The sequence below is a fragment of the Artemia sp. Qi Xiang Cuo genome, chromosome 10, assembly GCF_049724085.1.
Source record: "Artemia sp. Qi Xiang Cuo chromosome 10, ASM4972408v1, whole genome shotgun sequence".
In the NCBI taxonomy this organism is placed as follows: domain Eukaryota; kingdom Metazoa; phylum Arthropoda; class Branchiopoda; order Anostraca; family Artemiidae; genus Artemia; species Artemia sp. Qi Xiang Cuo.
The window spans coordinates 52,243,146-52,315,234 of record NC_142803.1 but is presented as its reverse complement, the minus strand read 5'-3'; the positions used below and the strand labels follow the sequence as shown (position 1 = coordinate 52,315,234).

At 35.7% G+C, this 72,089-nt stretch overlaps 1 protein-coding gene across 1 annotated transcript; it reads left to right on the top strand.

Annotated features, from left to right (window-relative positions):
• The first annotated feature begins 44,612 nt into the window (after nucleotides 1-44,612).
• LOC148947874 (uncharacterized) lies at nucleotides 44,613-71,877 on the top strand. Its single transcript, XM_089095505.1, has 4 exons — nucleotides 44,613-44,629; nucleotides 59,782-59,972; nucleotides 64,884-64,976; nucleotides 70,293-71,877. The coding sequence occupies exons 2-4, from the start codon at nucleotides 59,921-59,923 to the stop codon at nucleotides 70,925-70,927; spliced, it is 780 nt and encodes a 259-aa protein (XP_088951631.1). The 5' UTR covers nucleotides 44,613-44,629; nucleotides 59,782-59,920; the 3' UTR covers nucleotides 70,928-71,877.
• Nucleotides 71,878-72,089: the final 212 nt, after the last annotated feature.

Below are 72,089 nucleotides of genomic sequence, written 5' to 3'. Positions count from 1 at the left end.
GTGTTTATTTTAAGGTTTGGTTTTTATATGTTTTTCAGTTTTATTCTGCACTGAGGACGGTCAAGTGGAGGTCCTGACCGAAATATTTGCATAATTTTTCAATTTTTTCACTGGCTGTTAATTATCCTCGTTTCCTTTCTTCGCGATTTTTTGTTTATCATGATTAGCCAGTGTGGTCTCAGAAATTATTTACGACTAGCTTACGGGGAGCTTTTGACCAAGTCTGTTCTTAATTATTTTGATTTGTCTAAAAAACACGCCAACCTTATTAATCAAGAAGAATTTTTACAGCGTTGTAGAGTAAAGAGAATTCTTCCGAATTCTCTTCGTTTCCGCCTAAACCTAGGTACACAATCCGAAAGGCAATTTAGGGATAGGGTTGGTTTTCAGTCTTTGGTTTACATTTTGAAAGACCAAAAAAACGACATTTTTTCCTAAGTAATACAATTTCAAAAACTCGACAATTTCTACAGCAAAACCTTTCACCGACGGATTTTCAGCAGATATATAGAATAGCTCAGAATACTTTCCGCCACGACTTTTGTATGGCTAAGGCTCGTTTATCAGAAAAGTTTGAAAAATTAGAGTACGAAAAATTTCAGAATTCCAGATGTTTTCTTCCGAGATTTTGTCCTGGTCCGGCCATTGAGAACCTATCTTCTAAAGTTCTTACTCCGGAAGAAACCCATGTTTTGTCCAAGGGACCTAAATTTTGCCTTCCTCAAACACAAGTGAATTTCGCAGATATATTCTCCAATGTGGAGGCGGGTATATTTGGTTCACGTGGTGCTGTGGAAAATCCAGATTTACTTCGAGGAGAGGTGGTTAAGAATATTCTTGATTTCATTCCATATTCCCCAAGGTTAAAAAATCAGGAAACACAAACTCTCAAAAAACTAAAAAAAGACCCACACATCATTATCACCTGGCCTGATAAAGGAAATAAAATTGTTATCCTTGGTAAAACTTCATATAATACAAAAGTTACAGATATTTTATCTGACACCCATACTTACAAGCCCATAGATTCAGACCCCGCCGATAAGTTCACACGTAAAGTACGAAAGGAGCTAGGAATTTTGCAAACTGGACTTATTACTCCACAAATGTATAAATTATTTTACCCTAAAGGTTGTTCAGCTCCTAAATTTTACGGGCTCCCAAAAATCCACAAAGATGGAGTCCCTCTACGCCCAATTGTGGCTTCTTATAGCTCTCCGACTGCCAGATTGGGGAAATGGTTTTCAACACTTTTTCGCCCCCTTATGCAAATACAAACTTCATACATAAGAAACTCAGTTCACCTTGTTGAAAAATTAAAAGACATTGAAATAAAAAAAGATACAATTTTGGCCAGTTTCGATGCCATTTCTATGTATACGTCTTGCGACATTAAAAAATGTGAACTAGCTCTTCAAAGGAAATTAGAAGATAATATTGATCAAACAGACTACAAAACCCTGGATATAGAAACTATTATGCGTCTCGTCCGTCTTTGCAATAGTTCCTCCTCATATTTCCGATATAATAATCAATTTGTCACCCAAATTAGGGGTTTACCCATGGGTACAAGTCTTTCACCATTTTTGGCAACTTTTTATATGGAATTTATTGAAATCTCTGCTCTGGAAAATTTTCCGATAAAACACCGTTTCTGGGGTAGGTTTGTCGATGATGTTATTTCTCTGTGGGAGCATGGAGGAGAGTCCCTTAACTCCTTCTTAACTCATCTAAACACTTTGGACTCTAACCTTCAGTTCACTTTAGAACTAGAACATAACCACAAACTTCCTTTCCTAGATGTTTTAATTTTCAATAAGTCTCCTGGCATTGAATTTTCTATTTATAGAAAGACTACGCATAACGATAGGTATTTGCATTTTTCCTCCAACCAGTCTCCCTGCATAAAAAGAGGAGTTGTTATTTCTTTGGTTGACCGAGTATTTGGTTGACAGCCTCACATAGACTCAGAATTGAACTATATTAAGGACATTTTATTTTGCAATGGCTACCCTATAAAATTACTTGAGACCATTATAGACAGAAGACGAAAAAAGGCTGAGGGGTGGGCATCAGGTCCACAAGCCCCAACAGATACCGTCCCATTGGTGGATGATAAGAAACTTTTCACTGTTCTACCCTACATTCCAAAACTGAGTAACAAATTGAAAAGAATCCTCAAAAAACATAAACTTAGCGTCGCCTTTAAAAATTCAAATATTACACAGAACTTTTTTAACAACGGCAAAGATAAAACCAGCCCCATTCTGGGTAGTGGTATTTATAGAATTCCTTGTTCTTGTGGCTGTTTTTATGTTGGCAGAACCCAACAGCAATTGGGGGAGAGGTTATCTGTGCACAAGTCCTCAATCGACAAGGCAATGAGGTTACGCCAAAGGCCTGAGGTTTTTGATTCCGCCTTGGCGCAACATGTGTACGAGAATCCACACCATTTCATTTTGTTTGACGAGGCCTCTATCGTTGCCCCCGTTATCAAGAAAAGCCCAAAAAGACACACAAAGCCCAAATAGACAGACACACTGCCCAAAGAGACACACACAAGATAAATATAAAAATACACTGTCCGAAGATAAAAACGCCGCCCAAAGACAAACAAACAGAGCCAAACTAGAAAAACAACGCCCATAGCCCATACAGACACAAACATAACAAAAGATACAAACACCCCAAAGAGACACACATATCTCCAAGGAGACACACACGGGCTCTAAGAGACACTAACAGCCAAAAGAAAGACACACAGACCAAAATGACTCAAACAGCCCAATTAACTGAACCCTCGTGCAACTGAACCCTCCATGTAACTGAACCCCTGTATAACCGAAACCCTGTACAACTGAACCCTCGTGCTACTGAGATTTCTCATAGGTCACTGGGCTAATTTGGCTTTTGTGTGCGCCCCAGTGTTTTTGTGTGGGTTCCATTGTAACTGAATCCTCGTGTAGCTGAACCCCAAGCAACTGAACCCCCATGCATCTGAACCCTCGTGCAAGTGAACCCTCTTTAACTGAACCCTCATGCAAACAATTCTGAGTGTAGCCTACTATTCTTTAATTAGCAGCATCGTACATTTTGTTTAAATACTTATTTTTTCATTTTCCAGATTCAAGATTTTTATTTACAAGCTGAAGTATTTAAAACGAGCCAACATAGAGCTACGATCGCAACGAATGGTACTTGTTATACCTCCAAAATTGACTCCCCTCCCCTCTCCTACCCTCCCTTGCCCCTCAGAAATGAGGGAACGAAGGGAACGTTAGATCCTATTTTAAATTGACAATACTTTTCAAACGTTACTTGTGTATTATACAGACCACATCGGAGAGGTAAAGCTAGGTCAAGTCACAATGTCATTTTATCGTTACTTTTCAATTAAGCTATTGAATACCTTTTACCAATGTCTCTTGTAGGCGTCAAATCTATTAAGTATCTGAGCATAATAGGGTTTTTGCTCGAGTACATTATACCTTGCCAAGTTTTTTAAAAAAAAACCTACTAATCAAGTTACTGTATGTGGAGTAACCACATGCAAATACAGGTTTAGAAAAAACTGGAATAGTGACAACAAAAAAAATAATTGATATATATTAACAGCTAAACAAGACGCACTGGTTTTCTAACATGGGCTTACCCTAAAAAAGTCATATATACCATGAACTAGAAATATAGTAAATTGCGTCAGAAAAACTTGTCCTTAATCAAGGTGAAAGACAAGTCCTCAGAAGCATAAGACCATGTCTGGTTGGCCTAGAAACATATCTGGTTGGCCCGGAATTAGAGGGAGCCCTGAATCTCTTTGAAAAGGTGTATACAAGTCCCAGAATTCCATAGACGGTTACTACTCTTATAGAAACCGATGTTGCAAAAACATCAAAAAGGGCTCATTCAAGTGAAAATTGAAAGGGCTAGTGCCCTTTTAATAGTCGAAAGTGATTGAAGGGCAACTAACGCCCCTCTCAAGCCCATCATTTTCCCAAACACATCTAATCAAATTTTTGAGATATTCATTTTGTTCTACTTAGTTGAAAATTCCGGAAATTAGGTCTTTTAGGATGATAACTCCCTCAGAACCCTCAATGCAAGGGTTGTAAGTTATGCCCTGGGGGGCATATAAGGTTTATATAGAAAGTTGTTGTAAAATTTAAAAAACGGCACATTTGTTTGGAAATTGAAATTGCCCTTTTTAATAGTCGAAAGTGAGTGGATAGTAATTGACCCCTTCTCTCACGCCCAGCATTTCCTCGAACACATTCAATTAAAGTTTAGAGGTAGCCCTTTTGTTCAATGTAGTTAAAAGTTCTGGAAATTATGTGTTTAAGGATGACCAACCCCCCAGAGCCCCCAGGGCAAAGGTTGTAAGATATGCCCTGGGGGCATATAAGTTATTTATAGATAGTCATATTTTTATAGATTTGTCATAAAAACTTCAAAAGGGGCTCATTCAATTGGGAATTGAGAGGGCTAGTGCCCTTTTTAATAGTTGAAAGTTATTGGAGGGTAACTAACCACCCTCTCACGGGCACCATTCCCCAAATACATCCAATGAAAAGTTTCTGATAGCATTGCGTTCAATGTAGTAAAAAGTCCTGGAAATTAGGTGTTTGAGGATGACACCCCCCCCCCAGCCCTCGGGGAAAGGGTTGTAAGTTATGCCCTGGGGGCATATGAGTTTTTTATTGAAAGCGTAGTCCTAGAAATATCAAAAGGGTTCATTTGATTGGAAATCTAAAGGCTAGTGCCTTTTTTAATAGTTGGAAGTGTAATTTACTTAATTAACTCAAATTTGCGTTAACTAAACTCGCTCCTAACGCAATTTTATCGGATCAACATATTTTGTGCCCCCCCCCCCCTAAAAAAAATCTGGATCCGCCCCTGTGTTATTTAACTGAAAATTACAGAGAAGCGTGACAATATTCATTAGTAATTTCATATGTGCATCCTAATAAATGTAAACATAGATATACTTACATTTGAGTATGACATTTTGGCTTATCAATTTATTATATCAATTTTAGCTATCCATGAACTAAAATTTTAATGGATATATTTCATTATAGATCAACAATTCAAGTTTTATAACAGAATAAAGTGAATTTTTTATTAGTTATGAAAGAAATGTTTTTCAAACATTTTTCTTATATTTTTGTTGACATAAAAACTCGGATCAAGGAACTGATTTAAAATTCTAGGCCAATTCAAAAATCGATTTTAATTAACGTACTTTAATTTTTGATTTATTTCATCTAAATTTTATTTTTTGTTATTTTTTTTCTCTTTTTTACCGGAATGAATAAAGAACGAACATAAATTAGATAAACATGATATTAGATATGGCCGTACTAGAAAAATTCAGAAATAAATATGATAATTATTATTTTCAAACTTGTTTTGTTTTACTAATTAGAAATTAGTAAAACTAATTGGCTTATTTAGATATCAGCTGATATTAGATATCAGATATCAGCATGTCCTAGGATGAAAGGATTAGAAGGGCTTTTGAGTCTTCGACGGAAAGTTAATACAAAATCAAATGCAAACAGGGGTTAATGCTAAACCCTATGCTTTCTAAAAGCCAGAATATAATTATTACTTTATTGATAAAAATTCTTTTAAATGTTTTCACGTTTATAACTTTAAGAAATCGAAAATTAGTTACGATCTTAAGGAATTTATATCGTCATATCTATAGAAAATGCATCTAATAGAAATTTTGAGATAGCCATTCTATTCAAAACAGTCTAAATATCATATAACCTGGCTTTTGGGGTTGAAACAAACCCCACAGATAAGGGGCAAGGATTGTCAGTTATGCCCAGGGGGTATTTAAGGTTTTTATGGAAGGGATGGTTGTTTAAGTTTAGAAGAGGCTTTGTCTTTCTCCCTAAAAAAGAGTATGTCAATATAAAACGAACAGAAATTATTTAAAAAAGAAAATTCCACAAATAACTTTTTCAAAAAAAGTAAAGAACCCCATTAAACCAAAAATGAACAAAAATAGAATCAAATTATGTACCAAGCATACGAACACCACAAATCAGTATAAATAGATATATGAAACCCAAAACAAACAGAAATTAAAATAAATCAAACTCAAAACGAGCAGAAATTAATATGAGTAGGGTTCTAAACCCCATGCGTTCTAAAAGCCAGAATATAATTCGTATTTTACTGAAAAAAATTCAAATGAATTTACTGAAAAATGTGTATGGTCAGTTTAATGAACAAAAATGGAATCAAATAATCTACCAAGCATACAGCTACCACAAATTACTATAAGTAAATAAATGAAACCCAAAACAAACAGAAATTTAAATATGTCAAACCCAAAACGAGCAGAAATTAATCTGAGTAGGGTTCTAAACCCTATGAATTCTAAAAGCCAGAATATAATTTGTATTTTATTCAGAAATTTTTTTAAATTTTTTCACTTTTATAACCTTAAGAAATCAAAAATTAATTAAGATTTTATGGAATAAATATCAGCATATGTACATTAAACTGAAAATGTATGTTTTTTTCAGTAAATTCATTTTAATTTTTTTCAGTTCTTTACTGAAAACGTTTGAAACTAAGCTCAAAATCTTATTCTATGGCCAAAAAAATGTATTCATAATTAATTCTATTTCTAAAAAATAACCTTGAAAGAAGTGGCGTTGATTCAGGCGGGCAATGATTTGGAAAAAAATGATTCTATAGCCTATGCTCTTGACTTTTCGGATTGAGATCTTTCTTGCCTCCCCCCCCCCCCCCACCCAATAAATGTTTGAGCTACATCCCTGCTTGAGAGCTCCGATTCACGTTGTAATTCCTAGTAATTTTAACATGACTGCTAATAAGGTAATTTTTAACATGAGAAGAATTAGTATTGTAAGTTAATTATCCTTCGAGCTTAAATTATTATTACACGCCCACCAATGTATGTATTAATTATTAGTCAAGAAAATGTGTCAAAAACGGTATTAATTTTTTCTTTTTCATTTTAATTTTTCAATTGTGTTTTTATTCCGCATTCACAGAGTTTTCATTCAAAAGCTTCAAGGGAAATGCTACAGTTTCGTTTAAATTACTACGGTGCAAAAAAAAAGCAAAGCTAGTTCATTACATTCGGCGTGTTTTTCGTCTATAAAAGCTTGGACATTAATAATTTGATGAGTCAAAAGACAATCTATCCTTCAGAAATACTTTAATGGCTTAGGCTATTATATATATATAGGTTTAGGTGTTTTCTCTTGGAAAATTCTCCAGCCCCATTAAGAATACTCCCTGAGGAAAATTACCCCCTCCCCCAGTCATAGTTGAAAATAATTTTTTGTATTTAATTTTGATTTTTTTTTTTTTTTTTAATTCATGCCCAGGCTTAACCTACACATGATGTAACCAAGACTTAATCTGAATAGGGTTCTAAACACTATGCTTTCTAAAAGCCAGATTACACAATTTGTGCTTTACTGAAAAAAATCTGCCTTGTCAGTTTTATATACATATGCTGATATCTATTCCTTAAAATCTTAACTAATTTAATGTTTCTTAAAGTTATGAAAGTTAAAACATTAAAAAAAAATTTGTTTTTTTTAAATTGCTATATAAGAATTAAAAAAAAAAAAAATACATTTCTTTGGCCATAGAATACGATTTTGAGCTCTTAGTGTCAAACGTTTTCATTAAAGAACTGAAAAAAAATTCAAATGAATTTACTGAAAAAAATATGCATTGTCAGTTTAATGTACCTATGCTGATATTTATTCCATAACATCTTAATTAATTTTTTATTTCTCAAGGTTATAAAAGTGAAAACAAAAAGAAAATTTGAATAAAGTAAAAATTATATTCTGCCTTTTAGAAAGCATAGGGTTTAGAACCCTACTCAGATTAATTTCTGCTCGTTTTTAGTTTGACATATTTTAATTTCTGTTTTTTTGGGTTTCATTTATGTATTAATACTGATTTGTGGTAGTTGTATGCTTGGTAGATTGTTTGATTCTATTTTGTTCATTAAACTGACCATACACATTTTTTTCAGTAAATTCATTTGATATTTTTTCAGTAAAATACAAATTATATTCTAGCTTTTAGAACGCATGGGGTTTAGAACCCTACTCATGTTAATTTCTGCTCGTTTTGAGTTTAACTTATTTTACTTTCTGTTTGTTTTGGGTTTTATTTATTTATTGAGACCGATTTGTGGTAGTTGCATGCTTGGTAGATAACTTGATTCTTTAATTTTGTTCATTTTTGGTTTAATGGAGTTCTTTACTTTCTTTTGAAAAACTTTTTTTGTGGAAAAGTTTTTTTTAATTGATAATAAATAATAATACATTGGAGCCGTATGGCCTTTACTATAGACAACGCTATAGCGTTGCCTCTGATTTTAGTTTTGATCTAAGATGTTAGATAACATGGGTAATTAGATAAAAAATATATTGAAACTTAATTTACTTTCAATTAGATTTGAAATTTCAATTGGCATTGGTTTTCACACTGCAAGACTTATGTTATAAAGTATTAAAAAACGCTCCGAGGAAAGTGGTCATCATCAATTGTCTGCTTTCAACTACTAAAATTTCCTATGGATTTTAAATTCTTGTATTGATACGTCTTACTTTAATTATCCTACGCGACATATTTCATATACAAACATAATTATAAGTTGTGAGCGAATAGTATTTTGTTTTTTTCTGTGGAAAATATGAAAAATTGGATTTATTTTTTATTTTTGAAGAAACAAAAAAATTAACACCCTTCATTTAGAAAAAGCTAGTTTGAAGTATATTTCGAAAATAATCCAAATTTACTACACACGTAAAATACCACAGCAGTTGGAAGTCTAATGCCCGAGCCATACCATAATCACATCCGTAATTTAATAAAGCTTAAACTTCTTTCCTGATTTGTAACGACAGATATGTATGTCAGAAGCGGAAATGTAATAATTGAATAATCTACTTTTAATATCCTGTAACACCACTAACTCTTGTCAGGCAATTCTCTACTTGTTTTTTTTTTCGTCTTCTATCAGATCCGCACTAAGATACAATAACTACTTTTACAAGCTTTCATTTTTTCTGGATTTGCAAAATTATGCCTGGATTTTGACTCTGATTGATCGATAAACAATATTATTGTTGAAAGTTGAAAAATGTTCTTGTTCAGAAATTACTAACGGCACTCATAATTGATGCTTATATCGTGTGTAGTTTTGATTTTATTAATAAACGTGAGTACAGTGCGTCCTGAGCATACGGGATAGAGCTGACTTTACTTAAACCAGTTGAAGTACAGCTCAGGAATAGCTGACAATACATAGGTGAGTGGAAGGATAGTTCATATTTTGTCCAATCAAGTCTCGTAACCATTATTTGTTTAACCATTAACGGTAAGACCACTAATTCCCAAAGAGGTCCAGGTAGAGCCCAAGGGGTCCACAAGAGACCCAACGGAGTCTAGATGGTCTGATGAAAAAATAGGGCTTTACAAATCATGAGCGGAATTCCGCAAAAATTGGTCTGCTTTAGATGAACTAAGTAGTAACTAAGTAGTGATGAAATAAGTAGTAATGATGAACTAAGTAGTAATAATAATTTATTTATAACCTCTATACATACAACAATTTACACAAAGGAGTATAGGAAATAAATGAAAAGAAAACTGAAAACTATAATATTAAACTTCAAACAAAAAGGACGATAATAAATTGCTCATAATACTCACAGTTCATATAATTATCCAGTAAGCTTATCGCAGATCATTTCTGGTCTTCGTTCTCGGTGCGAACAAAAAGCTCCTCCCACTTCTTTGTGCAGTTATTAATAGCGGGTTTCCCCTTGTTTCCGATTGTTTCGCGTAAAGTGCATTATTCGTAATAGCGGGTTTCCACTTGTTTCCGATTGTTTCGCGTCTGACTTGTCTACCCGTGAAAAGATCTGACGCCGTTTATGTTTCTACGTTCTCTGGAGCACTCGCACCCCGGTTCGGTTTTTTATAATGGGTGAGATAGGGAATGATCATACTGGATAATTATATGAACTGTGATAATACTCATGAATATATTAAATATAACTTATAATAGCTCGATAGTACATAACACAAAAAAACTCACAATACATAACATATAGCCTAAACACTCACAATAAATAGCTCAATTTTATGAAAACTATGGTGGCAAAACTATTTACCATCAAACAAGACAGTTTAGCGTAAAATTTATTCTGTTTTCTCTAGATCGTCTGAGAAATCGATCGCATCTTTGATCCATTTTAACATCAATACCAAATATTCCGACAGAAAAAAATTGGAGCAGGAGGTAGAGGTGCTCCAATAAAGTAACGCGATAATAGGTTAGACTGATGGTTCGTGCTTTGATGGTAAATTGGGGACAGGAGTAGTAATATATCAGAATATTCCTGATATGGACAAGGAGGTAATCAGTTGTCACCTGCGAAAACTTGCTACAGTTTCTCAGGTGAAAATGTTCGGAATAAAACGGTCAGCTGGAAGACTGTTAGAAATGGGAAGTATAGGAAAATACATTTGTATCTTGACTAACAATCAAGCATGCTTAAAGGATCTTCAGAATGTAAAAGGCCAGCAACTACAAAATTGGAAAGCTGTGAGACCCTGAATAGCTTGGTATCTAAAATAAACCATACTACCTTGATGTGGGTCCCAGGATACACTTGAATAAATGGTAATGGGATGGCTGATGAAGTAGCTAAGGCAGGGACATCACTGAGATATTATTGTCCAGAACCTTTCGTTAAATTTCTCAGTGTTGCTAGAAGGCGGCAGTGAGTGGTTGGAGCAATAAGTGAGCGGAATAAAATTGAAATTTGAAGGTGGGGTGTAAGGATACGAAATAATTACTCCCGAAGTTCAACCCCACCCTGACTAAACATTTTCTACGACTGAAAAGGTCTGAGACGATAATAGTTATAGAAGCCATAACAAGAATTGGAAATTTCAGGAAACATCTTTCCCGAATAGGGGTGAATCCACAGTATGCCAAAAATGATAGCAGCCCACTGTGAAAACAAGAAGGCATCTGATAGAAGAATCTCCAGCTAGCATTAGACACTGGCTTGAGATACTTCATAATATAATTTTTAAGCTGGAGGACATAGTAAGGGAAGGAGAAGTCCGACAGCTTACAAGATATATGACAATGTACTTAGCTAGATAATAAAAATGTCCTTAGCTGTTTTAAAAATATTACACATCCTACTTTCTGATAGACTGGATTTAGCCTAAATAGTGCTTTTTGCTTTTATGATATATACCCCTCAACTTTCTCCAAAAATCACCTTAATAACCTTATCCTTTTCAAATATACCCAAAATCAATATTTACCCCTTTTCCTAGCTTGTAAACGAATTTAGCTTTTAAACAATAAGCAAATTACATAATTGACCATGCATACCCTGGGAGTATGGGGTATGGCATTCCAATAAGTATAGCTCTCAGACTTATTGACTAGTTTGGACAAAATGATAATTCTAAAATGCTCTGAAACTCCATTGAGCAAAGGGGCAGCTAGAAAGCTCGCCCTAGGGGCTGGGGACTATTTTAAACATTGGACTATTTTAAACAAAATACTACTACTACTAATACTACTACTACTACTACTACTACTACTACTACTACTACTACTACTACTATCAAAAACTCACCGTGGCACCAAGCTACCAGAGGCCAACACAGCTACGCTCGCTCCTCCTCCATCCTAACCTATTCAAAGCCTTCCTTTTTACACCTCCCCACGAAGTTCCCATTCTCTTTAAATCTTTCTTTATGACGTCCCCTATCCCAGACGAGGACGACCTGTTTTCCGTTTAGCCCTAGATGGTTGGCCAAAATGAACAATCTTTGGCAATCTGTCATCCTTCATCCGCATAACGTGCCCTAGTCACCTCAACCTTTCTTTCATTATAGCCCAAGAGAACGGTATTGAACCACATTTTTCATACAGCCTATTGTTTGAAATACGGTCAGTCAGCCGGGTACCCAGAACAATCCTTAAGCAATTTCTCTGGAAAACATCTAGCAAATCTTCATCGGCTTTTCTGGGCACCCATGCTTCAGAGCCATATTTGACCACTGTCATCACTGTAGCTTCTAATATTCTAATCTTGGCTAGCAGACTTATCTTCCTATTCTTCCAAACTTTTTTTAACTGTGAAAAAACACCCTGAGCCTTGGCTATTCTATTTTTAACATCTTCACTGATCCCACCATCTTTAGTAATAATACTACCAAGGTAAGTGAAGCTTCCCACCTGATCAATCTTTTCACTACCAAACGTCACCTTTTCATCTTCACTTATTCCTAGTCTTAGTGACTTAGTCTTCTTAACTAAGTCACACAAAATGGCTATCTCAAAATTATGATTGGATCCATTTGAGAGAAATAGTACTTCTACTTTTGGCGCGTAATCACGATTTAGTGCGAACTTAAGTGCGTACACTGTTTCATGCCGGTTCCACGATGGTTTTGGGCGGGAAGAAAAGATCATATCTTCTTTCTGGAAAATATTACTGTTGAATATTGGCGTCTTAACATCCGTCGGTACAAAGCAAGGAGCCATCTGCCGATCAGTGTGAAACTATAGAGCAGATACAGCTGCACTTGATTTACAGTTATCAAAAGTGAAAGGTGCATCACCTGAGTGATTCAAAGAGTAATCAGCCGATGGGCTTTGAAATGGTGGGTTTTGGGGGTTGGAGGTTGTTTGGTTTCCGTCCGATTAATTTTGACTCTTGAAAGAGAAACTAGAGCTTTCAATTTCCAATCAAATGACCTCTTCCAAAGTAATACAACCAAAAACCTAGCATAAAAACCTTTTATGTTAACATTGGGCAACAAGCACAATTTATAGATCTTACCCCGGGGAGGGGTTTTTATCCCCAGATGCCTATTTGTTTTGCCTTAGGACTATTTTAAAAAATTGTTATTTTCACATTTTGATTCGATCCATTGGGGAGGAAAAGGTATAAGAAAGTGGTCTGGTTGAACTTTGATATGTTTTGAATCTTAAAAAGGATCTAAAACTTTTTATTTTTAACCAAATGAGCCTCCTCCGAAGTTTATACGACTAACCTTTTCACAAAATCTTATGTGCCCCAGGGCATAGCTAGCGACCCTTGTTTCGGGGCTTGAGGGGGGTTGTATTGACTCCAAAGGCATTGATATATGATCTTTGAACTGTTTTGAAAAAATGACTTTCGTTAAATTGCAATCAGATACATTTAGAGAGTAGGAGCGTGCAGAGGGGAGAGCTAGTTGCCCTCCAGTCACTTTTAACTCTTAAAAAGAGAACTATACCTTTCAGCTTCCAATCAAATGGGCATCCTCTAGAGCTTATTAACCACTCCTTCCTCAAGAACCTTATATGACCTCAGTTATAACTTAAAATCCTTGCCCTGGACTCTAGGGTTTTATGTCGACACTGGAGGCATCTAAAAATAACGATCAGAAGGTGAAAAGCATTTGGTGCAGAGAAGAAGCATTTGGTGAAAAGAAGGCGTGGAGAAAAATAGTTGCCCTCTGATCACTTTTGACTCTAAAAGGGAAGTAGAATTTTCAATTTCCAATCAGATCAGCCTCTTCCAAAGTTTACACGACAACTCCTTCCATAATATCCTTACGTGCCTTCGGGTCATAACATACAACCCTGGCCCTCGGGCTTTGTGAGGAAGGGGGGTCAACCCTGGAGGAATTTATTTTTATGATTTTTGGACAGTTTTGAACCAAGTGGTTATGTCAAAGTTTGATTCGATGCATTGTGAGAGAAAAAGTTTCGATGCATGTGTCGCGATGGGGGTGGTGCTACTTGCTCTTTGATCCCTCCGTCTCTTAAGAAAGAAACTAGAACTTCAAATATCCGGTCAAATGAGCCTCCTCTAAATTTTATATGACCACTGCTTCTACAAAACATCGTACGTATCCCTATTAAAACCTTTTCTTCTATCTCTTCGGGGCTGTAAAACCCTGGAGGCATATATTTGAACTATTAGAAACAAAATGGCTATCTGAAAGTTTTGATTTGATACATTCAGGGAAAGAGAGCATGAGGTGGGTAGCTACCCTCTGGTCACTCTTAAATCTTAGAAAGAGAACTGGAATAGTTGATTTTCAATCAAATTAGCCTCCTCTAAAATTTGTACGACCACTCGCTTCGTAGAAAACTTCTAAGTTTTCGGGGTTTGGCTTAAAATCCTTACCTCTGTGCTCTGCAGGAGGCGGGATAACAACCCCAGAGGCATTCTCATATGATCTTTGAACTATTTTATGAAAAGCATTATCCCAAAATTATGATCAGATGTATTTGGGGAAAAGAGGGTGGGTGTCTAGTTCCCCTAGAATCACCCTTGATTTTAAAAAGGAAACTGTTAATTTAAATCCCCAATCAAATGATTATGTGACTACTCATAGTTCATACGAAAACCCCTTCCATAAAAAACCTTATATACCTAAGAAGTATAGCTTACAATCCTTGCCCCTAGGTCTTGTAGGGTTGTATCATCTCTAAAGGTTATGATCTATGGACTATTTTGAACAAAATGAATATCTCAAAATTTCAATCTGATGCACTTGAGGAAAAGAAAATGTGGAGACTTCTTTTCCTCGAGTCACTTGTGACTAAAGGGAACTAGAAATTTAAATTTCCAGTAAAATGAGCCACCTTCAAAATTCATATGATATGTCCCTGTATGAGAACCTTGTACGCTCCTGGGGATATAACTTACAACGATTGCCCCCAGGTTTGGGGGGAATTTGTACCCAGAAGTTTTTATTATCTGACCTTTGGGCTATTTTTACAAAATGGCTACCTCAAAATATTGACCAGATGCATTTCAGTAAAAGAACCTGTAGGGGGGAGGAGGTTACTAGTTGCCCTGTGATCACTGTTGACACTTCAATGGGGCACTAGAAGTTTCAGCTTCTAATCGAATGAGTCACATCAAAATCTCCCGACCGCCCCTTCCCAAGAAAATGCCTTTGAAAAACAAGTTGAAGTTGTATTGCTTCTACTATAGGCAACGCGAAAGGATTGCCGATTACATATACTATATGTGTCAACAATGGGTGAATTGCACAACTTACAGCCCTTGCCAAGGGAACCTTCCAATTCAAATGGCTATCTAAGAATTTAGTTCTGATGTGTTTGCAGAAATGATGGGTGTGAGGGAGGATGGTTAGTTTGTAGGATTGCCCGCACTTATCAGGGCTAAAATTTGGTAGCGTGTTTTAACTGAGGCGTTGGTAAGATCGGTACTCAGAATCCAGTGACAACTGATATCTATTATAAAATAGAATAACAGGAAAAATGTTCTATTTCTAGTTATTCTGAATTCATCTAATACCTCTTCTAGGTCAGCTGTTGTTTAATATTGAATGGGCCTGTTGTTCAATCTACGAATGTTTACCAGAAAAAAGGATTGATTTAGTTCTAGGCTATCAATACTTCTAATCGCAAATGTTACTCTTGAATAATTAGAAAAGGCTTGGGTACCAAGGTAATTAAAATTCTTTGCTTCGAATTATTGTTTCTTGGAAACTAGGAATAACCCTTTTATTAGATCTCAAATTATTTTTTCGAACTAAACTCTTGAAAAAGAGGTTAATGCTCTTTGGAACTTTGATAAACTCAAACTTTATCAGAGAAAATTGAATTTATCTGGACGGATAGAGACTGAAATTCTTAATCTGACAACTTTATTCCCCTTTCGTCCCTGTCCTATCTGTAAAGCATCAAGGCCACCTTTATATAATATTGGCACAGGTTCAGAAATGCAAGAGTGGCTAAAAAAGAGGAATAGAGTCCCCCTTTCGCATAAACGTCAGAAAATACACAAGGGAGGAATATTGTTATTGTCCTATAGTCCCAATATTCTTATAAACGCCATTTCAATAAACGCCAGGCAAGTTCCAAGGGTCACTCAGCTGGAAGGAGTTGGCACAAAGCTCTTTAATCTATTTTTTTAGGTTAATGGGTTTTTCTTTTACTTAAACCTTAGGTTATTCACAAATTTCAGTTTCTGGGACAAAACTAATTTTATTTCTGTTTTAATCTTTGAAAATGCTGTACTTTGTCTAGAGTGCTTAAGCCTTGGTTAACTTATATACTCTAACCGAATTATAAACCCAAATCACCGAATATAATAAAATTTCTTGAGTCCTAAGCTATTTGCGTGGGTATTTCCCTGCTTACTTGTCTGTTTTAATTAGATTACGCATCCGTTGATTAATAAACCCTTTATGAGTCTATTGACAATCCTCTAATGGGAATTTCTGCTCTGACTCCAATTTCAGTTTAAATATCTCAAATGTAAGTATTAAATCTATTAACTATACTCAGCTTAAGACCTGAATTTATCCCAGGCAACAGAAATGTCTTTGAAGCTTATTATCTTATTTCAGTGGTTTTCAAAGGAAATTTATACAGGCTAGTAGTTGCCTTTTTTCCTAGTTAAAAAAGAACTTCACTTTCTCATCTTCCTTGGTTCCGAGGCAAACTACTCCGATTTGACTTTTCTCCGTAAGTTCTATTCATTTTACTACTTGATCCGTTTAGCCACCTTTTTGTTAAAAAGTAGTTTTTTCCAGTATTTCAAGGCCTTGCGTTTCTATTTCTTTTATACCAAAACTGGTTTAATTAGGTCTTCAAATATTTATCACCGGTTTAAAAGTCGTTCGATACTTGAACAGAGGAACGCCACTACAAGATTTATGACTAGTTACGCAAAGCGAAGTTATTTTCAAATTCAAGATAATTTGAAATAGTCGCTTTATTTCTGATCTATTAGCGAAAGGATATACCACGTTTTACTGAAATTGAGTTACCAAATTACACAAAATTAAGGGCTGCTTACAATCTCCTCGACTTAAAATCTTAGTATAATTTTTGTTTTAAAAGGAACAAACGAACAGAAACACAAATTTACTTAGATTTATTGTAACTCAATTTCTCCTTATCCTGCTTATAAATGGAACCCCTGAGACTTTGGGTCTCGATGACCTGTATATAAATTTCTTAATTTTCTTAATATCTGTCCAACTGAATAAAATACTATTATATATATCAAGAGTGTAAAGAATATTATAAGTCGATGTCCAATATTTAAATGTTTCCCTTTTTCTTCTTGCAATGAAACTTGTATTTGCGTCACTTCATCCAGACCAATGGTTGAACTAAAACTCTTCTGAAATTAAATAAAAGGTAAATATTCAATTTCTACTTTCTAACGCAGTAGAACTTATGCGAATTTTTCAGCCAGAATCCTTATGAGCTTATGCTGATATTTTTAATCTATGGGTTTTTTTGTCATTTCGCGGCATCCAAAATCGAACCCCTGCTCTTATGTTTCTAAGCAAAGATATATTGACTCTTTGATTACTTTAAGTTCAAAATTGAGCATATCTTTAATAAAATGAATATACATTAATTGACCTTTACGATCATCTGAAATTTATTTTCTTATTTGGGCCTTTTCAAACTTTATTCGCAATTTTTGGGGATTGACCATTCAGTGAATGTTTAAGGTAGATGTATTTTTTTTAACTAGAAGAAACGGAAGTTTAGTGGTTTTAGGCCTTTATGCTGAACTATGCAAAACTATAAAGGAATAGTAAAGTGAGAAAATACTGGCAAATTGGTATTTATATAATCTTTTTTAAAACTATGCATCAGGAGTATCATGTTTGCTTTTTGTTTTTATAATTCAAGCGTGGCTTCGCCAAGTGAAATGAGGGCTCAGTCATAACTCTTGTCCTTTATTTACAGTTATGACTGTACTTTGGCGAGAATATTATAGACATTTTTTTCCAACTTATAAGTGAATAGTTGAAAAAGTATTTAAAGGTGTCAAAAGGTCCAGTAACAATGGAAGACTTGAAACACCAAAGGCAAAAACATTCTACTATGAAAGCAAAAAATATGTACCCGTTCTCTATTTAAAATAAAATACGAGTTATGAAATTTAGAGCCTTTCGAATATTCTGAACTCATCTCCTTTATTGGAGACAGAAAAATCACAAATTATTACTAGTTTAAGTTAGTGTGTGGTTACATTACAAGGAGTAGTTTATATAATTTCCTATAATCCATATCCTATTTTGATGGATAATTTAAATCCTCTCGGGCAGTGCCTTTTATATTTAGCAATATTCTAAATCCTATGGGCGATGGGATTTAGTCTTATCATTTTTCCATAAATGGTGCTATTACTATATTTTTACAAAAGTGTATTTGTCATTATTTGCCCTAAGTTGCGATTTTCCTCTTGTATCAATTGACCGAATATCAAAGATGTCACGAGTGAAAATATTTTCTCTAAGAGTTTGGTAACTGTCACTAACTTTATCTTCTCTCTAACAAAGGTCATACTCCTTTACTGCTTCTTCAACCTGGTAGTAGTACATATTTCCAACGACGCCATATTGTCTTATTTTATTTAAGGTTTTGACAGCTCCCATCTGGGCCCCCCAAAAAATAACTGGAATGCAGGAGACAGATGACTCCATCAACTAGTTTTTTTTTATAAATTAATCTTAAAGTGACGTCTTTTTTCTCGGCAGAGCCATCCAGTGTATAAAATACGCCATTCACGGAACCAAACAGAGATCTCCTAAAATTGTCCATAAAAAATATGGGATTTCCTTTCTCTCCTAAATTCGAAATTTCTGGTTCTGAGCTTTACCCAAAATGTCAAATCTTGGAAATTTTTCGGTATCCTGCTTACTTTAGAAGCCATTTCAGTAATGTGCTAGCTTTTTTGTCTCAATTTCTTACCCTGGGAGACTCCAATCCAGGTTCATGCTCAGGAATACTCTGTGAGTATATGCATATGCAGCCTTTGCGCGCTATGATACAACCCTTTTTTGTATCCCTATGGATGTAAACCTTTTTTGCTTTCTTAAGAGGTGGACGAAACCCTTTTCTGCATCCTCAAGAGGTGGACTCAACCAATTTTTGCATCATTGAGAGGTGCCCCATCAACCTCCCTCTAAAGTACTTGACTCCCTGTCATGACATGTCTACGACTCTTAGTTACACTAGGTCTACTCCTAACGGTTAACCTATCTCTACAAACTACGGAATTTGTGCCTGTGCCTTCCAGTGGTTCCCTAAACATTACCTGGTAGCCGCAGTACTTTCAGCAAAAATTTCCCTAAAAATTTTCTTGGGGTTGGTTTATAGGTGCTGAAGCTAAACAATATTTTGGTTGGTGTCTATTTTAACTACAGCGGACACACATTGGAGGTCTTTCACATTCTGATTGCCTATGTGGACCCCCGCAAGTCCAGCATTTTATGCTAGTGTTTTTTCTTTCACTTAATTTATTCCTGGAATAATTGCCCCTATTTGGTCTTGACATATTTATTCTGAAATAGCAGAACTTTCCACGCTTAAAACTCAAGTGAGTCAGTTAATAAATTACGTAAGAATCATTTTAATATCTCGATTCAAATTAACACTCAAGGCTAACAGTGTGATTATAATTTTGAAGATGATTAACCTATGACAGTAGTATTAAAAAAGATTTAAACAAGCCACATACGATACGGACACTGGAACTTGTAAAAAAGAGAAAGAAAAAGAGAAGAAAGAAAGAGTTCTAGGAAGGTAAAACTAAAGAAAATTTATACAGTCTATTAGCAGTCTTTTTTCTTAGTTAAAAAAGAACTTCACGTACTCAAATTCCCTGGTTCCGAGGCAAACTACACCGATTTGTCTCTCATCCGTAAGTTATATTCATTTTGCTACTTGATCCGTTTAGCCACCTTCCCCTACTCTTTTTGTCAATCGTCAACGTTTTTGATAAAAAGTAGTTTTTTTTCAGTTATTCAATGCCTTGCGATCCTATTTGTTTTATACCAAAACTAGTCTAAATTAGGTCTTTAAATATTGATTACGGCTTCAAAAGTCGTTCGATACTTGAATAAAGAAACGTCACTACAAGATTTATGACTAGTTACGCAAAGCGAAGTTATTTTCAAATTCAAGCTAATTTCAAATTGTCACTTTATTGCTGATATATTAGCGAAAGGGTATACCAAGTTTTACTGAAATTGAGTTACCAAATTACACAAAATGAAGGCGTCCTTACAAGTTCTTGCCAAATAATTTGGCTCCTAAAAAAGGTACTAAAACTTTTATTTTCTATCGAATGAGCACTTCAAATTTTTTGGCGATAACTCCTTCCTTACGAAGTTGATTAGTCAGTAGTGCATTGGGGTATCTTTGCTTTTTACTTAGGGAGCACTACTGCCCTGCCCATTATAATAACAATAATAATAATAGTTAATATTGGCCCACTAGCATGGTAAAAAATAAAAAGTAAAAGGAACAAAAGAAAAAAACACATGCAAAATAAACCTTTTACAACAATAGCAAACACAAAAATAACAATGGAGATATAAATAATTGCATGAGTGGATGAAAAGGACCTATCCACAGGCTTGATATTAAGCTTGGTATTTACCTTGGTATTCAACTTATTATAAGACGTCATTTTCACTGGAAAGCTAAACATTCGAATAGTCATTCGGTTCTTACACCAACGAGGCAGATAAAAAAATTATTTAAAGTAACTTAAAACTTACAGCCCTAGCCGAGGGTACCTTTCAATTCAAATGACAATCTCAAAATTTTGATTAGAAGTGTTTGAGTAAATGATGGGCGTGGGGGAGGCAGGCTGGCTTCTGTCAAATAATTTGACTTCTAAAAAGGGTACTAGACCTTTTAATTTTCAATCGAATGAACTCTTCGAAATTTTTGTGACAACTCCTTCCTAACAAAGTATCTTGGTCAATAGTGCATTGTCCTCTCTTTGCTTCCTACTTCGAGAGCGCTGTTGCTCTGCCCATGATAATAATGAAAATAATTGTTTATTTTTGACCCACTAATATGAAAAATAATTTAAGTAAAAGAAACAAAAAAAATGCAAAAGAAACCTTTCTATAACAATAGTAAATACAAAACAACAATGGAGATCAAAATAATCAGATGAGAGGATGAAAAGGACTTATTCACAGGCAAGCCTCTTCTTTAACCTTGGCATTCCTGTTATAAGATTTCAGTTTCTCTGTAAGGCTAAACATTCTAATAGTCTTTCGGTTCCTATACCAACGAGGCAGATAAAAATTGTTTACAGTATCTTACAGCCTACAGGCCTTGCCGGGGGTACCTTTCAACTCAAATGACTCTCTCAAAATTTTGATTGAGTGTGTTTAGGGAAATAATAGGCACGGAAGAGGCAGACTGTTTGCTGTCAAATCACACGACTCCTAAAAAGGGCAATAGAGCTTTTAATTTTCAGTCGAATGAAGTTGAAAGGCACCCTCGGCAAGGGCTATAGGTTGTAAGATACTGTAAATAATGTTTATCTGCCTCGTTGGTATAGGAACCGAAAGACTATTAGAATGTTTAGCCTTACAGAGAAACTGAAATCTTATAACAAGTAGAATCCCAAGATTAAAGAAGAGGCTTGCCTATGGATAAGTCCTTTTCATCCTCTCATCTGATTATTTTGATCTCCATTGTTGTTTTTGTATTTACTAGTGTTATAGAAAGGTTTCTCTTGCGTGTTTTTTCTTTTGTTTCTTTTACTTTAATTATTTACCATATTAGTGGGTCAAAAATAAACAATTACTTTCATTATTATCATGGGAAGAGCAATAGCGGTCTCGAAGTAAAAAGCAAAGAGAGAACAATGCACTATTGACCAAGGCTCTTCGTTAGGAAGGAGTTGTCACAAAAAATTCAAAGAGTTCAATCGATTGAAACTTAGAAGGTCTAGTACGCTTTTTAGAAGTCAAAAATTTATCAGAAGCCAGCCTGCCTCCCCCCCCCACCAATCATTTACCCAAACACTCCCAATCAAAATTTTGAGATTACCATTTGAGTTGAAGGGTACCCTCGGCTAGGGCTGTAAGTTTTATGTTACTGTAAATAATTTTTATATCTACCTCGTTGGTGTAAGAATCGAATGACTACGCGAATGTTTAGCTTTCCAGTGAAAATGATGTCTTATAATAAGTTGAATATCAAGCTAAATACCAAGCTTAACACCAAGCCTTTGGATAAGTCCTTTTCATCTACTCATGCAATTTTTTATATCTCCATTGTTGTTTTTGTGTTTACTATTATTATAATAGGTTTATTTTGCAGGTGTTTTTTCTTTTGTTCCTTTTACTTTTTATTTTTTACCATGTTAGTGGGCCAATATTAACTATTATTATTATTTTTAATTATCATGGGCAGGGCAGTAGTGCTCCCTAAGTAAAAAGTAGAGATACCCTAATGCACTACTGACTAATGAACTTCGTAAGGAAGGAGTTATCGCCAAAAATTTGAAGGTGCTCATTCGATAGACAAATAAAAGTTTTAGTACTTTGTTTTAGGAGCCAAATTATTTGGCAGCAGCTTGTAAGGAGGCCTTAATTTTGTGTAATTTGGTAACTCAATTTCAGTAAAACTTGGTATACCCTTTCGCTAATAGATCAGAAATAAAGTGACAATTTGAAATTTGCTTGAATTTGAAAATAACTTCACTTTTCGTAACTAGTCATAAATCTTGTAGTAACGTTTCTTTGTTCAAGTATCGAACGACTTTAGAACCCGTGATAAATATTTGAAGACCTAATTTAGACCAGTTATTGGTATAAAACAAGTAGGAACGCAAGGCAGTGAAATACTGGAAAAAACTATTTTTTAACAAAATTTGTTGATTGGCTAAAAGAGCAGGGGAAGGTGGCTAAACGGATCAAGCAGCAAAATGAATATAACTTACGGATGAAAGACAAATCGGGGTAGTTTTGCCTCGGAACCAAGGAATATGAGTAAGTGAAGTTGTTTTTTAACTAGGAAAAAAGGCTACTACTAGACTGTATAAATTTCCTTTGAGAATCACTGAAAAAAGGTCTTAAGCTTCAAAGAGATATCTGTCACCTGGGCTAAACTCAGGTCTTATGCTGAGTTGAGTTAATAGATTTAATACTTACATTTGAGATATTTAAACTGAAATTGGAGTCAGAGCAGAAATTCCCATTAGAGGATTGTCAATAGACTCATAAAGGGTTTATTAATCAACGGATGCGTAATCTAATTAAAACAGACAAGTAAGCAGAAAAATACGCACGCAAATAGCTTAGGACTCTAGAATTTTTTTTATATTTGGTGGTTAGGGTGAACTAGACCTTTCTATTTCTAATCAAATGAGTCCTCTCTGAAGTTTATACGAGCATCCCTTTCGTAAAAACCATACACGCCCTTAGGGCATAAATTAGAGTGCCTTTCCATTTGCCCTTGGGGATTCTATTGACACCAGATTTTTTCTTATCCGACCTTTGAACTATTTTGACAAGATGTCTATCTCAAAATTTTCATCAGATAGGTTTGAAAAAGAAGACGAGGGGGGGGGCTAGCTACCCTCGGATCTCTTTTGACTATTTTAAAGTGAGCTTGAACTTTCAACATCCAATCAATTGTGCCCTCTTTGAAATTTATAAGAGCATCCCTTTCATACGAACAATATATACCCCATGGTATAACTTACAACGCCTGCCCCCGGGCCCTGGGGGGTTGTGACGACACCTGAGTTTTTGTTATCTGGCTTTTGAGAAATTTGTAACTTAATGGCTATCTCAAAATTTTTATTGGATGTATTTGGGGAAAAGGGACGTGGGGGTTGGGGCTAGGTGCCCTCCAATTTCTTTTGACTTTAAAAAAAATTAACTAGACTATTCAATTTCCAATTAAGTGAGCCATCTCTGAGTTTATTTTACGAGTATCCCTTCGATAAGAACCATTTTTTCCCCCAGGGCATAACTTACAACACCTGCCCTCGGGCCCTGGGGGGCTGTGTTGACCCCTGAATTTTGTTTATATGGTCATTGAACTATTTTAAAAAAAAGCTATCTCAAAGTTCTTATCAGATGGGTTTGAGGAAAAAAAGGCGTGGAGGGGGGGCCTGGGTTCCCTCCAATCTCTTTTTACTCTTAAAAAGTGACCTAGAACTTTCAATTTCCATTCAAATGATCCCTATTTGAATTTAATACGAGAATCCTTCCATAAGACCCATATATGCCCCCAGAGAATAACTTACAACGCCTGCCCCGGGGCCCTGGTGGGTTGTGTCGACACCAGAATTTTTGTTATGTGATCTTTGAACTATTTTCAAAGAAAATAGCTATCTCAAAACTTTTATTGGATGCATTTGGGATAAAAGGGTTTGGGGGGGGGAGCTGATTACCCTTCAATATCTTTTGACGCTTAAAGAGTGAACTAGAACTTTCAATTTCCAATCAAATGAGCCCTCTCTGAAGTTTATACAAGCATTGTTTCCGTAAGAACCATATATGCCCCCAGGGTATAACTTATAACCCTTGCCCCTGAAGACTGTGGGGGGAGTGTCCTGCTCAAACATATAATATCTAGAATCTTAAACTACGTTGAACAAAATGGCTGTATTAAAATTTTTATTGGATGTGTTTGGGGAAATGGTGGCCGTGAAAGGGGCCTTAGAATCACTGTCGACTATTAAAAAGGGAACTAGCCATTTAAATTTCCAATCGAATGAGTAGTTTCTGAAGTTTCTACGACAACGTTGTCTATACAAAATCTTATATGCCCCCAGGGCATAACTTACAACCCTTGCTCTGAGGGCAGTAGGGGAGTTGTCATCCCCAAAGACTTAATTTCCAGAACTTAAACTACGTTTAATAAAATGGCTATTTCAAAATTTTGATTGGATGTGTTTAGGGAAAAGGTGGGCATGCGCAGGGGGTTAGTTGCCTTCAAATCACTTTCGACTATCAAGAGGGCCACTAGATCTTTGAATTTCCAATCGAATGAGCCTTTTTTGAAGTTTCTACGACAACGCCTTCTATAAAAACCTAACACGTCCCCAGGGTATAACTTAAAATGCTTGCCTTGAGGGTTGTGGGGGAGTGTCCTCCTCAAAAGCATATTTTCTATCTAGAAATCAACTACGCTGAACACAATGGCTATCTCAAAATTTTGATTGGATGTGTTTGGTGGAATGGTGGGCGTGGGGGGGCTACTTGCCCTCCAATCACTTTTGACTATTAAAAAGGGTAGTATCCCTTCAAATTTACAGTCGAATGAGCCATTTTTGAAGTTTCTACGACAACGCCTTCTATAAAAACCTTATATGCCCCCAGGGCATAACTTAAAACCCTTGCCCTGAGGATTGCGGGGAAGTTTCCTTCTCAAAAACCTATTTTCTATCTGGAAATCATCTATGCTGAACAAAATGGCTATCTCAAAATTTTTATTGGATGTGTTTGGGGAAATGATGGGCGCAGGGAGGGGGTAGTTGCCCTCCAATCACTTTTGACTATTAAAAAGGGCACTAGCCCTTTGAATTTCCTATCGAATGAGCCTATTTTGAAGTTTCTACGACAACGTCTTCTATAAAAACCTTATTTGCCCCCAAGGCATAATTTAAAACCCTTGCCTTGAGGGTTGTGGGGGAGTGTCCTCCTGGAACATATATTTTCTATCAGGAAATCAACTTCTTTGAACACAATGTCTATTTCAAAATTTTGATTGGATGTGTTTGGGGGAATGATGGGCGTGGGGGGGGCTAGTTGCCCTCCAATCACTTTTGACCGCTAAAAAGGGCATTAGAACTCTCGACTTCCATTCAAATGGGCCCTCTTTGCAGTTTCTACGACGACCCCTTCCATATGAAGGGCCTCTGGGGAAAAAAATAATAAATAATAATAATAATAATAATAATAATAATAATAATAATAATAATAATAATAATAATAATAATAATAATAATAATAATAATAATAATAATAATAACAATAATAATAATACATTGGAGCCGTATGGCCTTTACTATAGGCAACACTCTAGCGTTGCCTCTGATAAAAGTTGGACCGTAGCTTTTTGCCAGATTTCCTTTCCTAGGAGCGTGGTAATGGCATTTTTTAAGGATATTTTTCAGTTCAACTGGTTCACTGCTTACCTCGATAAGATAGAAAACTGTGAGGTATGTGCGATATGCTGCGATTTGGCGTCAAGTAAAGGAAATTGAGTGGCACATTGGGTAAATGAGAAGTCTTTATCTATTGGGGGTGGGACCTGCTTTCTCTGGTTCTTTGAAACTTCAGTTTCGCTATTTAAGGGTCGACTTGGAGCTGGTTGTCTAGGGATTGTAGCGGCTACGACGGAGTAGGGCAAGTTAAATCTTACAGAGGTTCGGAGGATCTCGGCTCTCTTGGGATAGGCTGGACAAAGTTGCTTCTCAAGTGCTGTGTGCCCCTTATTATTACAATTTTTACAGTAAGCGTCTTTCTCGGTGAAATTTAATAATGCAGTATCAATAACAGATCGTCCTATTATTTTGTGTGGCGTTCGAATTACTTTGGATTAGCTGATTAAGGATGCCAGAGTACGGTGGTGAATAACAAAGCAGGTTGCGCGGACCAGGGGGGCCAGCCGTCAATTGCTGATTGCCACTGCTGCCGTGGGCCTGCCCACTGAAAGTTAAGTTGATTTTTCTTCTCTTTTTTTTGGTTTTTCTCGTATTAGTGAAATAATGTCAAAATTCCAACAGTTCCAGCTTGCGTTAGCAAATTTCAAAAAATTCCCGCTGTGGCCCGTAAGAATTATCCAAGTTTCAAAGGATAAAAAGGAATCTTCAACTACTTAGTTTTTGCGTATGGAGATCACACAGAGTCGCACCTAACGGAGAATAGTCTGATCTCGTTTGAGGAGAATTACTGCGAAGCATCTACAAAAACTGATAAAAATGTTGGAAGTGCGTTTAAAGAGGTTAGCCAAAACCCAGATATTTATAAGACGGCTTCCAAAACTTTCGTGTCACTGAAAGCAGTTTCTTCTGAACCATCTACCGCGGATCTGCTAGCTAAAATAGTCGCAACTGAGGAAGAAATCGCTTAGACAAAAGAATCAATGATGAGCGCGATCACTAAGCAAGTTCAAGATAAATGCGGAAACGACCGAACTCTGAAAACTTCTGTTGAGACTATCGTGAGTGAAATATACTTGTCATTGTCAATTGAGTTTAATCCGAAGCTAGAGCAATTCATGGTATCAGTAAAGAATATCAAAGGACTGATTGAAAATTTAGAGAACCGAATTGCAAAATTAGAAGTGAAAATTGATGATTATGAGCAAGAAAAACAGTTTAGAACTCTCGTTTTTCACGGTAATAAGCAGCAGCCGGGTGTTGACTTGAAGTCGACCATTCTGAATATAGCCTCGCAAAAGCTGGGGCTTTCCGGTAGCTCTGATTGTGATTTTTCTATGGTTTACAGGTCGAATTTGAATAATCCAGGGTCGGCAAACGATAAAGTTGCACCAGTGTTCGGGTGATTTTCTACCTCTGAGACGACCCGTAAAGTGTTTGCGAGTAAATCAAAATTGGCTGGTTCGAAAATCTTTTTGTCTGAGTCTCTAACCAAGCGCCGTCATGATATCCTGAGTGCCACGAGAGACAAGTTTGGCGTGAAAAATGTATGGTCAGATCGTGGCCAGTTTCTCGCAATGCTTCCGGGTGAGCGAGCTGCTCGTCGAATAAACTCGCTTTCAGATTGCGTTCAGTTTATTGTTTATGAGTAGTTTTATAGTGTTTATCTCGTTAAGATGTTCTATATTGCTCTTTATTTATATTTTTATTTTGTTGGTTATTTTTTGATTTCTTATGAGCATAAATATCGTCCCGTTTGAGCGCGGAAAAGGGATGAATTATAGGATTCTTTTTTGCGTAAGTTGATATGAATAGTATTACGTGGAAGATTGAGTGATTTGCAAAATAATCCATTTAATGTTGATGATTATTTGTTGACGGATATAGGAAATGATGGGTCGCAAATTAGTTTTCGTCCATCTTTTGATAGTAAATATCGCCAGTTATCAGCTTTGGAGGAGTTAGACCGGTTTGGATTTCATGCATGTACATGTAATTGTCATTTAACGTACCATGAGATTTTTAATTTTATTTCCCGATCTAATAATTTGCATGTAATGGCATTATTTGAAACATTTTTGGGTCATGATACCCTTCTCTCGTCCGTTAACTTTCCAGGTTATGAACTGATTGCTCGAAGTCGATCATCAATGGGACTTGGAGGCCTGGCTTTCATTGTCCGACAGGATTTGAATTGGAAATTAGATAGGATTTGGACATTTGGAAGGAGGGTAAGATAGAAACCTTTAGTATAGGAATTCAGTTTGAAAATCGAGCTTGTATTTTTACTGTTGTATATAAGCCACCAAGTGCATCATTTGAAGAGTTTGCTGAAGGATTTGAATGTCTTGCTGCAAAGGTAAATAGATCTAGTCAAGAATTTATATTTATGGGAGACTTTAATTTTGATTTTTTAAATATGCATGGGCCAAATTTGGATTTTTTTGAGCCTGATGATGTCAAATGATTTATGCTCGACCGTGAACATTCCAACGAGAATCACGGATCATTCGGAAACGCTCATCGATAATGTGTTTGTGTCTTCAGCGATACTAAGTAAAGCGCGCTGCTCTGTTGTTATAAGCCCAACCTCCAACCATCTTCCGTTTGTTTTGCATTTGAATTCTGATGTGAAGAAAAACAACAAAAAAAATAAAATACAAATGCGTGAACTGAAGCCAGTCAATCTGAAAAATTTTGAAGAACAAATTTGTGTTATTAATTGGGAAACAGTACTGAATGAAGGTCATCCGTCGGAAGCATTTGAAAAGTTTAACCAAATAGTGTCGAACATTTATGATAGCACATGTTCGCTTGAAGAAACAAACCCCAGAAAGAATAAACAGAGAAAACCATGGTGTGATGATGAGCTGCTTAATCTGTTTAATATGAGAAATCAGGCGTGTGAGGAGCATCTGAATCATCCGCAGAATAATGAGCTCCATGTGATGTATAAAGAGCTAAGGAATAGGGCAAATGCCCTAAGAAGGAAAAAAAAGAAAAGCATTTTTACAAATGTATTTGAAGAATGTAAAGGTAACCCCAAAGCAACATGGCAAGTTGTGAATGATCTTCTAAAAGGTCCTATGAAGCCATCAGAGCCAAAAATTGTACTAAATAATAGGACCTAGGAAGAAACTGAGGAAATCTGCAACGCATTTGGACAACATTTCTCTGAAATTGGCTGTAAGATTCAAGAAGAAGTAAGGAACTCCCATGTTTTCGAATCAAGCAGTTTTGTGGATGAGCGAGGAAGAGGCTTCGAAATGAATGTCCAGCCTTGTACTGAAGAGGAGGTACACAAAATTGTTGGCACGATGAAGACAAACAGTGCAGGAGTTGATGGAATGAGCCCTAGAACGCTCAAGTCGGTTCTGGCTTATTTTCTTCTTGTCCTCGTATGCCTTATCAATATTTCTATGGAAAAGGGGATGTTTCCGAGTGAGCTTAAAATAGCTAAAGCTGTACCGTCGCACAAAGGTGGAGCTTAAAATAGCTAAAGCTGTACCGTCGCACAAAGGTGGAGTCAAAACTGACATATCTAATGGGAGACTAATATCGATTCTCCCGATTTATTCAAAAATTTATGAAAAGATTGTTCATCACCGGCTTTACGAGTATCTGATGAAAATTGGTGTTTTCCACGATGGTCAATTTGGCTTCCGGAAAGGACATTCGACGACGCAGGCAGTCCAGCATCTTTTGGAAAATATTAAATCAGCACTTGAGAATGGCGAGCAGTGCATGGGCGTTTTTATTGATTTTCGAAAGGCTTTCGACACTGTTGATTTTAAGATTTTTTTTGGAAAGGCTGTATTATTTAGGCATAAAGGGTAGTGTTTTAAATTGGTTTGAATCGTATTTAAGTGAAAGGAAGCTACGAGTGACTTTTGGTAATAAATCTTCTCAGCCGTTTCCCATAAAGTGTGGTGTTCCACAGGGCTCAGTTCTTGGTCCTCTCCTGTACCTAATATTCGTAGACACAATGAGATTCTACATTCCCGGAGCTTCAGTTACTTCATTTGCTGACGACACGGCTTTTATTGTATTTTTAATTAATAGTGCCTTATATAAATTATGGTTGTTTAATTTGGGTGAGTAATTTTAGTTGCAATTTTAGAAGAGTTCAAGTTCTGCAGAATAAGGCTATAAGGTTGATTGGAAGGTATCGTGGTATTGATAGCACTGAATCACTTTTTAGAAAGTTTAAAATTTTAAAGGTTGGTGAAATAAGGGATTATCAAATTGGAGTATTTGTATTTCAGTGTCTGAATGGTCTTGCACTGGATTTTCTTATAAATATTTTTAAACCTACTTCTTTTTATCACGATTATTTGACTAGGAGTGCAGATAGTCTTGCATCTGAGCCACGGAACACAACGAGAGTGAGTCAAGTGACCAGACACATGGGCCCGTCAGTTTGGAATTCGTTCCCAGATTCTGTTCGTCAAGCTGAGAGTGTGCCGCAACTTAAAACCCGTATTAAAAATCATTTCTTTTCAGGAATTTGGTAGTGTTAAGGGTTCGAGCGAAGGTTTTTTTTTCTTGTTTTTGTAGATATTTTATTTTTATTTTTTTTATATTTTGTGCCATTATATATTTATCATTACTTTCAGTTATTATTATTGTTATCCCCTTTTTCCATTTTTTTTTGTGTGTTGAATTGGCATGCATGATATCCAACCGGTCGCTTTTTCAAGCATCTTCTTGCTTTAGTGCGACTTGTTGTCTCATTGAGTTGTTTTTTTGTTAATAAAAATGTATGAACCTGAAAACCTGAACCTATGACCATGAGCTAGGCAAATTGTGCGTTGTAGGGGCTTTGGTTTATACGACTTATGGCGAAGGGCCATACTATACAAAACAATTTCACTTTGCAACTCGTTTTTGCATATAATGAGCACTGAGTGACTGGATATAAGATTACCATCATTCTTCAGGCTGAGTCTTGTGGCTGATGTTGGTTGGACGGGATGACCCGAAGAATCAATTAGTTCAGCTGTAAGTTCCTCTATTGGTATACCGGGGTCAACACCAAAAACCACGTATTTATACAACTTTTCTACTTCTTTTGAAGTGGCAAAGATTTTGGAACCCTCAACGATTATTTCCTTGGACCTTGAAAGGACTGAATCTGCGGTCTTGTTAGAGGTAAAAATAAAGATCTATCAGACCGTCTTTTAGGAAAACTACTGCAAAAGTTGAGTTAGCTACTAAAAATATAGGATATCTAATATCCATTACCCGATCTCTAGTAAAGGGTTGACAATTGGTTTTCTTGATGGTCACAATGTAATAGTATGGCTGATCTAAAGAGCTAGGTAGAGACTCAATTGGTGGGGAATCATCAAGGTGTGATACAATCTCGGGTTGGGGTTCTTCAGGGGGTGATCTAATTGCATCATTTTTCTTTTTTTGCCAGGGGTTTCACGAGTACTTTTAGCTTGAAGGATGTTTAGGGCTTGTATCCCCTTAAGATGTGTGGTTGATTTAGACATAGGAGTCGGAGGGAGGGGGGGTTCTAGTTAAGTTTCTTTTTGAGGGTGGGAAAGGTGAGAAATCTATGTCTTTTTTAGGAGGTTCCTATGTGTCAGAAATTAATTATTTGGAACTAAAAATCTCACCTCTGGTTTCTTTCACTGTTCAGGACTATAATACAAATCCTATAATCCAATTAACAAGAACCAAGGTCACTAATATCACCTAGGAAAGTCCAGGTACATGCATGGTCTGAAAATTTTAAGTTGCACTCGGGGAATTTCGACTGGCAAATACCAAGAGTGAAAACACCAATTAGATGTTTACACGGCGGAAGCGAGTTCATATCTGAGTTAAGGGGTCATTCTTAATTGGAAAAAAATCGAACTTTAGCGTAAAGAGCGAATGACTAGGGGGCGAACCCCCTAATATATGTAATAAAAATATACGAAAATAGAAGCTCGTTACGTAAGTTAATTCGTAAGTTACGTATATTTATTACTAATAAAACTTTCGTAGATAATATTAAACCACTTTCGAGAAAGCCATTAGGCCAAAAAAAAGTAAAATTAATATACAACTTTTATTTTAGTTATTGATGTACGGGGAGCCAAAATAAAAACCTGAATTACTTTAAAAACTTTGAGAAATTAAATAAAAAACACACAAGGTTTTTTAACTGAAAGTAAGGAGCGACATTAAAACTTAAAACGAACAGAAATTATTCCGTAAATGAAAAGGGCTGTCCCCTCCACAGCGCCTCGCTCTTTATGCTAAGGTTTGACTTATTCTCACAACTCTATGGTTTAAAACAATAAAACACTTTAGTGTAACGAGCGAGGCGTTGAGGATGGGACAGCCTCTTTCATATACGGAATAATTTCTGTTGGTTTTAAGTTTTAATGTTGCTCCTTCCTACCAGTTAAAAAAAACTGTTTTTTTTATTTAATCTCTCTATAGGAGCAATAATTATTTATATATGTATTTTTTCTCGAAAATGACACATTTTTATTGGGAAAATTGGTATCCAGGTGTTTTTTGGACTAAAAAAACGATCTATATAAGGTACTATTATCTACTACACAAATGCAGTCGGTGAGTTTTATTTAGACAGCCTGCTTCTGCAGTACTTGACCTTTTTGCTCTTCCAGTGTCAAACGCTTTCGTAGAGCGTGTGTTTAGTGTCATGAATTGTGTCCAAACAAAAGCTTGAAACAGAATGGGTTTTCAGTTGCCCTCGTTCATCTTAGTTATTAGAGGATGTGTTTCTGGGACGGTATAAGTTGTCAAACCTTTGTTCCGTCAAAATCCATATTGCACAGGTTTAATAATTCGATGCATGAGTTTGAGGAAAGAAACGAATCAAGCAACATCGAAGAAGTGGGGGTTTTTGCGTTATTAGATGAAATCTTTGACGTTTTCTAAGCCCTTTGGACATTCCTAAGTTTTAACTTCGAGTAACAAAAAACTTTCTTTAATTGGGGTTTCAGTCTGATTTTATTTTACTCTAGGTTTTGAACATACTGGATAAGGACTAAATGCCTTATAATGCATAATAATTAAATATAGGATTAAATGGGCTTATAGGACAAAGATCAAACTTAAAATACACAAAATTATTACCCGTCTACTTGTGCCGTCATAAAATTGACTAGTGCTTTACTGAAAGCAAGATGATGGAATAAAAGTTGTTTTGTCACTGCTAGAAAAAGAACAGCCACTTAGTGTTCAGTACCTATTATCAGTTATTGGCCCTGAGTCTCTGGAGCATATTTGTATGGTAAATTTGGAAATGATGTGCTAAAAAATTGGAACAAAACAGTGCAGAGGTAGAGGTGCATGGTCTGTTTCTTACTAGGTGTTCTTTTAAGCCTACATAATACTCATTTTTAATAAGATCATGGTATGCATACGATAAACCGAGTGTGTTTAGAACAATTCAGTAGCGTTATGCAAAACCATCTAAGTCACATTTCTTAGGAAATTGAGTTATAGGGAAATTGAGTTATTGAGTTATAGTTATAACCTTATGTTAAATTTCACGACAAGTCGTTTGGTATAATCAGAATCGGTCTACTTCTTCAAATAAGGTCACAATTAAAATTTGAATTTTCAGTCTAAGTCCCTTTACAGCAATTTTTAAATCGCAAAAACAAGCCAAGTCCTTGGATCCGGCGGTAACTGGACTTGGCATGATTTTGCTTTTTGTCTGTGGCCGTAGGATTGGACTTGTACTGTTTTGATTCACCACCATCATCAGTGTTTACAAACCAAATGGAAATTCTGGAAGGAGAAAAGGGTGAAAAGAATAAACTAATAAAGTATTTTGCTAAATTTTTATTTTCTTGTGTTTATTAGTTTAAAGGTTAATATTAACGTATTTAAGCCATTTTTCCTTCTCTTCTTTTCATCTTGTGACTAGTAGTGTCGAATTGCTTTTGTTTTGGTGTTTCCTATAGTTCTTGGTTAGCCATTATGAATGCCCGACCATACTCACTCAGGAGGTTCAGCTACATCTACTGTTATCTACATCTGCTGTTATCATTATTATGAGGACAAAATCATAAGAGTCTGGTTAACAAGCAATATTCATCCTGGTCCCCTCAATCCGACTCTAGGGATAATCATGAAAGAAATGATACTTTTAAGAAAGCAGACTAAAGATTTCCAAAAGGACTCGATATCGGTAGGGTCAATCAACGGTGTTAACTGTTTGAAAGTCAAGAATCAATCTGTGTTCAAAAAGGTTCTGGAAAATAAGGAAGCTAGATTTGGCTGTTCATCAAATGTTAACATTTTCGTGTGATAAGGATTACCCTGTCCCAAGTTCACAAGGATTGCAGGAACCCCTCCCCCCCCCCCAAAGGGCTACATGCCTGAGGAGCTTGTCTTTTTTGATAATATACCCTCAGTAAAAATTTTCCCTGTACGCAGATGACATAACCATTTGGACCGAGGGCAGATAGACCCGGTGACAGATTCTTTGCCTGACCAAGACACTGAAGTTACTGTGGAAGAAGACCATTCCCGTTGAAAGCGTGGCTGAAGTGCAAAGTACATGAGACATGAGACGGAGAGAACGGTCTGAAAGAGAATACATAGGCGAAGAGTATGTGAGTGCCAAAAATATTGTTCATCTTGCTAGAAAACAGAAGGAAGCGTTTAGAAGTTGCAGGTTGAGTTGTTCTGAAAATCTTGGTAGTGAAACGAAAGCCAATCTGTTTGAATCGTATTGGTCTATAGGTGAAAAGAAACAGCAGCAGCAATTTCTTCTCAACTGCGTCAGCAGAACTCGACCGAAACGAACCAGGAAAAGAAGAGATGATAGTAACAAGGAGCGCTATGCCTGGTACTATTATGTGACTGTTGAATCGGAGAAAGTTAAAATATGCAAGTCCTGTTTTATGTCTGTCTTTGCTCTAACCAAAGCAGAAATCGCAACGGTTCAAGGAAAGCATGGGAAGTTATCTTTTATTAGCAATCCTGAGACATGCCAAGCTCCCAGCAGATCAGTCCCAGCTGACATTTAGGTTATAAAGCAGCACATTGAATCTTTTCCTGCTTATGAATCCCACTATGCAAGGTCAAAAACTTCCAGAAAATATCTTTCTTCTGATCTAAGCCTTCAGAAGATGTACGATCTTTACAGAAATTTTGCTGCAGAAAAGCGGTTGCCAGCAAAATCGGTTGCAATGTAAAAGAAAGCTTTCTATCAAGAATACAATCTTGAATTTAAACCTCTTGTCAGTGACTCCTGTGGAACGTGTGAGAAGCTTAAGCAACAGATTAATTGTGCTGATCCTGAAGGTTCCAAAAGAGTCTTACAAGCTCATCTTGAGGCCCATGAGATAGCCTATAGATCAGCGTACGAGTCTAAAAAGAAAGACAAAGAGGTTGTAAAGAACGACAATTCCACTCTTATGGGTGTTTTGATCTCCAGCAGTCCCTTCCCACGCCCTTTGTGCAGACTAAAATAGCTTTCTACAAAAGACAACTGTGGACCTACAACCTTACCATTCACTAAATAAGCATTTTAAAAGAGGGAAATTCATACATTTACCCTTGGCACGAAGGAATAGGTGACAAGAGAGCGTCTGAGATAGCCTCTTGTCTGTTTAAGCATCTGAAGGCACGGCCGTCAAGAATACGACGGCTAGTCTTGTACTCGGACACATGTGGTTCTCGACCGAGTCTGTTGATTTTGAATTGAAGCTATCAAGTATTTTGCTGTAGGTTGTATAGGTTGCATCAAGACATGGCTAATTGTAGACAGAGAAAAGCCAAGACTCGAGTTTCTCGTTTCTCAAGTTTCTCGAGCCCGAACAAACTCACCTCGAGTGCGACAGCGATCATGCTAGGATTGAGAAGGCCAAAAAGTATACAGACATTTAAATCCGAGTTCCAGCTGTCTGAACGAACTTAATACATCTTGCGAGGAGGAAAATTCTCATGACCACCACGGAAATGCCTAAGTCTGAAATGTTTGACTTTAACGAATATTTCAGGAAAAGTTGTGTCAAAAGGACAGTGAACACCAAAAATCAGCCATTCTCTTGGTTGGCTATCCGTTAGTTGCGGTACGAAAAAGAATTTGGCATCCCAGGGACTTCTTGCTGTCCGGTTCGAAGCCGGCTTAAGTACTTCGGTGTAGACTTGAGAAGATATGTGATCCCCGTCCTGCACAGGTATCCGGGATCATTGCTTTTCCTGAGGCAAAAATAATCTCAATGATTTAAATAACATGAAAATTGGAACTTGGAATTTTACGACATTAAAAAATGACTATCGACATTGTGACTGACGAATTCAGACGATTCGAACTGGATTTATTAGGAATTTCAGAAACTCATGTCCCAGGGGTAGGAAGCATGAAATTAGGTGATATAGAATTTTTTTTTCCTCAGGCAAGAAGGATTGGGTACATAGACAGGGAGTAGGGCGCATGATGAATAAGGAAGTTGCTAAGTCTTGTTTAGGCTGGGAAGGTATTAATAATAGAATACTAATTGCTCATTTTATGTCTAGAAAGTTCAGGGTATCAGTTATAGTAGTATACGCCCCTGTAGAAGCGACTGACGGAGATACTAGTGACTCAGATGAATTTTACTTACAGTTACAGGAGCAAATAGACAGGGTCCCAGGTACAATTATGATGTTATTACTGAGAGATTTTAACGCCCAGGGTGGTAGAAATAGGGATAGATGGTATCCCAACCTATGTAAATTTGGTGTAGGAAAAGAAAACAGTAATGGATACAGACTTTTGCAATTTTTTAGGTATAACAATCTAGTTATAACCAATACGGTGTTTCGTCATAAAATGTCTCATAAGTTAACATGGTATTGACGTGGTGATAAGACAGCAAACTTTATTGATTATGTTATAGTAAACCGAAGACTGGCAGGATCAATACAAGATACTAGGGTATATAGGAGTGCTGTTATTGATGTTAAAAGTAAAGATCACGATCTAGTACTGTCAACGGTTAATTTAAAGCTGAAATATCGGAAGGGTAACTACCTCTCGAGAAGTTATAATGCTGGTAGACTCCAGGATGAGAATTCGAGAGAAACTTTCCAGGAACAGTTGAATACTAAACTTAAAAAATTTGATAATGTGGAAGATGGTTGGAATAATTTTAGAAAAATAATTTGTGAAGTTGCTGAAGGCGTATTAGGGAAGAAAGCTAGAACTGCAGTTAAGAATATTAGCGAAAAAGCTTTATGTTTAATAGAAAGGAGAAAGGACTTGTACAAGAATTATCTGAGTGATAGATCATATGAAAACAAAAGAAATGTAAAGAAACTGGAGAAAGCATTAAAATATGAACTAAGGATGTTTGAAGTAGAGGCCATGGATAAAATTGCCGAGGATCTTGAAGATGCAGCTAGACGGCATAATAGTAAAACATTGTACTGGCACGTTAACAAATTGAGAGGGAGTAGTCAATCCGGACTTGGCCCAGTTAAAGAAGGAATGGGGTCGCAATTAGCGATATGGAAAAAAACTAAAGAGAGATGGGCCGAATATTTTGAGAATTTGCTTAACTGATATAGAGTTGCAGGAAAAAATATAGAGGAAAATGAAAAAGTTTGTGATACCATGGATGTGAAGGAAGATTTGTTTTTTGAGGAGGAATTAGCAACAGTACTAAGAGTATTAAAGGATAATAAGGCTCCAGGTGCCGATAGTGTGGTAAATTAGTTTCTTAAATATGGTGGCTCTAAGGTTAGCAATAAGTTACCGAACATTATGAATATAATTTTTGAAAAGAAGGAAGTATCCAGCAATTTTAGGAAAACCTTAATTAAGCCACTTTATAAGAAACGTGATAAAAGTGAGTATGGTAATTATCGAGGCATTAGTCTGGTCTCTGTAGGTAGTAAATTACTTAGTAATATGATACTTTTTATACTGAGAGATGCCATAGACAGAGTTTTAAGAGAAGAGCAGTGCGGTTTTAGAAAAGGTAGAGGATGTGTCGACCAAATTTTCACTCTTAGGCTAATAATTGAGAAGTGCCTGAGTTTTCAAACACCTTTGGTCATCAGTTTTATAGATTATGAGCAAGCGTTAAATGCTGTTGATAGAAGAGCTTTAGTATAGGTTTTATCCTTGTATGGTATACCAGACAAATACATTAAAGTGATTAGTGCTATGTACGAGAATAACACTGCTGCGGTTAAGGTAGGAAATGAGATTAGCAGCTGGTTTTGTATTAAATCAGGAGTTAAGCAGGGTTGTGTTCTATCCCCCTTTGTATGGATTAATTTGATGGACTTTGTTTTAAGGAGCACAGGAGAGGCAATGGGAGACAAGGGAATCAAATGGAGAGGAAAAAGTCTCCTGGACTTGGATTATGCTGATGATTTAAGCATCCTAAATGAAAGTGTGAGCAAAATGAATGAAGCTTTAGAGGTTTTGCGAGTTCAGGGTGCTAGAATAGGTTTGAAAATTAATGTTAGGTAGACTAAGTCACTAAGCCTAGGAATAAGTGAAGATGAAAAGGTGACGTTGGGTAATGAAAAGATTGATCAGGTGGGCAGCTTCACTTACCTTGGTAATATTATTAGTAATGATGGTGGGTGCAGTGAAGATGTGAAATATAGAATAGCCAAGGCTCAGGGTGTTTTTTCACAGTTCAAAAAAGTTTGGAAGAATAGGAAGATAAGTGTGCAAACCAAGATTAGAATATTGGAAGCTACAGAGATGACAGTGGTCAAATATGGCTCCGAAGCATGGGCGCTCCGAAAACCGGATGAAGATTTGCTATATGTTTTCCAGAAAAATTGCTTAACGATTGTTCTGGGTACCTCGCTGACTGACCGTATTTCAAACAATAGGCTACACGAAAAATGTGGTTCAATACCGGTATCTAGGGCTATAATGAAAGAAAGGTTGAGGTGGCTAAAGCAAGTTGGGCGGATGAAGGATGACAGATTGCCAAAGATTGTTCTTTTCGGCCAACCATCTAGGGCTAAACGGAAAGCAGGTCATCCCGTATGGGGTGGGAGGACGTCATGAAAAAAGATTTAAAGGAAATGGGAACTTCGTGGGCAGGTGTAAAAAGGGAGGCTTTGAATAGATTAGGGTGGAGGAGGAGCGTGCGTAGCTGTGTTGGCCTTAGGCAGCTTGGTGCTGCGGTGAGTTGTTAATAGTAGTAATAGTAAGTTCAAAACTTGTCTAGATGAAGATGCACCGTTCAGAACAATGAATTTTAGAAAAGAGGATCCCAGAAAATTTCATTTGCTGGTATGAAGCCAAAGTATCCCAATGGGAAGACGATTTCTGAAGCGAAATAAGACGACTTGATGTCACTTCTGCCGTTTGTGCCTGAGGACTATCATGCCTTCAACAAAAGTCTGCATTATGACAATACAGTGGTGGACTACCTCGAAAATGAAAATGAAGAAGAATGAGCTAATATTCTCATGTTTTACAATTTTTTTTTACCATTTCCTACATAAACGAAGTGGACTTAGCTTGAATTTGGAATTTGTTTTTTGAAAGACTTTGAGAAAATTCAGGTTGCAAAAACCAGTTAAGTCCATTATCTCAAAATATACTCCATTTTAGCGAAATCTAATGGCAGATTTCAATTCCTTGATGTTCTTTTTGCATATATCATTTTTTCCCCAGCAGTTTTTGTTCATAATCGGATTCAGGAGATTCTTTCAACCAGAAAAATCGCTCTCCTGTAAAATTTGGAAAATGTGACTTAGACAGTTTTTGCATAACGCTACAGAATTTACCTTTATATATATTTTTCTTCCAGTAAAGTACTTGTTAATTTTAGTACGGCATACTTGGAGGGTTTGTTATTTTTGTTTGTTCAGAGAGCTCTTTTTTATTCTTGACCTATACTCATGTGTAGGTTATTTTATATACCGATTGCATTTCTTCCAAGTTTTAACCCCCCCCCCCCACACACACACACAAACACACACACACAGTGCTATAAATATGGCATAATTGGGTTATAATAGGGTTCGCTCTTTTTGGGCTATTGACTACGCCTGTTTGGGCTATATGCTCTGTCAAAAACTGGTAACCGTGGTTGCAGTGATGTCAACAAAGAAAGAGACGAGATAATTCTTTCTTATTTGTTCTTTACACTTCTGAGCTGAAATCTTGGTACCTGGGTTGGCAAGCGTACTCAGGAAATGCCATTCTTATGCTTTTTTTATATTTTCGGTAAACTTCTGCTTTAGTTACTTTTGGCTATCTTGGAAAGGGGTTGGGTTAGGAAAATGAAACTTTCAGGGATGGATTTACATGCTAAGGTATGTCCCAGGAAGGTACTTTGAAGTACCCTTCTCCACTCCTTCCCCTCTATATAATGTTAAATTACTGCATATTACTAGTTGTTTTAGCTCACATTTCATCCTATATTATCCAGGTGCCAAACAACTCTGTGTTGATAGACATTTAAACTTTATTAATTAGGGAAAGAATTTGACTAGAGATAGACAAGTAAAAATAACCAAATCGTTTTTAAAGGATAAATTAAATCATGTGAAGATGGTTTTGAAATCCCCCTTCCACCCCAACTCAAAATTTTCTAAAATTCTACTTTAGAAGCTTTTAAAATATTTCTAAAGCACTAAAAGATAGAGTGCTAAAAACATCAGAATGGACTTGAGGATACGTTATATCATGGGAAAAGGTTTTTGAAATCCTCCTTCCCCCCAAACTCAAAATTTTCTAAAATTCTACTTTAGAAGCTTTTTTAAATAATTCTAAAGCACTAAGACATAGAGTGCTACAAACATAAGAATTGACTTTAGAGGACAATTTATGTCATGGGAAGATGTTTTTGAAATCCCCCTTCCCCCCAAACTCAAAATTTACCAATATTTAACTTTAGAAGCTTTTTTAAATGGCCATTTGTAAAGTGCTAAGACATAGAGCACTAAAAACATTAGAATCAACTTTAGAGGACAATTTATGTCATGGGAAGATGTTTTTGAAATCCCTCTTCCCCCCAAACTCAAAATTTACCAATATTTTACTTTAGAAGCTTTTTTAAATATTTGTAAAGTGCTAAGACATAGAGCACTAAAAACATTAGAATCAACTTTAGAGGACAATTTATGTCATGGGAAGATGTTTTTGAAATCCCCCTTCCCCCCAAACTCAAAATTTTCCAAAATTCTACTTTAGAAGCTTTTTAAATATTTCTAAAGCACTAATAGGCTAGATAGAGTGCTACAAATATCAGAATCGACTTTAGAGGACAATTTATGTCATGGGAAGATGTTTTTGAAATCCTCCTTCCCCCCAAACTCAAAATTTTCCAAAATTCTACTTTAGAAGCTTTTTAAATATTTCTAAAGCACTAATAGATAGAGTGCTACAAATATTAGAATCAACTTTAGAGGACAATTTATGTCATGGGAAGATGTTTTTGAAATCCCCCTTCCCCCCATACTCAAAATTTTCCAATATTTTACTTTAGAAGCTTTTTTAAATATTTATAAAGCACTAAGGGATAGAGCACTACAAACAGCAGAATTGACTTTAGAGAACAATTGGTGTCATTGGAAGAGGTTTTTAAAATCTCCCGTCCCCCCAAACTAAAAAATTTCTAAAACTCTACTTTAGAACCTTTTTAAATATTTATAAAGCACTAATAGATAGAGCGCTACAAACATCAGAATCGACTTCAGAGGACAAATTATGTAATGGGAAGATGTTTTTGAAATCCCCCTTCCCCCCATACTCAAAATTTTCCAATATTTTACTTTAGAAGCTTTTTTAAATATTTCTAAAGCACTAAGGCATAGAGCGTTACAAACATCAGAGTCAACTTTAGAGGGCAATTTATGTCATGGGAAGATGTTTTTGAAATTCCCCTTCCCCCCAAACTCAAAATTTTCCAAAATTTTACTTTAGAAGCTTTTTAAATATTTCTAAAGCGCTAAGATATTAGAGTTTTACAAATATCAGAATCAACTGTAGAGGACAAATTATGTTATGGGAAGATGTTTTTAAAATCCCCCTTCCCCCCAAACTCAAGATTTTCCAAAATCCTACTTTAGAAGTTTTTTAAATATTTCTAAAGCACTAATAGATAGAGCGCTAAAAATATCAGAATCAACTTTAGAGGAAAATTTATGTCATGGGAAGATGTTTTGAAATCCCCCTTCCCCCAAACTCAAAATTTTCCAAAATTTTACTTAAAAATCTTTTTTTTAATAAAAGCTTTTTTAAATATTTCTAATTTATTCTAATTTTGGAAAATTTTTAGTTTGGGGGGAAGGGGGATTTCAAAAACATCTTCCCATGACATGAATTGTCCTCTAAATTTAGATAATTTCGGAGACCACACTGCCTTTCCATGATGATAAATAAAAGTTCAAATAAGGATAAAATCCTTTTAATAGACAGTGATGATAGAAATTCACAAAAATACCAGATATTTCGGTCACATATGCAGTGACCGTCATCAGTAGTAAAACTGGTTTACTTCTGATGACGGTCGCTGCATATGTGACCGAAATATCTGGTATTTTTGGGGAATTTCTATCACTATCTATTAAAAGGATTTTATCCCTATTTGAACTTTTATTTATCCTCTAAATTTAATTCTGATGTTTGTAGCGCTCTATCTATTAGTGCTTTAGAAATATTTAAAAAGCTTCTAAAGTAGAATTTTGGAAAATTTTGAGTTTGGGGGGAAGGGGGATTTCAAAAACCTCTTCCCATAACATAAATTGTCCTCCAAAGTCAAATATGATGTTTGTAGCGCTCTATCTATTAGCACTTTAGAAATATTTAAAAAGCTTCTAAAGTAGAATTTTGGAAAATTTTGAGTTTGGGAGGAAGGAGGATTTCAAAAAGATCTTCCCGTGACATAAATTGTCCTCTAAAGTCGATTATGATATTTGTTGTGCTCTATCTATTAGTGCTTTAGAAATATTTAAAAAGCTTCTAAAGTAGAATTTTGGAAAATTTTGAGTTTGGGGGGAAGGGGGATTTCAAAAACATCTTCCCATGACATAAATTGTCCTCTTCAATTCTGATGTTACATAATTTGTCCTCTAAAGTTGATTCTGATATTTGTAGCACTCTATGTCTTAGCGCTTTAGAAATATTTAAAAAAGCTTCTAAAGTAAAATTTTGAGTTTGGGGGAAAGGGGGATTTCAAAAACATCTTCCCATAAAATAATTTGTCCTCTGAAGTTGATTCTGATTTTTGTAGCACTCTGTGTCTTAGTGCTTTAGAAATATTTAGAAAAGCTTCTTAAGTAGAATTTTGGAAAATTTTGAGTTTGGGGGGAAGGAGGATTTCAAAAACATCTTCCCATAATATAAATTGTCCTATACAATAGATTCTGATGCTTGTAATGCTCTATGTCATAGCGCATTACAAATATTTACAAAATTTTATAAAGTTGTTTATAGGAAATTTTTGTGTTTTGGGAGAAGAGGGATTCCAATAACATAAGCCCCGAATACAAATTGTCATCCAAAGTCGATTATTGTGTTTATGACGCTCTATCTATTTGTACTTTATAAATATTTAAAAAAGCTTCTAAAGTAGAATTTTGGAAAATTTTGAGTTTGGGGGGAAGAAAAATTTCAAAAACATTTTCACATAACATAAACTATAATACAAAGTCGATTGTGAGGGTTGTAGTGATCTATGTCTTAGAACTTTACAAATATTTAAAAAGCTTCTTAAGTAGAATTTTAGAAAATTTTGAGTTTTGGGGGAGGAGGATTTCAAAAATATCTTCCCATGACATAAATTGTCCTCTAAAGTTGATTCTGATGTTTGTAGCTCTCTATGTCTTAGCGCTTTAGAAATATTTAAAAAAGCTTCTAAAGTAGAATTTTGGAAAATTTTGAGTTTGGGGGAAGGAGGATTTCAAAAACATCTTCCCATGACATAAATTGTCCTCTAAAGTTGATTCTGATGTTTGTAGCGCTCTATGTCTTAGCGCTTTAGAAATATTTAAAAAGCTTCTAAAGTAGAATTTTGGAATATTTTGAGTTTGGGGGGAAGAGGGATTTTAAAAACATCTTCCCATGACATAATTTATCCTTTAAAAACGATTCAGTTATTTTTACTTGTCTATCTCTTGTCAAATTCTTTCCCTAATTAATAAAGTTTAAATGTCTATCAACACAGAGTTGTTTGGCACCTGGATGCTACCCTTAAGGATAAGGGGTTATGATAAGCAAACCCTAATTAATAAAGTTTAAATGTCTATCAACACAGAGTTGTTTGGCACCTGCATGCTACCCTTAAGGGTAAGGGGTTATGATAAGCAAAGTTGTGACATCACAACAAACCCGGTTTCATTATACCATAACAAAAGTCAGCATGGGTAGAAAATTAAATGGCTTATAATGGAAATAGGATTTTGGAATATATTTTAATGAACAAGGTTAAAAGCTAAAGTTGTGTCAGGTAAGCAGTGATTTATAATTATGATAGTAATGTAGGATGAAATATGAGCTAAAACAACTAGTAATGTGCACTAATTTACCATTATATAGAGGGGCGGATTAGTGGAGGTAGGTACTTCCAAAGTACCTTCCCAGGACATAGCCTACCTTAGCATGTAGATCCATCCCTGAAAGTTTCATTTTCCTAGCCCAACCCCTTTCCAAGATAGCCAAAAGTAACTAAAGTAGAATTTTACCCTATTTTCAAGTAATTTTTTTCTCTGTATATCCAATGATACTTTAGGGGCGTTTTTTTCACTCATCAATGTGCTAAGATTTTACATCTTTTGTCATTTTTGTGCAAACATCTTTCATCATTCTGCTCTGATCAGCGGTCTGAGAAGATTGATGAGTTGATCATCAAAGTTCTGTAGGAGAATTCAGGTATTTCTTCCCACAATTTTTGAAATGAAAACAAACTTCGTTTGTAATACCATTTATCATACATACACAAGAAATTATCTTTTTTGAAATTTCCATTCACTTTTGAGTAATGAGTGGCTTTCTATTTAGGAACAGGTCAAATAAATCTGTAAGCCTAAAAACACATTTCTGTTGAGCTAGCAAAATTTTCCACAAGTAAGTATGTTGATATACAAACCTGGCCGCTCAGTTAGCCTTTTGCTTCGAAGCTACCCACCTGGAACTTATTTCTTAACTGTGACTAAATTATTTTATTTAAGACAAAGAATTAAATATCAATTTCTTCTTTTTTAATTTTTTTTTTTACAAAAAAACGACGCATTGTTTTAATTTTTTTCCACTCTAAACTTACTTTTTCCTTCAGTTCTTGTACAGCTCCTTAGTTCGGCTCTTTAATAAGGGTTGAGATGTCTTATCTCCCCTAGATTAAAGGTGATTAGAAATTATAGAAAAAAATTATTAACTGCAACCAAGAACCAACATTGAAACTTAAAACAAACAGAAATTATTCTGTATAAATAGAAATGGTCATAGCAGTGTTGTTTTAAATTAAATTTTAATCAAAACGAGCAAGGATTAATTTAAAAAAACAAAGATTTCCTGAGGGAAGTACAGAGCAAAGTTGAACCTTAAAACGAACAAAAATTATTACTTCACAGCTTATCTAACATATATTGATAAAACTAATGCAAAAAAATCAACTGGTGATATTTCCCTATGTTTGTAGGATTACTGAAAACTAGCGCTTTTCTGAAAACACAAGCCAAGTAAAAAAACAGGAATATTGACTTAGGAGTCAAAAATAAGTACATAGCTTCACAACAGAAAACTAATCAATAATGCTTTTCATAGTCCTACAGGAGCTGTGATGTCAGTAACTTTCAGTATACAATTAATATTATCTTAAAAACTTAGGCATAAAAATAATAAGTTTAAAGTCATTACACAGTATATAAAATAATGGATTGATTTATCAGGTAACATCTTGATCTCACCTAGTATTACTCAAAATGAAGAACATATCAACCGTAATATGAACTCTGGAAATCCAGTTATTTCTCTCTATAAAACAGAAGATTTTAAGTTGTGATACAAATTCTAAAATGAGTTTGTAGTCCTAATATTGATAAGATTCCTTAACTTTGAACTTGTCTATAAAATAATCACAAAATGTCCTTTTTCAGATCCAAAACGACAGTCAATCATTGAACTTAGCTCATTGTGCAGAAGTGATGCCAAATTAAACAAAAAAATAAATAAAACAGCAATCTAAAAATGCTTTACTTTTATACTGTTAAAAGTGTCCTTAAAAGGTTTACTTTTACTGTACCAAAACTCCCACATTGTTTTGTGTTTTCAGTAAAGCTTTAGTTTTCTATAATCCTACAAATATATGGGAATATCCCCAGTTGGTTTATTTGCATTAATTTTATTGATATATGTTAGATAGGCTGTGAAGTAATAATTTTTGTTCATTTTAAGTTTTAACTTTGGTCTTTACTTTCCTAAGAAAATCTTTGTCTTTTAAAGTTAATTCAATACAGTGGCGCCAATTGGGAAGATTATCCCTTACACTTAGAAATTTTGTTATATATTATTATTGAAAAAATACACACAAAATTACCCCCTAGATTGAAACAGACAATATATTTACCTCCTTCTTTTAAATTTTCATGAATTGGCACAATAGATCAAATACTGATTATTTCCTGAATTGTCAGCTTCACCTAGATAAGCAAATTTGTAAATCATATTTTGATAAAATCATAATTAATCATAAAAAAAATATACAGTATATTAAAATAATAAAAATATAAAAAAAGACTAATCATAATACTTGATTTCAATTCAATTTATTCATCAAAAAATTATAAGAAATGGTCTCATCTTCAACTCATAGGAGCTTGTGTTGCTATAATAAACAAGAAATTCAAGCACAAAATGAACAACAATGCGAAAGAACACCCACATAGTTATTCTTAGAGCTTACATAGTTCTACTTTAACCTGGTAATTCCTACATGTTCATAAGGGGAGACTAAGTGGGCTTAAACACTGATAATTTTAATTTTTTTCCTACTCCAAGCTTTCAATTTTGTAAAACGGGCTCCTTTTTGAGGTCCAAACACTATTGGCTACAGCAGAATTTTCTGCAATTTTGATGTTCTGGCAGCCTTTAGGCTATGCTTGATTACACTCGACAAGCTGAAAAGTTTCCAACAAATACAAGTGTCATCTTTGATTCCTTGGTAAAAATCATTTGCTTTTGCCATCTCCTAAAACAAAAATAAACTTTAATTGACGAAAGTGTAACACCTTGATAGCTACCAGCCTTTTTAAGATTCTTTCAACTGAAGAATAAACAGTTGAGAGAATTTGGCTATATGTACAAGATTTGGACAAAAATATTCACTTTCAGTTGAAGAGAAGCAGAGTAAGTAAAAATATGTCCACAAGGACAAAGGATAACAACAACGAGTAAATTTTAAGAGTAAATTTTCACATAGTGACATTGAAACTCAATGAGCTTTTAGTTTGAACAAGTTTTAAAAAGCAGCAGCATGAGAAGAGATACATTTCTTCGTACAGAAGACAAGAGATAGTTAGATCTCGTGAGGAGAGATATTTCAGAAGAAATACATCACCTAGTAAAAAAAAAGAATATCAACAACTAAAACGGCTCTTTTTTGTTTTGTAGTTGCTCTATTTTAGAGTCTTGGTTCCTGTTGGGTTGAGTTACTTACAGTTTATTACCATAAACTGTTTGATCAATCTTCAAACACAGATATCAGGTACAAGAGTAAGAAATAAAGACCAACCGTTTGTGAAAAAAAAAATTAGTCTGAAAATAATATAAAACTTTACAAGAAAACAATCTTAAAATAAAAACCAAATTTTTAGTTTTGGCTATCATATACAATTTTTATGAATCATGTTTTGGGGTTTCTTCTGTTTTAATCAACTATTCCCCAAATTTGAATATAATTTATAGCTTGATTTTTGTTTCATTAAGAGGGACAGACAGAAGAGGCTGCAATTTTTACTGCAAGAAGATTATATTTAGGAAAAGTTTTGAATGGCACATCCAAATCTACAACTTTTTTTTATTCTATTATTTTTATCTTAGGATTAGCCTTCATATAGGGTTAATAGTTGCTCAAGCATTTGAAGCTGTGGAGGTAGGCCTATTTATTTAAGAAAATTTATAATGCCCTAATTTGAGCAGAATATCTACTCTATAAAATTTCATTTACTTACTTAACAACTTTTCTAGACCATAAAAAGATCCTAGCCTGCAGTTGAACCACTCAATGAAGCATGGACCCCTGCAAATGTAGTGCAGGGGGGAGGGCACCAGAGTAGCAATAGTGAGGAGAGAAGGAGGAGGGAAATACACAAGTTTGGTTAATCCTAATGAAAAATACCAAACCACAATGAAAATATGATACTTTATAAACAAATTTGGGCTATATATTTGAATATTAGAGGTGGATGGGGTGGAGGGGGGAGGGGGAACCTGATCTAAACAAACCTAACCTGCACCCCTAATGTGCAAATATTTAACCCAAGTTATATAATTCCAATGTATTCTGTCACCTGCCACTTGTTTTCCACTGAGAGTAAGCTAATTGTTTCTTAATACAGACAGATAAAACCAGTTTGTTCTTGAGTTTTACACAGCATAAACTTGAGTGTTGGCAATATAATACATAAGTACACTTTCATCTATCACACATTCAATTAATATGTTTTCAAATTAATATATTATGCCCAAAACCTAGAGTAAAAGAAAAAAAGACTTAAACTAAATTGCAGAAAATCCGAGAAAAGGGTATCATTTTAAAGGGTCTATTTATTTTCTGATTCAAACAATGGTTATATTTTGAAAGATCATAAAAAAAGGTCTCAAGGGGTAAGTTCATCAAATTTATTGCTTGATAATAAAAATATCTCCAAATTTATCAAAAAATCCCCTCCCCCTCTCTGCATAGGTACCATGCCTTCCCTTTTTCATTTGAGAAAAATTTTTCAATCTAACTCTCTTATATTTTTATACCTTTAAAAATTAAACAGAATAGCAAAAGAAAACAAAATTTAAATTCACAATCCAGCTGTCTAAAATAACCCACTTGGCATTGATGCTCAGAATTACATTGAATGTATACACTGTAAACGTGTTCAAATGAAATTCTTCACCACAGTTCACAAGAGGATCTTTGATGAAATGGTATAGTCTTATAAACATTATGCTTATCAAGAATAGGATGAAAGGTCAGTAATTCAATGATCTGTGTCTGGTTTTTGATGTGCAGTAAATAATTAAGACAGAACTTTGGAAAACAGTGAAAAGATTATGTCAAGTTAAGTGAAAGTAATAGCTACTAGAGGTGGATTGTCACTAGGGGTGGCAACCCTGAACAAAAGAGGATTTTTGGGGAACCAATTTTTTTCAAGAACATAGATTTTTTGGGAAATCACCAAAAATTTGGAGATAGTGGAAGTACTGGTATTTTCAGAGAAAATCTGCTAATAAATTTTACTAGGTCATGAAAACTGTCAAGTAGCATTGCTACTATGCTACCACACTTCTTGCATGGCAGAGCAAAACTTGTGTTGTGACAGTTTTTCTTTGTGCAAAAATTATCTTTATATGTGAAAATGGTATTTTAAAACAAAATCTGCCAGGAAATTTGAAAACTGCCAAGTAGCATTGCAACTTTGCTACCCCACTTGTGAATGGTGGCTAGTGAGTGCTGCAAAATCCTGAAAACCCATTTTTTTTTCTAAGTAAAGAAATGGTAATAAAAATACCAATAAGCTATGCATAGACAAAAAAAAAAAGGCATTAAGTGGTATGTTCACTTCATACATACATCAATAATATGAACAACAAAAAATTTACCTAACCATCAAGGTAAGAAGAGAATATATCATGATATTTGGTTATAAGCCATTTAAATTTTTTTTAACAAAATCAGCAAACTTGTATATACAGCAGAGCCATATTTGTCCTCACAAGGGGGGAGGGGGGTATGCCTAAGTTCAAATTATATATAGAAATTGCATTAGGCCTAAAATGGGAAATTTACTAGTAGATCTCTTTGATAAGTTTCTGCCCTATACTAGGCTATACTAAAGGCCTAGGCTATGCAATGCTCAAACTGGTGAAAAATTTCTCTACTAGCCTATACTTCTACAAAAGCAATCCTTGACTCAAAATTGTTGCAACACTTTCTTGACTCTAAAAAAAAGCTACAGATGTGCTTAAAATCAAGTTCTAGCACTGAAAAGCCTTAAAATAAAGTGAAGGTAGGAATTACTTCAAATATTTCACTTTTAAGCATTTTCTGATAAAAGATGTAAGATCTTAGCACATTGACGAGTGAAAAAACGCCCTTAATGATGAGTAGTTCATGAAAGTTCTCTCATCATTGTTCTATATGGCAGAACAGTGGCGGTCTTTACACTTTTTTGCTAACATCAGTGAGCTGTAAGATCTTAGAACAAAGATGAGTTAAAAAACGATAATCTTTGCAGAAGGATGTAAGATCTTAGATGTAAGATCTTAGTAAAAACAGAGCTATTTGTTCTATATGGCAAAACAGTGGTGGTCTTCACACTTTTTGCTAACATCAGTGAGCTGTAAGATCTTAGAACAAAGATGAGTTAAAAAACGATAATCTTTGCAGAAAGATGTAAGATCTTAGTGCTAAAAAATGGGTCTTTTGTTAACATTTCTATCGGAAATGAATTTCAGCCCCCCCCCCTATATCTGCCAATTCAGGGTTAGGTTAGGGTAGGTATAGCCTATATAGGGGGGGGAGGCTGAAATTCATTTCCGATAGAAATGCTTATTATATTCGTAATCAGCATAAAAAAGGAATCGAATTTTGTATTCACTTTATTCCTAACTCAATAATATGATTTTGTAGAACTTTACCACAAATTAGGCCTATCCATAAAGCTAGGCTAATTATTGAATTGGCTTAAACTAGAGGAGGCTTCTACTCATAACATAGGGTACTTAGGAAGCATTGTGGTCATGATCCAGCATAATAAGACAGGGAATTAGTCAATTGCTATGTATAGAGCACTTTAAATTTCTTATCTAAGAATAAGCTAAACATATTTAGAGCATAGCCTAATTTTACTTACTTACTTAGGTCCCGGCCATCCTCGTGGGACGTTTTGGGGCCACTCCTCTTGCTAGCTCATGCGTAAGGGCTTGGTACATTGCTCTATCTGGTGCGATACGTGATAACTGGGCTATCTTTACGTTGTCGAAGTGGAAGTTCTCCATCCATCGTTTTCGTGGGCGAAGGCCATGGAGGGATCCTTCAAGGGTGATTTTCGGAAGGCGGCTCGGCTCCATTCGCTTGACGTGGCCAAACCAGCGCAGTTGTTGCTTCTTAATTTTATTGAGTATGGTTTCAGTGGACTGGAGCCTTTGACGTACTTCCACATTTGTGATTCGGTCAGTGTATTTGATTCCAGAAATGCGACGGAGGCATCTCACCTCAAAAGCTAGAAGTTTTATTTCGTCTTCGGTTTTCAGAGTCCATGTTTCACATCCATAAATAACTATGGGGATTACTAAACTGTTGAATAGGCTCATTTTGAGTTTGTTGGATAGGTGGTTACTTTTCCAGAGGTTGGCTAGTCTTTGGAAGCTAGAGCTAGCAAGTGCAAGTCGACGTTTCACGTCAGAGCTATGGCAATTATCTGAGGAGAGTAGGCTACCAAGGTACAGGAAGTGATCAACCGTTTCAACCTGTCTCCCGCCTATGGTGATAATGGGCGGGTTGTCTAGTTCACGTCTCGTAGTTACCATGACTTTGGTCTTGCTGGCATTGATCTCCATCCCGAAGGGCTTTGTGGTATCGTAGAGTTTATCAGCTTGTGCCTGCAATTCTTGTGTAGAGTTGGCTAGCTCATCAATATCATCAGCGTAGGCAAGATTCTCTATTAGAACCCCTCCTATTCTTGCGCCAAATTCAGACTGCATCATCGACAGAACGGCATTTAGAAAGAGGTTGAAGAGATGTGGTGATAAGATGCAACCCCGGAGTACTCCTGACGAAGTTGTAAACTCTTCTGACAACCCATCAACGGTTATTACTTGGCCTCGGAACTGGTCGTACAGACTCTTGATTATTTGGACTATCTCTTAAGGGATACCGTAGTGAAGGAGGATATGCCATAGTCCTTCGCGCCATATCAGTTCAAATGCCTGACGGAAATCAACGAATAGTTGGTAGAGTTCTTGGTTGAATTCGATGTGTCGTTCCATGAGTTGTCGAACGACAAATATCTGATCGATTGTTGATCTTCTAGGGCGGAAGCTGGCCTGATATTCTCCAATGGCAAAGGCAGTTGTTGCTTGAATGTGACGGAGTAGGATTTTTGTCAGGACACGTGACTGATGGCTCGTGAGGCTGATCGGACGGTAGTTTCCGCACTTTTTCGTTAACCCCTTTTTGTGAATGGGTACAATGGCAGCCTTGCACCACTGACGGGGTCCGTGGCCAGTTTCCCACACCGCAGACACAATGGCATGGTACAGATCAGTTACATCATCCTGTCCGACGTTAATGAGTTCAGCGGTGACTCTGTCTGGGCCAGGGGCTTTTCCTTGTTTGAGCGTTTTGATTGCTGACTCGGTTTCTGACTTGAGTGGGAGTGGTGGTCTGAGTTCTTGGTCGGGTATGGGGAAGCGGGTTAGTATTTTAGGATCCGCAGCTACTGGGGGATTCAGTTTATCGTTAAAGTATTCTTTCCATCTTTCAAGTTTCATCTTTGAATTGTAGATCTCATTTCCGTCTTTGTCCAGGATCACTGATGTCTGTGGTTCTTTTTTCCGGCTTAACTCGCGTACCATTCTGAAAACTGCTCCGCTAATCCTCTTCTTGGAGGGTACTTCGCCGTCTTTACATTTCCTCCGCAGGTTGTTGCGTAGTGACTTTCTGATCCCTCGGTCTACTCGTCTCTTGAGAAGCTTGTAAGTATCTCAACTGTGGCGGTTGTATTTTTTGCACAAAATTCGCTTATCCTCCATAGCGCAATGATCTCATCTGTCATCCATGGTTTTTCATTTGGAGTTTTTCTTCCAAGGACGTCATTCGCTTTCTATGATAGCTGATGTAGCCTGCTCGGTCAGGGAGTCTTTCTCATTAGCAGTTGTCAAGGAAGAATGAATTTTCTGGATCTCTCTGAATATATCAGCTAGAGTAGAAGTGTAGGTCTGTCTTTTTGCGGGACCTGGCAGCAGGTCCAGTTTGAATCTTGAGATTTTTGTTACTGTTTGCAATTTTCTGATTTTTAGCTTGAACCTTGACATCAGTAGAGTGTGGTCAGAGTCGAAGTTTGCTCCAGGTAATGCTACTGTGTCTAGTACGGAAGACTTCCAGCACTTCGATAGCAGGATATAATCAATCATGTTCTCGGTTTTACCGCCTGGGGATCTCCAGGTCACTTTACGTCGATCGCGGTGTTTGAAAATTGTGTTCGTTATGAATAACTCGTTTTCTCGGCAGAAGTTGAGCAATCGTTCCCATCTCGCATTAAGTTTTCCGTGACCAATAGCCCCCATTACATCGGATCGACCGGTATTATCCATACCTACTATAGCGTTAAAGTCTCCCATAAAAATCAGTACGTCTTTCTTATGGATTTAGTCAATGACGCTTTGTAGTGTGAAATAGAATTTATCGCATTTCTTCCTCACTTCTGGTGGAGTCTGGGGCATCGACTTGGACGACAGAGATATTCTTGGCAGCTCCCTTTAGTCGTAAGATAGCTATTCTTTCTGAGACTGGGGTGAAGGAGATTAGAGATTTTTTGGCAGTTGATGATACAAAGAATCCTACACCTTGTCGATGAACTCCGTCCTTGCGGCCGGACAACAAGAGGGAGGCTCCAGAGAGGTTTTCCTCACTCGTTTGGGGGAGGTGAGTCTCAGAAAGGCCAATAACATCCCAATTGTACCTCTGTAGTTCTCTAAGGGCAAGATCTAGTTTTCCCGGTTTGGCAAGTGTTCGGATGTTTAGCGTGCCAAAGTGTAGGGTAGTTTTGTCAGAACGAAACAACCGTGTGGATTTTCACCCCAGGTGGGGGTCATCCTAGGCCTAGGATCGTCGGCTGCCCCGGACGCGGTAGCATGTGAAATCGCATTATTATCATTCAAGATTGGTTGTTCGTCGGTTACCCCGGACGCGGTAGCATGTAAAATCGCATTTTCATCCATGAAAATTGGTTGTTCGTCGGTTACCCCGGACGCGGTAGCAGATGTTCGTATAATACTGGACCTTTTTTTCATGATTTCAAGAGAAACGGTTTCTTGACTAAATGGGTGGTGGCGGCAAGTCACTCCTCTCCACCACCTTGCAAAGGTCGTTGTTTATACACATGGATCCTCCGCCCTTTCGCAGTTGTCCTTCTATCGGGGAGTCTCCCAAGATGGTGTCCTGCTTCCACATCGAATTTAAACCAATGCTGGGAGAAGGTGTTTAACTGACGGGACGTGTCCACACGCTGGTAGGTCCTGCTAAGCGTACATTCGAGAGGCCTTCTTCTTCCTCCACCTGTATTTAAAGCCCCTTGGTGAGGGTGCCCCAGTTTCAATTAAGGACCCCCAGGGACTGGGTCCCCCCTTGGTCCGCGCCTCCTACTCAATGGAGGTACCCTACATATCTGTAAGGCTATCCGCCACCTGGGGACGCGCTGAGTGGCCTGGGGGAGGCCCCTACTGAGAATTTAATTAGAAGTTCCATTTCCCTTTTAAAGAGTCAAAAGTGATTGGAGGGCAAATAGACCCCAGGACTTCTAGCATGTCAGTTAATTGGTCAATTGAGTTGGAAACAAGAGCAAAATCATCTGCAAAGTTGGCATCTGTCATAACCCAATCTACAAACTGTACACCAAAGGGCAAACAATTTGTAGTTTGAGTCATGACATAGTCTATGATGCAGTTGAAAAGTTCCAGGGTAACAGCACACCCTTGGTGGACACCAGTTTTGATACCAAATGTCATGCACCATTTGCTGTTGACTTGAATGCAGCTTTTCATCTCTTTGTAGAGCTTCTCAAACAGCTTGCAGTATTTTTCAGACATCCCAGTAGATCAAAGTATCAGCCAGAGCAAGTTGCAATCCACCAAGTTGAATGCAGCCCTGAAGTCAAGAAATGCTAGGTATGCTTTCCTCCCAAATTCTTTTGTCTTCTCAACTAGCTGGTGCATAGTAAAGATCTGTTACAATGATCTGTAGGGTTTATGGGTTTATGCAGTGAACCTCCCAGCATAAACCCAGGCTTCTGTACTCTCCTCTTTCTTTGGAGGATATTTGTGAATCTATCCAGCAGGGTCATAGCAAATAGCTTTCCAGGCACTGAAAGAAGTGTGATGCCTCTGTAGTTAGAACATATTCTTTTGCTCCCCTTTCTCTACCAGAGGGGCAGGATTATGCCAGCTTGCCAGTCCTATGGGATCTATTCAATGCACCACACTACAGAAAACAGCATCTGGAGCCAAAGTAGCATAGCCAGACCTGCATACTTCAAGAGCTCATTAGATATCCCACATATGCTTGCTGCTTTGTTGTTTTTTCAGGTGTCTTACTGCTGAGTGGATTTCTGTAGTTGTGAAAGGAGGTTCTGATTCATTTCTCAGCAGTTCCTGAGTGTTGGCAGCTAGGCTGGTGAGTTCCTGGTCTGTTTGTGCTGCAGCTTGCATAAGGAGGCCTGAGAAGTGGTCTTTCCATTGGCTGACCTAGGCAGCTTTGTCACTAAGTGGCTGGCCATCAATGGATGCAACCAAAGGTGCTTTGTTGCCTATGAGATCACAGAGGTGCTTGTACAGACTGCCAATGTCACCTTTCTTGGCTGCACTTTCCAGTTCATTTGCCTTCCTTTCCACAAACTGCTTCTTGTCTTGCTGTATCAGTTTGTTGCAGACACCATTGAGGCTTCTATAAGTTGGCATATCATCTGTAACCTTGCCTTGCACCTCTGCTCTATGAAGATTTACTGTTGCTGCCTCCAGGACATTCTTTTTTAAAATGCATCTTCACAACTTTTAAATGGCCAGAGTGCATCAAAGCAGTTTGAAACATCAGTGGCATATTTGGACCACATCTTCTGCTTGCAGAGGCAAGTAACATCAATCTTCACTGGTCTTTGAGCCTTAATTGCATGTTAGTGACAATAAGACAATAGTCTGTGTTACCAATCTCAGCTGCCCTGTACGTGCAGCAGTTGCTAATCGAACACCTCCATCTCTGTGAGACAATAATGTAGTTGACCATTTTTTGGTGTAGCCATATTTGCTCTACCATGTATATTTGTGGATGTGTTTCCTTGCAAACAAGGTGTTTGTAATCACAAGGTTGTGCATGCTGCAGAGTTGTAGGAGCCTTAGCCCATTTTCATTTAGAGAATCTTGGCAACTGGTCCTATGACTTGCTGCCATAAGTCATGATTGTTGCTCACAATTGCATTAAGGTCACCCAGAAGGATGACAATATTGTGGTGGGATATCTTAGCCAGTTCAGTCGTCAGGGCCGAGTGGAAAGTTTCCTTTGCTTTGGCCATTTTTCCTTGCTTGTGACTGAGTCAAGCATTGGCAATTCTATCCAATACAGGAGTGAATGACAGTAGACACTTCTTGGACTTGTCATCAGGAACTAGACCAACACCATTTCTTCTGGTGGTTGTCTGGCCAGACCAGAGTAGGTGGTATTCCTTACCTATGGAATTGTGCCCATTCCTGACTAGGTGGGTTTCTGTTATTCCAGCAATAGAGATGCAGAAATGCTTCAGTTCCATTGCCAGAAGTGTCTTAGCTCCAGGAAAATTCAATGTCAATACATTCCAGGTGGCAATATAGAGGCCATCTTGGTCAAGGAGATTCAAATGCTGGTCATTTCTCAGTCCAGGTGCAAGCAAGGGTTGTGATGGGATAATAGAAAATTAGTCATCCAAGGCAGTTGCTGAGCTATTCATTGCAATGGGTGTTTGGTGGTGGGTTGCAAGCCCAACCAACTCTATGTTTGGATTTTGATTAGAGCCAGTATGAACCTGGATACTGAGAATCCTTGGGTGGGCTCCACCCAAGTCATGAGGTTGAGGCCACCCTGATTGGAGCATTTAGTTAGGGGATACCCAATATCCAGAGGTACATGGTCAGCAGACACAGTCTGCATCGTTCTGGACAAACACCATCACCTCCAATTCCAAGATAGGAGATCAATTTATGAGTATCAATTTTCTAGGGGTATATTGAGAAAAATAATGATATGGCTATGACACTTTCTGCATATAATAGATGACGGATTGCTAAAGATTGTCCTTATTGACCAAACAGAAAACAAGTCATCCCCAAATGGGGTGGGAGGATGTTGTAAGGAAAGATTTGAGATTTTGGAAATTCTTGTGAGGGTGGAGAGAGAGATTTTTTGGATAGATTTGGATGGAGGAGTGTGCCTAGCTTAGTTGACTTCAGGCAGCTCGGTGCTGCAGTGAGTTATTATTAGTATTAACAGTAGTAAAAATTATTTATTGAGCTTCACAGTTGTAGAGACAGAGATGGCACATTGTGGGTATTTTTTCCTGATAAAGTCTTTTTGTCAAGTCCAAATAAGACAAATGGTAGACAGAGACATTTATTATTTTAATCCTTGTCATAACTAACTTCATTTACTTGATTTTTAATGAAATTATATGCAATGGCATATAATTTTGCATCAGCTTTTATGAAAGTTGGATGGTAGGTAGGGTATCGTGTAGAAGGCATTGTAGGTATAACATGCCTAAAAGAGTCCATTTCAATGCTAAATTAGCTATGTAAGCATGGGGGGGGGGGGAGGTGGTGTAGAAATTTATCTCATCTGTTTTCATTTAGACTAAGCGTGTATTAGGTTGTTGCTGGGTGATATCTTCTATGTTATTAAAAAAAAAAAAATTATTTTAATGCTTTATTTACCTTAACAGGCTTGGTTTATAATACAATGATGTGGTAGTGTATTTTAGGAATTATGAAGGAGGGGTGGTGGATCATTTTTCTAGGTTGGGGGTTAATTACCTCAAAGAGTTAATGGCCTAATTTTCTAAGCCTCATTGGGCTTTCAAATAAATATAGATTGAGTATTGAGGAATTGTGTTTTAATCTCTTGATTTCCATGGATATTTTGGGTCTGTGTCTTTAATCTATCCCCACAGTATATTTTTCTTGGGGGTATTTTTGTGGGGGAGAATTCTCTGAGTTAAATCCTCCATGGTGATGGAAGGTGGTTTTCAAGCATTATTTGAAAAACAATTAAAATTAATTAAATAAAAATCAATTCTACTAAAAGTAAGGAGCAACAACAAATCTTAAAAAAAATATTAGTTAGTCTGTATATTAGGGGGGCTTTACCCTCTTTTTCCCATTGCTCCTTAAGCTAAAGTTTTTAATGTTAAAAAAAGAAACTTTCTGTTCCTATTAAATGTCCCATGTACTTCATTAGTCATTCTTAAAGAATTGGGAAATAAGTCAAACTTTGGCATAAAGAGGGAAGGGTAAAGGAGGGAGCAGGCACCCCTTCATTCACATGATAATTTTTCTTCTTTTTAAGCTTTAATGTTACTCCTTGCTTTTTGTTGAAAAACTTGTTGTCTATTGAAATTCAGTTTCAGCCAGGTTTGGTCATGAATAAAGATACATTTTTAGCCTGTCATACTCAATATTTAGTTTTGGTTGTTCCCTTGGAATATGTGGATGATTATAATCAGTTGGAGGTTCTAGTTTCTTAAAAACCTACCTTTTGGAACTGAAAACTCTTCTGGAAAATACCTCTCTGTAAGAAAAGAAAGGCCCAAAATATTATCTTTTGTGATAATAATGAAAGGGGTCCTTATTTGCTTTAGCTGAATATTTTTTGAAAACCTGTGTTTACCAGTTTTTTAATTCACTAGATGGGTTTACTAGATTTGAATGCACCAACTTGTGGTTTTGGAGTCCTTATTGATTTACTCTTGATCTACATTTTGCTAATAAAACATTCTTAACCATAAGGTACACTAAGTCCTTGCTGCTTTTATGCATTCTCTTTATTAATTACATTGAAAACTAAACCTAATTTTTAAGTAACTTGGACAACAAACAAGCAGAACAACCTACAAAAATATAGCTACTGTCTGCTTTATGAAGGAATGCATTTGGTGAAAGTTGCTTCATCTACTTTGAATTTATATCTCTCTATATGGAGTATTATGTCTCTCTCTCTTAAGAGATGAGTTCTCTCTGTTTTCCTGATACACATCTGCTTTCAACAGCCTTATCTATCCAAAAACCTTAGACAGTATCCTTCTCCATATAGGAGCCCCTTTCATACAGATGAGGCTCCAGAAGCTGAAGACTGCTCAAAACTGATGCAGTAACTACAACTATGTGTAATTCTACTGAAATAATACCAAATCTGAACATACTGAATACTCTTTCTGGTTTATAGAAATTTTTAAAGAAGTTTCCATTTTATTTCTATTCCTATTTCACAAAAATGTGTTAGGGCTATGTTCTTGCATTATTTTACTATAACTACTGTTTTTTTTATCTGGGAATTTATATTTTCTTGAGCTCTATGATATTTTTTTATTCAATTGTTTTGTCCTGATTTTTCATACATGCACATTCTTTTCAAATTTAGTAATTTAGTATGGCAACCATCCTAACCTCTCTTACATTTCATGAACTCTTGAAGATAAATCTTAGGCTTGTAGTATAAGTAATTTTGATGGGCTCAGTTGTACTATTTAGCCTATGGCCCTGGTAATCACTTATATTAAAATTGGTGGTCTTCAATTTTTCACATAGTAGTGAATCATATACATGAATTTGACATCTCATCTTTTGATATTGTTGTTTCTAACTTATTTTTTTTATAAGATTTTCTTACGCTTGTTCTAGGTTTTATGTTCTTTGTCCCCTTTTTGAAGATAGAGTATTCAAATTTTTAACCTACTCAGTGTCTGGACGCTCCAAACTATCAAAGAGTAATTGGGCTAAGGCAACTAGCTGTGTATTTGTCTTGATTGGTTTTGTATGCATGTTCGTCATGGACACGGCTGACCTTTCTGGTTACTCTGCCATTAAGCAAGGTAATTAATATTACTGACAATGTAGCCATAAAAAAGCAAGCGCTTTATTTTTTAATTTTTATTTCTTTCAAGCATTTATTTCTGCTACTTTTGCCTGAGAAATACAATAAAAAGGCCAGCTATGTTAAAAACACCCCTCCCCAAAAACAAATATAAAAAATACAAATATCTGAAACCTTGTAAAGAAGAAACTCTAGCCCACAGTAGCCTAAAATTTAAAAGCATCAACTAGAAAAGCCCGCCTGCTGTGAAATAGAAGAAGAAAAGCACGTTAAAAAAAAAAAAAAATACTGTCAAGTTAGAAAGAATTGAAGCTTATTCAAGAATGAAACTCAAGCTATTCTTTCAATTGATCTTCATAGTAAAGTTTGGTGTGAAAACAAATTTACAGGAATTTCAAAAAAAAATCCTGAGACCCCTCAAAATGGGAGTGCAAGAAGTACACCATTGGAATCTCCTTTGTTCATTACCCGATGCGCAAAATTTCCGGCCCCCCACCTTGAACAACAACCTTTTTTGCATGGGTAGCACTGCTGCAATGTCCTCTATTTTTCTTTTTTTTTCTTTTTTTATCCCTATAGCAAGGCACTGGAACATCACTGAGAGGTGTCTAAGGGTGATTTGAGAGGAAATTTCCATAATTTATGCCTTTAAGTTTCAATGCATAGGCTAGTATCAAAATACAATGCTGTTTTTGACAATAACTGCATCTTCATATATAAGAAGATATAACATATGTATCTTTTCACAAGACAATATAATGTACATATCTTTTGAATAGTTACTTCTTGGGAATATTATATTGTGTCATATTTGAGTGACTCTGCTGCCTCATTCCCTAAGGTTGGTTCTTTACTAGATCCAGCTTAGAAAAATCCAATAGCTTTTTTTTCTGCAACATATATCTTTATTATTTAGATAAAAATCAATGAAGGTAGTCTGAAAACCACAGAGCAAAAAGAAAAAAAAAATCGCAAGTAATATTGTTTCAGCTCATTATCCTAATATAGTGCTTTCATCAAGAGTTTTTGCAAATGAGGGGAAAAAAACATCTTGTCAGTATGTTCAATACATATATAGGATACATACTTGTCAGTATATATAGGTACATATATAGGAGCTGAGCATCACCTCTTCCATTTTACCACTTAAAATTACCCTTAAAGTCAGTATTTTCGATTGAATAGACCTTCTCCTAGTCTTTTAAGATCGTTTGCTGTATATGATGTGGCCTAGAAAAAAGAAACATTTAAAACTTATGGCAATTTACTAGTATTCACAATTAGATAGATTATGATAGACTCAACAAAGAGGAGCATGCAGAGATGTATTAGCTTCAGGCGGCTTTGTGCTGCCGTGAGTTGTTAGTGGTAGTTTTAGGCTAGTGGATAGACAAAACTGTTTAAGGAGGTGAAAAATGGTTGAAACTAGCAAGCTTATTTTTTTCCAAATAAAGGAAAAAAGGAACAAGAAATTAAAATGGGAACTTCGAAGAAGAGCGGGATTGGCCCCCAGGATTCTACTACATATATAAATGCTTATAAATCAGAAAACAACAATATCAATGTGTTGACTACAGTTTAAAAAGGCTGACTCTGGCTCAAATTGTTGGAACAAAACTGGCCTTCCCATAACTAAAATGATTTTGATACATTGTATATTTGGTTATAATTCCTGTATTATCATGAACTGTCAATGTATCTTGACCTCAATAATAAAGGTTTTGCTTGGTGTTTGCTTGATTTTATCAAAATAATTATCCAAAACTACTGAGTGATTTATCAGTTTTCGATCATGTCATCTCTATTCTGAAAACTAAGTAAATATCCAAGAGATGGGTCAAAAATATTACCCACTTTCCTATACAGGCTATGTGGATCAATTTTAAACTTTTGATAACAAAATTATCTTAAGTAAGTCATGTTCAGTGGTGTCAATATCCTTTTTTCAATATCTAGATTTTAAAATAATAGAAAAAGTCAAAATTCTGCAACCCTCTAGATTAAAAAGAAGAAAAAAATGTCTTTGTATTTTCACTGAAGAAAATCCTTGCTAACCCTTCACCCCACCTGCACAAATATTTCTTCATTTCTGAAATTCTTTACTGGAGAAGCTGCCTGGGTTCCAGCCCTTGTATTGAAGGCTTAACTTACTTCAGTTTTAGTTAATTGGCAGTGTTTCCTGAAAGAAAACTACAATTTTATTCTATCTTAAATTGTATACATTTTTTCTGTTGACTTTCTTTTCTTCTCTCGTTCTATTACTCTTTTTGCATCTCTATATTGCACTGTTTTTATCAATTTTGTTCTGTGTTTCGTCTGGATTAAGAAAGTGTATATACCTTGTTTATACTTGGCCCCTAGAAGACTTTGTAACCAGTCAAATGCAGGGAATTTAAAAAAATGCTTTAATGCTCTTATTTATTAGAATTTAAAAATTTGAAGGTCTTTTTCTAGTTTGAGTTAAAAGATTCAAATTATTACTCAGATACTATAAATATTTTTACAGTTTACATAGGCTAATAACTAAAGCAATCCTGAATTGAGAACAAAAATAAAACAAAAATCGAAAGATATTACGTCATATATCGTTATACGAAAAAAATCAATCCCTTTGTATCTTTTCAACATATTGTAAATAGTAACCTGGTCAATGTGATCACGTTTAGCTAATTTTTTATAAATCTCCGATGGTACAATCGTGTGCATACTCGTGGTTTGGATAGCTTGTATTCATGAAGATTTACAATAAAAGTGCATTTTTTAGTGGAATTGTAATAAAAAAGGTTATTAATTCAATTAAATTTAGTTTTTTAATTTAAAAGGCACTAGAACTTTTAATTTTCGTTCGAATGAGACCCTCTCGCGACATTCTAGGGCCACTGGGTCGATACAATCACCCCTAGAAAAAAAACAAATAATCATGCATCTGTGATCTTTCTTCTTGCAAGAAATACAAAATTCCACATTTTTGGAGATAGGAGCTTGAAACTTCTACAGTATGGTTCTCTGATACGCTGAATCTGATCGTGTGATCTTCACTCAGACTTTATAACTTTTAGGGGGTGTTTCCTCCCTTTTTTTTCGAAAATAAGGCAAATTTTCTCGTAAATTTTGATGGGTAAGACTAAACTTGACGAAACATATATATTTAAAATAAGCATAAAGATCCGATTCTTTTTATTCATCGATTGACATCAAAATTCCGGTTTTTATGGTGTTGGTTACTATTGAGCCGGGTTGCTCTTACTATACAGTTTGTCACCAAGAACTGTTTGATGCAAAATCAGTGTTTGCTTTCTTTAATTAAAAAAAAAAAATATTGATGGAAAAAGCAGTAAAAGAAATTATGAAAAATGTCATCTAAAAGAACTTACCAGGTGGATAATTTCTAACAAGTTGCATGAACGCAACAGTTTTGCAACATTGATGAAAAGTGTATCAAACTTGCCTTCTTCCTCAATCCAGTAAAAATAAAATGTAAATTAAACAGCTTAAGTCACCCCTAGAGGCACAGTTATTGGGCTTTTAAACTATGCTGAACCAAATAGTTATATAAAAATTTTGAAAGGGTGTCTTTTGGGGAAAAAAGGGATGTGGGGGAATAGTTGCCATCCAATCTTTTTGGTCACTTAAAAAGGGCACTAGAACTTTCTAATTTCCGTTCAAGAACTTTGTCTGAGAACTGGAGAGAGACCGACCTTATGCCCAATTTTCAATCGATTCTTTCAATTCATAATATTTATCTGAGGTTTATAGATGAAGCTTATCAATCCAAAGCCCCCCTGACTTCGTTTAAGTTCAGTATAGCTATGCGAAGAAGCTTTTAGACGGTAACTTTTATCAGAATGTTCTTAGACTGTCAGCTTGAAAATTTCTTAGACTGTTTGTAAGGATTCTGCATTTTCTTCGAAACCAGCTTACAAGTGTAAAGAAATAGTATGTGAAGAAGAGATTCAGTATTGGCTGATGTCTTTTCGGAAAGAAAACAGAAAATCATTGGCTCGGTTCTGCATCAAATAATTTTTTTTTGTTTTGTCTTCGTATTGCATTTGTATATTGATCGAATATAATATATTGTCGATATTTTGATCATAGTATAAGACCAGAATATATCTTCATCAGCTTTTTGTATGGTGTGGCAATAAAGATAAAAGAATGTGCCCAATTACTTTTTAGGCTTCCTGCTTATATAATAAATCTTTGCCTGAAAAATATATATTTCAATACATTCTTAAAAAAAGGAAATTTATTTCAACACAGTCCACATTTATTAAGACTTGTTCAAGTGGCTTCAGTTTTTTCTCAATTTTAGTATGCACTGATTTATACGCATTTATGTCATCATCTAGGAAATCAAGGATTTTGTATTTAAAATTTGGTTTCAAGTCGGGCCCTTTTGATTTTCCACAATTCCATTAATAATATTAATGATCAATAATTATATTACACAGTATAGATATTTTATACAAGTTTTCATTTGAACTATTTTGAGTAAACTAGATCACGCTGAAGTGCATTTTGCTTTGCTCTTTTAAGTTGCTTTTAAAACGGATTTCTGTTTGTGGGTGACCATGAAACTTTAAAGTCTTCATTAATAAGTCTTACGCCGATCTTTGTTCATAATATTTAGCAATGATCTGGAATGTCTACCAATAGAGTCTCTAAAACAGTCTTAACTCTTACTGGAAAGACGAACATGAACTATTCCTGCAGAAAGGTTTCCCCCAAGAGTTTTTCTTTGAACTACGTAAGGAATCTGGATAGACGTGTCTTTAGTTATTTGTGTGATGATTGTGATTTTTTTCATTTATGAAAAACATCGTTTTTTCAAACCTTTTAAATCATATTTAAAGTATCGCGTGAAAATAGTGTTATGTTTTGAACTATTTTCTAAGTATTGGAATTTTAGAATTTTTTTTAGAAGCTGAAGACACATTCCCAAATGAGAATGAAGATGTTTTGGGAAGCACATCATATCCTAAACTATCACCCAAACATGAAGGTAAGTTTTTGTCATTTTTTTTAAGTATATTTAATTTAATTGAAAACCGTTCTACAAAATAAAAGAAAGGACAAAACATAAAAATAAAAAAAAGAAATAAAATACTGAACAATTACAGTTTAATCAGTCACGACAACATTAATTAATAAATTTTGTAGCATAAATAATAAACAAGCATATTTTAATGAAAAATTTATAAAAATAAATTAAAACTGTAGCCTACTGCAAGAGAAGAAAAATCTGAACTCTTAAACTAAAGACATATTTTAGGAAGGAAAAAGTTTTTTTTAACATCCGAGCATTTGTTTTCGAATGGAGATCCTAAAGTGACTACGTCAATCTTTAGTGTTTGAATATAGCAAACGCATAAGGGTATTCTTTTTTTTTCTATTTCACCCTTACTGTTTGAATATAGCAAACACATGAGGGTGTTCTTTTTTTCTATGCCATCCTTATTGTTGGAATATAGCAAACACATGAGGGTGTTTTTATTTTCATAGTTTCCTAAGTCTTGTTTTGTGCGTTCTTAAACTGAGCTTTTTAAAACCTGATGTTATTTAAAATTTCTTGGTTTAATAACTATTTCCTTGGTACTTCTCCAAGATTCAACGACCGTTCATTCATGAGAAAGCATAAAAACTATAGCGGATTTGTAAATGTAATTTACTCTGTACTACGAATGTGTCATTATGGTTGTAAAAATTGTAAAGAAATTGTATTGAATTAACAGTGGTATTTGAATTAAAAGTGGTATGTTTGATATTTTTTTGAAATATTTATTAGCCAACTTTTTACTAAACTCTTAGATCTTTATCCTTCCTAATGCCACCTTCGTTTAATCGTGTTTCCGAATGATAATGAATGTCTTTTGAGTTAAAAATTCGATTTTATAACCGAAGCGCGAAAGGAATCTTTTTAGTAATTCGTGAGCCTCTGCTAAGTTTTAATCGAGTTCCAAACGTCTGAAACTTGGGTCAAGTATTAGCAAAGACATATATATGTTCTCGAATACCCATTTCTTGTATATTTGCAAATCGTAAACGAAATACTGTATGTGACAATGGTGTATAAAAAAATGAATAAATAAATAGGAATTTAAGAGAGTAGTGGAAATTAAAACAATAAAAGAATTTTGCATCTCTTCCTGTGCAACACACATCTTTTAAATTTTTCACAAATAAACTGACTGCTGATATGACTCTTATTGGAATGGCCAATACCATTTTGAGACGAAGCGCCGTGTGAATGACTTCACAAGCCTTACCTGTTTCAGTTTTCTCAGGCCAGAATTCCAAGCAGCAGGTTGTTGTAATATTTTCTGCATTACAAACAGTTTCTATTCTAGACATGCGTAGAAAAAGTCAAAAGAAAATTGCTATTCTCATAATAGTTACGCCCTGTGTTACCGTCAACTTAAGTTACTTGAATTGATAGTGCTTGACGAAATATCAAATATTGATGACACCTGCTGAAGTTGTTCTGTGTCCAGTACGAGGCTTTGGAGTTACGGCAGCTATCTTACTTCGTAGTTGCCGTAGTCACTTGGTATTTAATATACCCTTTTTGACAAGAAATTGAAGTCTTAAATTTAGATGAGATAGGAAGATTCGTAACTTTTAAATCAGGTGTAAAAACAACATAGTATTCTGTGCCCAAGCTTTTTTTGTACTGGATAAAACCTGAGAAACTTAAGTTTTCTATAGATACTGATAGTACAAATAAAATACTTTTCGTAAATCCTTTAATTGTTCTTCATAGTGATAAACTAAATTTAACTTTCTATAAAAAGACCGCGCAGATAAGAAGTACCTCCATTTTAAATTCTATCTTAGCCCACAAGCTAAAACAGGCCTTGTAATTTCTCCTATGGGTCGTGTCTTAAATATTTGCTCAGTGCCTTATATCCAAGATCAATCAAATTTTTTCGAGAATTTCTTTTGCAAATAGCTATTTTTATCTCTTATTTATCAGGCTGCAAAGATATGATTATTCGGTAACAAACATCAACTTGGTGATGTAGCTCACCGTCAATCTTGTTGTTACCTTTGTTACTGTTTATTTTCAACTAAACAAATGTTGCATAAAGGTTTTTTGGAAAAAATACCTCTCAAAGCTTCAGAGGGGTACCATTGTGGGGGCAGGAGGCTGATTGATTTCCTAAAATTCAAAAACACTTCTTTTTTGTATATTTTCATTTGGAAAATTACAAAAAGTGAAAATGATTCAGCAACAAAAATGAACTTGGTTATGTCAAAGGCTAAACTGACATTCTCCCTAAAATCTAAGACCGCTTGTCAGGCAAGGATTCTAAAAAACCGCGAAGCATAATTTACCATCCATACATAACAAAATAATAAGAAAAAATATGTGTACTAAATACTATGTCTGGTGTTCTTACAAGTGGTTTGAAAATTATCAATTTCTTTAACTCCGGTAAAAGTACTCCCCCATACTCCGGTGAAACTCCCCAGTTACTCGTCAAAGAGGGGTATACCAAATGCCATCGGATTGCAACAAGTGTTATGTCAATAGAACCCATTAAAACTTAAAAGTAACTTCTCTAGCAGCTCAAGGATAGTATAAAAAAGGCTTTAAATTGTACTAGTATTTCCGGTTGTTTTTTATATATTCAGCTCCGAACAATCAAATTTTTGAAACTCCCATCCTTTCAAAGACACCATTCTAATTAAAAAATTAAATAAATTGTTCAGGAGACACCTATACACGAAACTCAAATTTAATCATAATGCTTCCTTAAATAAAGAGTTAGTAAAGACTGTGAAGACACGCTTAATTCATTGCACACAAACTAAATTAAAACGGACCGATATCTGATGAAAAAAAGAAAGAAATGAAACTGCGCCTCTAAGACCAACAAGGCTAGCTGCCAAAAATTGAGAATTGCTTAAAAACTTGCCCCTAAAATGATTCTGTTAGGATGAATTATCTTGTTCATCAGTTCCACCTGAACTTCAGCTGGGTAACAATGTAAAGACATTTTTTTGAAGGGTTTAATTTCCTCGTTTATTCTACTATTTGTTTGCTGAATATGGCTGGTATACTCTAGTTTTTGTTTAATACTTACTGTGTTTAAGATTTCATCATTGTGTTATCTCCTTTATTGTTTGTGCAACAAGTGAAATCAAAAGTCCATGGTCTGTTCACCTGAAACTTTGTGTGAGTAGGGACAGGACTTTGGCCATCTTTAGGTAGTTTCTTTGTGGGATCAAATGAGATATCCTATGGAGGGTGGTCTTTTTTCTTCTTGTATTTTCTTCTTTTAGCGTGTGTTTTCTTCATCTATGATAGTTGATTCGAAGATATTTTGAGTAAATTGAAAGTTGTAAAAAGGATCTTATTCTCGTTATCTGATAATAGGACAGGTGAGACTAAAAAATAAGACATCAGTTATATTCTGTATTATTGTCATATTTTTTATTTGACAAAAATTGAAGCTCTGCAGGCGACCTTTTGAAATGCAATAACTGTAATCTAATGAAAATGTAAAATCTACCGCGACTGTCATCAATGTATTTTTAGTAGTTTTTACTTGCCCGTGTCATAGCACTAGTCAAACATTATGAATAACTTATAAGAGTAGAGTCGAGAATAAAACTATTAACACCATCTAGCCTTTGGCGACACCTGACATTTGTCTTCGGTGTAGTAATAAGAATAATTAATTTTATTAGTGTAGTTGGTAAAATGAGAGTAGTAATATGTATCGGATCTCAGTTCCTGACAGAAAACATATTACAGAGCTTGAAAAAACGCCAAGTGCCACCCACTAGATGGCGTAGAATTTATTTTTGGTGACACTAGTACCAGTTCCCACTCTTATAAGTTACCCCTACTCTGGTACCAGCAATATGTGTACCCTAGAACAAAGCAAATCATCTCCCAGTCACAAAAACATTAAAACATGTTTTGTAAAAAACGTATTTCAAAGTTGACAATAACGGTAACTATTATTTCGGTTAACCTACATAGTAGAAAACTATTGCGAAAAATACATTTCTGCGAAAGTGTCAAGCACACCCCAAAGATTTGCCTTTGGAAATAACATACACCAACTACTTGTTTTAAAAGTAGGGACTAGACTCTAGATAAGCCTCTTTTTGATGAAATATTTTGGAGAAATTCTTGTGTTTACTTATATTTTTGCAAATTAATAAGTTCTAAAAAGGCAGATGAACCCGTCAAACTCTTCTCTGTTGAACCAGCTACCAAGTTCTGATACAGTGAAAAGTGTTTTCAAGGAAGAGAACAAAATTTTGTTTAAGTGTAAATTACATTAATTAGTCGAATTTCTTCTATTGCTAACATCTCATTGTAGCACCAAGCTGACTAAGGCCAACACAGCTACTGATGCTCCTCCTCCATCCCAATTATCTAGTTTAATTTTATAGTTTTTTCATAAGGTTTATCGTGTGTATTTTCGAAGACTAAAAAGGAGCTAAAATTAGTTTCAAATAAAAAAATTAACAAAACATGAAAAAAAGCCCAATAAAGGAAAAAATCACTGAATAATAATAAGGATAGTGTCAAGAATTTCAAATTAATTTGATCTAATCAAATATGTTAAATTAAATGAAAAAAAAATAAATTAAAATGTCCACACAACATGCGAAATAGAGGAAAAAACTGAACAATCACAGAGTAAAAGTAGTGTATTAAGGGAAAGAAAGTGGAGTTTCCCTACCTCGTTTCAAAATAACCTAGGACCAATGGGGGATTATTTAAGGATTGCCATAGATGGCAAGCTAACTCAAATAGTCTATGTTAGAATAATTCGTTTGCTGACCTAAAGGAATTTATTTAATTGATTCAGCTGCTTGTAGAATAGTTGTAAGGGATTTAAATTTACAGTATAAGGTTAGTTTACTCGTCCCTCAGGTTTGGAGTCTAGTCCCTGCTTCTAAAACTAATAGTTGATGTTTGTCCATCTAAGATAATTCTTGTCCTTGTGACTTTCATACCCAACGCTTCTGATTTCAAAAGAAATGAAGTTGACTAGATTATTGCACTTTCTGGCTGAAAGGCCATTGCACGGAAACTGGCACCACTGGTTTTAACTATGAAGTCCAGAGTCATTATGTACCTTACGTATCCTTGCATTGAACAGAAAAAAATACTTTAGAACAAAATAAGTTTCAACTGGATGATATTAATCGTTCATCAGTCTTGTGGATTTCTTTATAATAATTTTTCAAGGTACACGAAACATGCATAAAATCTAAATTATAACTCAAATAGTAAATAACTACAACAAACTTCAACTTGACTGTTTAATTTGTGTCTTGTTATTTTTATTAGATAATGATCCATCCGAAGAACAACATGGAACACCCAATATGCCTGGTTTAACAACCATATATCTAAAGCAAGAAACAGATTCAGATTGTGAACTTATGCCATCCAGTTACGTCCAAGTGACACCTGACATTCATACATTTGCTTATAACAGTACAGCGGGAAATGTGGAGCCTGGAAAAATACCAACTGTTCTAGTGAAACTATTGCCAAGAACAGATCATAAGAGACTTCATACCAAAATAAAACCTTCATTCTCGAAAAAAACTTTTGAGTGTGATGTATGTAAGAAAACGTTCGCGTTTAGTTCTAATTTAACTATACATCAAAGAACTCATACAGGAGAAAAACCCTTTGAGTGTGATATATGTGAGAGGCGATTCACCAAAAGTTGTAATTTAGCTGAACACCGAAGAACTCATACTGGAGAAAAACCTTTCAAATGTGATCTGTGTAAGAAGACTTTTGGAACTAGTTCCACTTTAAGAACACATAGAAAAATTCATAATGGTGTCAAGCCCTTCAAATGCGATGTTTGCAATAAAAGCTTTTCTGGAAATAGATATTTCATTATACACATGCAACGTCATACAAGACAAAGACTAGCCCCAATAAAAATTGCACCAAAGAAGAGTTAAGAAGAGAGAGCCTCAGAATCAATGTTGGAACTGTGCTTGGACTAAATAAGAATTGACACACATCAACTGTCTTATCCTTTTTTTTACTTAATGTGTTAAGCTTTAACTCACTGGCAAATATTTTTTTCTCTTATTTAATTATTGTTTCTTTATGAATTTAGTGTACCTTTTCCATGTATTTCTCATAGCCTGCATTGTATTGTTGACTGTGTGATTTTAGGATATTCTTTTTAGTCAGTATGAAATCTAGAAACAAAGTAATGTCAGATTTTTCTTTATATTGAATTCTACTAATGACTGTTGAGTTGAGGATGATTTTTTGTGTGAAAAGTATTGAGCGCGTATGTTCTTTGGCTTGAATATAGATACGTTTTGCAAACGATCTGTCAGAAGGGAACATATTAAATGGATATCCAAAAAACTGAAGTTTACACTAAATGCTTAGTTTTAACAATATTCATGTATACAAATTGCTTATCAACTCTACGCTATGACTAGGGTCTTTGTCTAGGATGGGTAGAATATAAACGGTGTTTAAACGTATACATTTGGTGTTCAATGTGAAATGGGATAGGCCAGTCTCTATTAAGTAATGGAAACAAAAAATCTAAAAGTTAATCTGCCTTTTTAGAGGGTTCAATAATGTTACCTCTTTGAGGAGACTTTGACTCGTGTTTTCTTTCTTGGGTGAGAGCTTTCAGTTGTATTTAGTTTTTGGGATCTGAAATGGAAAAGTAGAATTTTTTTTCTTTCCTGAATCAGAACTGATTCTACATCCAGAATGTGCGGGCAGTGATTCAGCATCCAAAACGTCTTTTTTTTATGTACTTTTCATATATGACGTCCTAGCCGAGTGGATTGGTAAGCTGGTTTTAGGATCTTTTGTCCGACAGGACGAGGCCTCGAATCCTAGTGTACCCAATTATTTGGTTTGGGATGGGGGTCAGTGGCTTGACTCTGTAAGCTCATCCAGAGTCGATCCTGCTTTATATGGGTAACTAGTGAAATTTGGGGAGGGTAAACAGGAAGGGTATATGAAAGCCCAGGATGGTTGGCCCCCAACCCCCCATTGCACTTCCTGGCTCAAGGGTCAAGTAACGGAGATCAGCACCCCTGGTAGGGACTGTAAAGTCCAATGTCGTATTCTTCACCTTTCATATAT

What these genes read in the sequence shown, in the direction of transcription:
- LOC148947874 (XM_089095505.1), top strand. Translation starts at nt 59,921, where the DNA reads ATGTTCGTCATGGACACGGCTGACCTTTCTGGTTACTCTGCCATTAAG. An exon ending in TTACTCTGCCATTAAGCAAG is followed by an intron (nt 59,973 to 64,883) that starts GTAATTAATATT and finishes TTGGAATTTTAG; the next exon opens with AATTTTTTTTAGAAGCTGAA. An exon ending in ACTATCACCCAAACATGAAG is followed by an intron (nt 64,977 to 70,292) that starts GTAAGTTTTTGT and finishes TATTTTTATTAG; the next exon opens with ATAATGATCCATCCGAAGAA.